The 72,089-nt window shown below is 37.6% G+C and overlaps 1 protein-coding gene across 1 annotated transcript; it reads left to right on the forward strand.

Moving 5' to 3' along the window:
* Positions 1-12,585: 12,585 nt before the first annotated feature.
* LOC143629336 (uncharacterized) lies at positions 12,586-15,417 on the forward strand. The gene is made up of 3 exons (XM_077098638.1): positions 12,586-12,788; positions 13,435-13,765; positions 15,284-15,417. Exons 1-3 carry the CDS (start codon positions 12,586-12,588, stop codon positions 15,383-15,385), a joined length of 636 nt encoding a protein of 211 aa, XP_076954753.1. The 3' UTR covers positions 15,386-15,417.
* Positions 15,418-72,089: the final 56,672 nt, after the last annotated feature.

The raw sequence follows: 72,089 nt of genomic DNA on the forward strand, positions 1-72,089 counted from the left end.
TAACAGAAAATTAATCCAACCTTGGAAAGTGATAGATATACTGATTCTGTGTGCTTAACTAGTGAAGTTATTAGGCCTAAAAGACTTTAGAACAGTCATTGTGTGTCATGGTAGCTTTTTATGGTGCGTAAAAGTAGAAGTGATACTAACTAAATCTACTCGATTTTACGTGGAAATTCCTTAAGAGTTGTGCATGTCTCCATATATATCTTTTCGAATGATAGGCAGAAAAGCGATTACCCAGTCATACACGAGCCCGTGAGTGTTCTGATTCCCGTGAAGATAGCGTGTCAAGAAACTGCAGTGATCCAGATTCAGGACTTGCAGTTGTTTACTACTCTGAAGTTGTAAAAATACTTAAAAAAAATGTGTGAGTTATTGAGACATTCTAGAGTTCATAAGTTAATACTTCTCAATCAAGATGTAAGAAAGAGAACAGGAAGAAGAGTCTGAAGATCGAAGAGTAATTACTATTTAATCAGACACTACGGGTCGAGGTCAACTCGGGGTGACTTGGGGAAGGCCAAATACGCTTTGAGAATAGATAGGAGGCATCATAATCTCTGAGTTGTTGCCCACTTAAGTTTTGAGCTTAATTGAACCTAACCCGTATCACAGAAACGATGAAAACCATTTTAAGTTAATTACCTGCTTACAACCTGTTTCTTTATGTCATAATACAGCTGAACACGGATCTGTGTGATAGTCACTTAATTAGTATGATTCCTGTTCGGATCTTTTCTAAAACATGGTAGTCCCTGTCGAGACTGAAATTTGATCCCGTGTACTTTATAGTTAAAATATTTTTCTACTTATGTAGTTGTTTGATTTTATACCTGGTTACTTGGTCTTGATCGTATCATTTAACTCTTTAAAGGATGTTTTAAAACTTAAATTGCAAATTGTTCAAATTATGGGGTTTGTTTTGTAAATTTTCATATCGGCGAAGTTATTCATAACTTCGCCTGCAATAGGCGAAGTTATCCATAACTTCGCCTGTATGACTTTGACCCTATATAAAGGAAATTAAAGGTCAGACTTATCATTATTTCAAAAACCAGCGAACTTATCTTTCTTTAAACCCGGCGAACTTATTATCGTAACCCTCAGCGAACTTATCCTTCGATTCTCATCTGTGTTATTATTTTCTCGATTACAATCCCGATTAAAGGTGTGTACGGTTGTAGTATCGTATTATCACTGTCATTGGCGTTATTCAACAGTCGATTCGACCCGTTTCATAACCTCCGTATTTCGAAACCTAACCACCCGATTTTCAAACCTTTTTCACGTGGTCATAATCATATTAATAGTCTAGATCATCTCTAAAACATGTGTTTAACAGTCCACGATCTTCAAAATTGACCAAATCAGTTCATTCGAAAACCTAAAACTTCGCTCATGGTAACAGGCGAACTTGTGATTTGCCTTGACATTTATCTAACTTAGCCTGTTTGTTGCAGAAATGGCTGCTGTAGCTGGAGCAGGCGGCGCAGGTGGTGATGATGGAGGAGACAACCAATGACAGTTTTTCCCGGGTCATAACATGTACATAACATTAGACCCGGATGCGAGCGGTGTTGATGATTTCCGCGAGATCATCACGTTCTTACTCCGCTAGCGTATATTCCACGCGATTACCACAACACTACCGATATCTTTGCCAAACATCGAAGATTTCTGGCAGACCGTGGAATATGACTGTCGTGTCGAGCCCCCGGTGATGCGAGCAACGGTCAACAATCAGATTGTTCAGTTCTCATCTGAACAGATCCGGGCGGCTTTGCGGTTTGGGATGAGACAAGAGACGATCCGACAGACTTTGTAGCTCCATTCCGAGATGGTGCGTTTCTGAGGATGGGATATTCTGGTCCCTTGGGGGATACTCAGAGACGCAATGGGTTCTTGCTTGACCAGTGGCGCTTTCTCATGCATGTGATGATTGTGTGCATGTCAGGGAGAAAGGATGGTACTGATGGGATGGGCGCGACCATGCAGTCGGCGATGACTGCTCTGACTTACAATAAGCGTTACAGCGTTAGTCAGATGGTCTTCTACGAGATAGATCGACAAAGAAGAGCGGTGGCACGTGAGAGATTTCTTATGTATCCAAGATTCATTCAGATGATCTTGAATCACGTTGCTCCAACGTTACCTCAGCGCCGCCCGATCAGATATGTAGAAAGTGTCAGCAAAAGAATCTTCGCCCAGTGCAGATCTTCCAGTGCGAGGAGTAAACCTGAGCTTCGTCCTCGACATACTTCATTATTCGGGTACTTGATCAACCCAGAGTATGTGCCAGCTCGTGGGGACGAGTTTCGGGACCCTCAACCACAACAGGCTGGAGCACCTCAAGCAATACCTGCTGCTCCTGTTGTGTCACCGGAGGAGAATGTAGACCTTGATGCTGCATTTGGTGGTCAAGGTTTCTTTGATATGGATCGTGTTGATCCTGAAGAAAATGTGCAAGTATCATTTGAAAAGGTTTCGAGTGTGAATGTGACTAGGGCAGCTACAACGGTGGCTGACTCTGATTCTGATGATGAAGTGGATGAAGCAAGACAAATTTTGGTAACTCAAGAACGAATTCATGGGAAAAGAAAGAGAACTGATGATGACAGCGAGTCAGATTATGAGGAAGAAGTACATCAGTTGGTTCGCAGATCAAGAAGGGAACGGACAGGTGCAGGTTCGGGAGCTGGTGAGAGCTCAAGGGTGGTACGTTTCACTCCACCCACACTGTCCGGTATGACAATGGTCCCTTCATCATTACAAGTTACAAGGCCAAGCGCCACGGATGTTCCCGTGGTGGCTACCTCATCTGCATTCGGCCTCCCACCCACTACATTCCAACTTTCGGCTCCTGAGATTGTATCGTTGCCGCCTCCAACTCTTACTCCAACGGAGGTCGTGGCAAGATTTATTGAGTCGACAGTTGTAGCTACTGCAGGGTTGTTAGTTACGATACCACCTGCGGTTACGTTTACGCCTACTTCTGAGGTCCCAGTTACATTGAAAATCCCTCCTCAGTACACTCAAGATATATCACATCTGAGGTTTGATTTCGATGCAACCTTATCAGACTCAGAACGAATAGCAGCGCTTGAGAGGGTCGTGGCAGAACAATCAAGGGTGAATCTTATCCAGACCCATGCTATTCAGCGCCTCGTTGCAGAGAGTCAGATACAATCGTCCCTGCTGATCGAACATGGCAAAATCATTGATGCTTTGAAGGAGTTCTTGGCATCTCAGGGGAGACGAGCTGTAAGAGCGATGAGCTGAGGACTAAGAAGCGAAATGATCGAGACGATGATCCCAATGCATCGAAAGGTGCAGGTGGAGAGTTGCCAAGAACTGAACAAGCTCTTGGGACTTCCACATCTCAGGGGGAGTCAACAAGTGCATCGGGCGGTACATGTGATGAGGTGGTGGTCGTGGATGTTGAGGAGATGGATGATGAGTTTATAGGTGATGATGATGTAATACCAGTTGAAGAGATAGAGAAGATTGGTGCAGAGATTGTTATTGATAATGATATTGAAGAGGGAGAGATAGTAGAGGAGAATATTGAGCATGAGATTCCAGATGTTGATAAGGCAGATATGAGTAAAGATATGGGAAATGATGAGACGGAATGGGAAGAGCAGCCAAGATGGAAAGAAGGCTTCGCTCAATGGTTTGTAAAAACGAAGAAACCGGCGGTCCCTACTATGTTTAAGAAGAGTTACAACATTAGAGGTTATGCTGAATCGAGAAAGGGGATTATATGCTGGATATATGATGAGTAGTTGAGGCTCTTTGTGATTAAAAGATATGATGGTGTTCAGTACTTCAAGAGGATGTTGAGATCGTTGAACACGTTGCCAGAATGTGAAGTGAAGGACTTAGCCAGATTGGGGTTGATAAACAGGAGTGATGATAACATGGCTAGAGTCATTGGAAAGATTGTTTGGAAGGAAAGTATAAAAGAGAAGAAGTTCGAGCTGTTGAAACCACAAAAGGAAAAACTTATTGAAGACAAAGATAGAGGATTGAGAGCAGATGGCAAGCCTTGGATGATTATGAAGTATAAGCCGATCCGGTGTTTGAAAGAAGTGCCGATGAAACAAATGCCTAAGGATGTGCTCAAAGATCTGAAGTGGTGGTATGTAGATTGTGAAACAGCTGAAGCAGTAATGGAGGACGAAGATGAACAATAGCTGCTGAGAGTATATGATCCGATGCATCTAGTGAACTTGTCTCAAGCTGATCTGCAGGTTATTAATGAGAAGAAGATATTTTATATTCCTGCTTGGAAAGACGAAGCGAAGAAATATCAAAGAATTGTATCAGTTTGTGTACGTGAAGGAGTTCATGCTTAAAGATGAAGATACAAGATTGTTGAAGATTACAAGACACGTGCTTGAAGATAAAGATATGAAGCTACTGCCAAGGGGGAGTCTGTTGGTACATGATGTCAGTAGTTCAGTATATAGTGTCTGTAATCGAGTTAGTTGGATTAGTATTTTGTAATAAGCGAAGTTAGCTCACAAGTTCGCTGATATAGGCGAACTTGTAGAGTAAGCGAAGTTAGTGACAACTTCGCCTAAACATGATAGGCGAACTTGTCGTCTTATATAATCAACTAGGTTACGGCTTGTTTAGAGTTGATCGATTGAGTTATTCATTGTATCAAGTTTACGAGTTCTGTAATCGGTGATTGATATCACGTGTTTTCGGTTGCAATACAACATGTCTTTGTTTATTGTAACGTGTGTTTAATCGTGTTAGCTCGTATCGTCTTCTACGCTTGTAACGTCTTACGTAGGGATTCCGCACCGACGTAGAACGTGATATTCCGTGTAGATCCGGCTGGGAACCTACAGATATTATAAGAGAATATGATAGAGGGTTGAAATACGAAGCATAGGAAAAAACGGGGAAGAAAACGGAGCTAAAACGAAGATTCTATGAGCGAAATAAAGAAAATTATAAAATAATGTATCAGATTTATCCTCCGCGCGGCGCGAAGGATGGAGCTTCATGCTACGCGCGGCTCGAGGCGCGTAGAAAGGAAAATCGACTATTTTGTCATTTTGTGACCCCTCGAAGAACAAAGATTGATGCTACGCGCGGCTCAGAGGACCATATGTCAGCAAAAAGTGTTATAAACAATTATTATCAACCCTAATCGAAGAATTCAGTCTTTAGCCGTCCCCCAGGGACCCTTTGGGCGATTTTGGAGCATGAGAGTGTTTGGGATCAAGATATTAAAGGCCGATGCATGAGATTGATCATTAAGCGAGTCTTGGTTCGTTTATTCTGTTTTTCTTATGTTTTCTTTTATTTTCAGAACATGTATGTGCTTAATTATTATATGTTGCTGCTGTTCTTGATGATTATCGGCTAGATTTGTGACAATCGTCAATTTCAGGTTAACCCCGTTAACTCAACTCCGTCAATTCAAACTTTAAGATCGTTGAATCTATAACGCACACTTCATTACATTTAAACTAGGGTTTAAATGACGCTTAACACTTACTACATGTGTAGTCTTTCGGGATTTGCACCGAAACGCAAACGAGTTGACGCGAACGATTGATAAATAAACGACAAACGTCAAAACACTAATTATGTGATAATTATGTGTTAGATATATGTGTGTTACTTGATTGTTATGTGGAATGTTAAACAAGAAACAAGAACCAACTAGTTTAGGCTAGAGATGTAACACTTGAAAGATTAGGGACTAGAGTGTAACTTGTATTATTATAAATATAACCTTAACACTAAACCCTAACTTATTATTATTAACCTACAAGACCGATCGGCCTCCCTCCTTGCTCCCTCACGGCTGCCGTCCACAAGAACACACACATACACACATCAAATCAAGTGATTAATCCAAGAACTAGGTGCTAGGAAGGTATACTTGATCATCCCTTACCTCCTTGTTGTTTAATTTTGATGTTTAATGGGTTAAGTATAAACCCTAGGCAGCCGATTGTGTCCATGTATATGGCTAATATGATTGTTGTTATTTGGATAATGAATTGATAACTAGATTGATGTTGTTGCATGATTCATTGTTGTCTTTGATTTGAGTTAAAACACAAACCCTAATCTTGTATGTATGGTGTAATTGAGTTGCATGGATAGTAGTATTAGTGTCTAGCATGTTATATGATTTATTTGTGATCCATGGCTAGTGAAATTGTTAAGTTTTGATGTGAACAGAATCTGGACAGAATGTATGTACGATGTTCAAGTGACTGTAACGAAGTGTAAACGTGAAAATTGGTTGAGATTGTGGGTACTGCAGTAAACTAGGTTGAGTCTAGTTTTCATGAAGTATAAGTTTGTAATTTTTGGACAAGTATAAGTGTGCTTTTATGATTTTACAAAAACGTGGTGCAAAGCTGAGCTGTTAGACCTGCTGTAGGTTATGTTGTAAATGTTATATCTCATGAACTACGAGACCAACTGGGTTGGTTCCACTTCTGGAAGTTGACTCATTGAGTTAGGAACCAAACCCAAGTGGTCTTGCATTTATTGGATTTTTCGTTTAACGGGAATTGCAAATAACATTCTGTTGCGCATGAATCTGACTGATATGAGTTTGCTGTAATGTTTTGGTCATTATAAGAAAAATATGTGGAATAAAAATAAGATAAAATATGTTCTAGAAACCTAAGATATATATGCTTCTGTGGTGATTTTTGGTGAATTAATTGAGACGTTATGATCGGTGAAATAGTACAATCTTTCAAGTAGAAATTCTGTCATAATGAAACTAACTGCTGAGTTGTGTAAAAATGCATGAAATATGATAGTTTTTATATATTAGTTATGTTTTGACCAAAATACCCTTGCGGGGAATAGTTGCTAATTGATTGCCATGAATTGACCAAATTGCCCTTATGGGGAATAATGGTTAGTTAATTTTGTTTGTTGACCAAAATGCCCTTACGGGGATAATTGCTAGTAAAGTATGTTATTAGTACGTGACACGAAAGTAATTGCTCACTCATGTATCGTATCACAATTGTACTTGTTTAAGTCACACACGATTCACAAACGAAACACGAAATCTGTTACGTGCATAGGTATTATGTGCCGAGTCTAGAGACTCGTTAAACGTACCGATACTTAGAAAATCTCTTTGTTATTTAGAACGCTAGAGAGTTTCTACGACGCGCATCACTTGGTGATCTATATCGGGATATTCTTCGCAAACAGTGAGTTTCACTTACCCCGCTCTTTGAACTGTTTTCAAACGTTTTTCACTTGGGGGAGATAACATACTCCGATAAACGTATTTTCTGAGATAAACGCATATTTAAGATTTTGTTATAAATTATATATCACTTGTAAAGGCTAAGCGGCAAACGTAACATTTGAAGTCCCACACATCGGACCGGTTAATATTTGGAATAGCGAGTCACTGTTGAGTAGTACTACTGGGTTTGACAAACCCCACCCGACGCTAAGCTCAACTGGAGGTTGAGTGGGTGTAATTTTGGCTAACACTTACCATGGTCTGGATTGACCTGGTGACGGGCACTTGATAAACAGTCAGCTTCGGTCGCGAACCACTTAGCGATACTTGTTGTATAGATTAGCTACCTATCGATATATAATTTGACATAACACTATCTGGTAATGCAACACTGAAACGCCGTAACGTGGTTACGCAACACTGAAACGCCGTAACGTGGTTACGCAACACTTAAACGCCGTAACGTGGTTACGCAACACTGAAACGCCGTAACGAGGTTACGCAAAACGCTAAACGATTTATCTTATATAACTTGTGAACTCACCAACCTTGTGTTGACACTTTTAGTATGTTATTCTCAGGTAGCCGAGGCGGGCGCGCGGTTTAGGAGCATGCATTAAATGAAAACACATTTATTCTGCAAACTTATTTTTAACAGTTATCTTTGGTTTTAAGTCGTCCTGCGTGACGCAGCTTTTGAATTAAGGTTTTTACGCTTCCGCACTTATTTGCATTTAAACGTTTTTATGGTTTGATTATAACTGATGATTCCGATCCTGCCAGTTCACACCCTCTGACGGTAAAACTCCGTTAGTGGATTTTGAGGGTGTGACAAGATTCCCGTTCTACCTAGGTTTTTGATGATTACTTTGTGATTTATGGATTTTTATCGGTTTTTTGGATCTTATTGTTGGTTTAATGCTAAAGTAAAGAACTTGGTTACAATTGTTATGATGTGTATGCGTATTTAGGTCTGATTTATTATCTTTCTTTGTTCCACATGTGTCTTGTTGAATGTATTTCGGTTATAGATGCATGTTTAGGTCGCTTACTGTGTGTTCGTGATTATTTTATGGTTTTGCTAGACGTAGTAATCCATAGGAACATTGATTGGTGATTGGTTAGAGCTTCATATTCTACCTATCTAGATAGCTGATAGGTGATAGATAGTCGGGTTATTTTTGGGGTTAGGAGTTTAGGTTTAAATGCTCTGACAGGAGGTTTCCCTAGATTGCCCTAGTTTCATTGTAATTCTATGTCTTATTGATTGTTCTTAGGTTACCCCTTGCACTTTAGGGTGTATTGAGATAGTGAGACCGACGGGTTATCTGTCTTTTAGGGTACTTTAGTGTTATTGGAGAGACTGACAGGTAATCCGACCAACCGGTAAGTTTACACGCCCCTTAGAGTTTCCCTATAGATCACACCCAGAGAATGATCAGGGATCCACTAGGTTGCTTAAGGGTGTCGTATTATAAGATCCCGTTTCCATCATAGTTTCCATAACCGAGAGAGATCCAAGAGTTACAAGTAAGAATATAAACCTAGGTAGTGTTTCTCCTATCTTTGAGTTCGTCTAGGTTATAGTGTTGAAGTTTGTTAGTCTCAATGTCAGTTTTAGTTTAATTAGTCACTTTTGTAATCGGTAAAATTATTAAGTTCTTAGTCAGAGTCTAGTCTAGGTGTCGCTAGTGTCCTTTGGGTTCGATATCCGGACTTCATTAGGCTTTACTACAGTTGATAGGTACACTTGCCTGTCTAGTGGTCTAGCAATAGGATAGTCTAGGTTTATAAATTTAAAACTCGAGTGTCTAGGTTAGGTTAGTTTTTATAGACCGCTTTTAGCACATCAGGATACATATCAAAATGGAACAGGATTTCCCAATGCCGACGCCAGACCGTAATTGGGAAAGAAATGCGGAACCAGCAACGCTCGAATGGAAAACATGGTACCAACAGCGTTTGAACGAGTACAGCCAGCTACGCCAAGCTTGGTTCAAGACAGGCCCTACGATACCTCTAGATTCCTCGTCATAGAATTTTGTATCAAGGTATATGTATAGACACACATACACATACATACACACACATTTATACAAGACAATGTATCAATGTATATATATATATATATAGATACACACATATACATTGAAATTTGACAATCATAAATAATACAAATAATAAATAATAATAACGCTTTTCTCCTCAATAATAATAATAAATAATAATAATATAAATAATAAATAATAATAATTAGTAAATAAATAATAATAATAATAATAATAATAATAGGCATAATATGCCACGTATAGCTCTATACACGACGTATTAAGTCTCTTTTAACATCACGTCTGCTCAGATGCCCCATTATTTTCAAATTTCAAACACCCACTTCCGAGCATCCGAGCATCTAAACACGAGCCTCTATTGGACCGACACCGACACCACACGACACAAGCCTAGGAGATTTGACCCGACATCGACACGACATGGAGGTAATTTTTAATATTATGTTGATGATGATGATTATGTTAAGATGATGATGATGATGTTGGGTTGATGTTGTGTTGTTGGGATGATCATGTTAAAACCGTCGGCCGGTGTCCGGCCGTACTATGGCCAGATTCGGGCCGTCGGTTTTACAAGGAAGGTCAGAGGTAGCGTATAGCCCTATACGCCGTCTCTGTATATATTTATTTTTTAATTAATTTATTATTATTATTGCTATTATTTATTATTATTATTATTATTATTATTATTATTATTATTATTGTTGTTGTTTTTATTATTATTGTTGTTTTTGTTGTTATTATTACCGTTTTTATTATTATAATTATTTATTATTTATTATTATTACTACTATTGTTGTTGTTATTTATTATTATTATTATTATTATTATTACTGTTTTTAATATTATTATTGTTATTATTTATTATTATTATTATTATTATTATTTATTATTATTATTATTATTATTACTGTTATTGTTATTATTTATTATTACTATTATAGTCTGTGGATGATGAGATTGAGTTGGAGCTCGAGCAGAAGCAGGAGATGGAGCTGGGGCAAGGGCCCCTAGTGGGTGACGATGTATTCGTCACCTACCTACGTTTACATTTCTTTGAGGGTAGCGACCACGACATACAATACAGGCACCTATGACAGATGACCCGGTTTAACAACACGGTCATCTGTTGGTCGTTTTTGGAGTCCTGTGACGCTCACTGGCAGGCGGCTGAGTACGTCAGAGAGGGTACGCCCTGGAGTCGGTGCTTCAGTATGCCTCTATCACCGCACCGGGAGCTGACACTGAAGGTTTACTCCATGATACACGTTAGGTATGTTTATTATATTATATTATATTATATTATATTATATTATATTATATTATATTATATTATATTATATTATATTATATTATATTATAGCTGCGTGCGTCGGGTACGCCAGAGTACCCGATGAAGGAGCCAGGCGTCAACATAGAGCGTTCCAGGCAGGATGTCCAACTCTCCATGGAGGAGTTCGCGGTGGCTCTGGGCTTATACACATCGCAGAAGGTACGCCTCCCGATATACACGGAGAGCATCCAACATATGCAGGACGACGACCTGCGGGTATGGTGGAAGGCCATCATGGATCATCTGCTCGGGGTAATATATCTGCAATCTGCTATTAGGGACCCGCTACACAGGTACGTTCTTAAATTGTATAATATAATATAATATAATATAATATAATATAATATAATATAATATAATATAATATAATATAATATAATATAATATAATATATATTATATTATATTATATTATATTATATTATATTATATTATATTATTTTATATTATATTGTTGTTATTAAATTATATTATATTATATTACACAGGTACCTACACAGGCTGATTGCGACGTCCATCGCGGGTCGCAATCAGGGCGCGGAGCACTGTAGCCTGCGCGACCTGTTTTTTTTGGTGTCTGCTGACTGGCACGCACTGCAACCTTGCTAGGGGTTTTTAGACTATTTTGCTACCTACTTCCATAGGCAGGCACGAGGGTCTTGACTGGTGACAGGTACGTCACCCAGCTTGCGATCTCTCTGCGCCATGGAACCCTGATGGACGGCTTGGTTATCACCTTGACCCCTCCGAGCCTTCTGGACCGCGGCTGTTGCGGCAGCATGCACATTGTGCGTACGTTCCACAGCCGCGACGGCCAGTACGACCGATTGGTGCCCGTGCCGGGGCACGTGCCCTTACGTCCTGATGCCTTTAGTCTAGCCTCCCCTGCTCGCGGCACCGGAGCTGCATATCGTCGATTATCGACGCGGGGGAGGGGCCAGCGGGGATTCAGACGACGGTAGTGACAGACATGAGGATCCGGGCGCACGTCATGTACGTTTTATTATATTATCGTTTTACTGTTTCTTTTAATTCGTCTGCTTATTAAACATATTTTTATTGTTTTGTTGTTAGGTGCCACCGCAGCACGTTCCACGCATATATTGCGCGATGTGTCTGGATCCCGCCACCGACGCCAGATTGCGGGCCCTTAAGTGGGGGATGAGGCAGATGTCGAGCCAGATCAGCTAGCTTGTTAGTTGTCAGGCATCGCAGCTGTCTAGACAGCACTACCCCGTGCCCCCGCCACCCCTCCCAGTTTTGACCACGAGGCGAGCACGCTTGGCGTGAGACGCAGATGGGGTGACGACGTGGATTCCGCTGGTGAGGGTTCGGGGGCTAGGCGTAGGGCAGAGGACGACGCCGACGTTGGCGACGCGGGTTCAGGGCCCCCGACGACGCCTTCGACTACGACTTTAAGTAGATTTTTATGTTTTATTTCTTGAATTTACTTTTATTTGTATACCTTATCTATATAACACTATTTTAGTGTATATATGTGTTAATTGTTTTGACCGAACTTTTACCAAACGATTAAAAACATAAAAAAACAAAATGACACACAACTTAACATACAATTTCGTTAAACTGTTGTGTTACTTTAACTAATTCAAAATGTCAATTTTACCAAATAAGAGCTGCAACCGAACACGCTTTACCTAATTTCGAATAATAATAAATAATAATAATAATAATAATAATAATAATAACAAAATAAAAGAAAATAAAGAAAAAAAACATAATATATGTTTTTAGAAACACCTGACGATACGCTGCATATACGTATTGGTCTGGTTTTTCTAGCAATCAGAGGTGGCTGTAGAAAACTTCATAATCAAGAGAAGGTGGCGAGTCAGCATCTGAGTTAACTCGTGGTCCTTATCTCGAGAATAGAATCCAACTCATCTCTCTCCAGGAAGCCCATTTATGGCGACCCGAATCCATAAAGGGATCGCGATCTCAATCACATCCTTGTCCAGGGTCCGATGGGCTTCCTCTTCGTCGGAATTTGGTGAGCCGGCCGCTCGGAAACCTAAGAACAAGGCATCCGATCGTCTCTCCGGCGTTATCGACGCCGTCAACGACCGCAAACTCCCCCCTCAACTCCGCGGCCAGCGTAGCAACATCAGGTATTCCGATTGTTAGGTTTTTTCTTACCAGTTTAGTAATATTGTCTTATTTAGGGGATGAGCAGAGCAAATGGTACCATTTGTATATTACTTTTTGTTATTGTTATAGGTTTATAGCATTATTCACCCCAAATTTAGGCATAAATAACCTCTGGCTTTGTTTTACTGTTTTATGTTTAATTGGTTAAAGTTAAATGAATGACGTATTCTTGTTCGTGTTCGTTCTTTAATAGTATAAATGAACACAGATTAACGAATATCACTGAGCAGAAACCAATTAAAAGTAAAGGTATTATCAATTTGTTGAGCCTAAAAGATTAACAAACCTAGACCTAAATTGTAACGGGCCTGACAATTTAATTTAAATGAATACATAAACAAACAAACAAACTTAAATAACGTAAACCAACAAACAGAAATGAGCAACTGAGGCATGTGTTCATGATGATAAAATGTTCCATTCTTGTTTGTTACATTATAAATAATCAAAACAAAAACAAACTTCCCATCAAACGGTTCACAAACGATTTACTGAACGTTTGGTTCATTTACAGCCTTACTGGCCTAGGTTGAACATATAAATAGTCTATATGTTCAAATAGCCTGATGTACAATTTCAAATAATATTCCATTCCTATTTGAGCAGGTCAGAAACCGATATAATAAATGTTGTTGAGCGAAGAATTTGGCATTCAATGGAAGAGGGCCATTTTGAAAACTTACCTGGAAAGGGAAAACCCTTAAATTTGAACACGAATCCTCATGCGGATCCAGCAGAGGACACATTGTATCGGATACTTTCAAGGAACAAATGCGCACCCGAATGGGTTGAACTTAATAAAGGAATCAGAGATGATGTTGCTGAATGGCGGTTAAGATTAAAGAAAGCATGGGCTCACAAAGAGGGTGGAGATATGAGTAAATGGGATGAATATTCAGATTCTTTGAAAGTTCAGATTCGTAGTATTAATAATAAGGTATGTGATGTGTAGATATTATGCTGTTATTAGTTGTTAGTTAGTTATCAAGTAGTTCCATAAGTGTAAATCATAGTCCTAACAACTGTATTTTTCGTAGCTAACTTTTGCATTTATTAAGGTTAAGAAACTAACTTCAAACACTGGCTTGGCGGGCTCAAGAGTTCATTCTGTCGGGCCAAATGCTTTTTCAACCAATCACAACCTTCCACTCACATTTTATTTATTAAAAAAGATTAACACATAAATGTTTTTATAGTTAGACAATTCGTGTTTTTAAGAGAAAAGTTAGAGAGAGCCTCTATGCATACGTGGCAGTGACGTAGCGAGATGATATTCACTTTTTAGTTAAACTACTATACTCAGTCTAGGGGCAATGATTTCTCCTCTAATATATAATCTATTTTTTTGGGAGGTTTAGTGAAAATCCCCAAAATGTCCTAGCTAGAAGGACATTTTGGGGATTTTCCCTTCTATGAATTAAAAGTACATTTTGGTCAACTTTCAGTCTACCTATGGCATTTGGACAGGCATATCCGTTAGTCAAAAATTACCTGGTGTGGATCCCTAAGTACATTTGCTACTATTTTATTTTTATATAAGGAAAGTTAAAATATAAAACTAACGGTAGAGTGGAAAAAATGTTTACGGGTATAGTTTGGTTAAATGGGTAATTAGGTTTCCATAGTCATGATAAGTATCACTTAATAACATCCCGTCCCATTTATGTGAAAAGTTTTAAAACTAATCTGGTATCCGAAAAAAAAACTGAAATCGAAAAAAAACTGAAACCCAAATAAACTGATCCGAATTCTTATTTGGATGTTCGGATCCGATTAATCCGAATATCCAGATAATTAATTCGGATTCGGATATCGAATTTGAAAAAATTCAGATTGTTCGGATTATTCGCACATCCGTTTAATCTGAATAAACTACATGCTTTTAGTGGTATTTTCCAGTTTTATATGTTTATTTATACTATTGTTTGAAGTTTGAAGTTTGAATTATTTTCAAAACTAATTTCTATTTTCCGGTTTTGCATGTTTATTGTGGTTATAAACGTGTAAAGAAAATTTAGAGACCAAAAACTAGAAAAATTTTGTTATTATTAGGTTATTTTTGGATTATTTGATAATTTCGGATTATTCCGATTTTATCCGATTCCGATCCGAATTGAATTATGATAGATTTGGATCGGATAGGAATATCCCTAATTCGGATTCGATCGGGTCCTATAATTTTCAAATCTGAAAAATCCGAACCGAATAAACAGAATAGTCCGTTACCCGATCCGATGAACACCCCTAATCTAAACGCCTGTTCCGAATGTTTTGGTTTTGGGCTCGGGTTCGTTTGCCATATCTATACCCGTTTGATCACTAAAATTAAAACATAATTTTAAAATCCAATAGGCCAGAGTTGCCATATACTCTGCCCCTATAATCCTATGTATATATATTCAATCTGAAAGTGCCACTTTTAACAGTTAGTGAAACTAAATGATCAATGTGGCAGGTTTTCAGGTATAATCTTATTGTACCATTTGGACGACAGATGTTTGGTTTAAAATGGGAGAAAGAACTCGCTCGCTTCGATGATGATGATGGTGATTCATAAAGAACAAGAATATTTTTTATATTCAGCATTTATATACACCTTCAGCCTTTTAATAACAACCTTGTTAAAGGTTTGACATGTGAGGAGCCATAGTTTTAGTTGAGATGAATGTAGAAGTTTATGAGCGTGGTCTTATAGAATAAATTGTAGCCCTTTTTAAGGTGGATAGGGACATTAGTCTGTATCTTGGTTATAAGTATAGTTATGGTACTCTTGAGGGTAGTCTATTATGGTTAACATAAAAAAAACAATTTAAGTTCTTATTTTTCACCATATTAGTCTCAAAACTTGTAAATGTACATAGACAAAACTTATTAAGTACTTAAACATGTATAAACTGCATTTTTTTTTAAAATAATGCCTATTTTTACTTTCCAGTTCGTCCAAACAAGAGTTAGAAACGTTGTAGTATGTCAATATTACTTCATTAAATTTTGATCAATTTAAAATACAACCAAATGTCACAATTTGAAGAAGAAAATTTAAACAAAGTTTGAAGACATGAATATATAAATATATTAAAGATTAGTTTGAAGGAATTTTTCAAAAGTTAAAGAAAGTTTTAGGTTTTAGTTATCTTCATGGATAAACTGCCTTCATGGATAAAGGGAACAATTGTCTGCATCTCAGTCATCCTAAATCTTGTTAATAGCTTTTGTTATTTGTGAGATTTACTAGATACGGTTGTTGTTATAGGTGACAAAACAAGCATGTGTGTTTAGTGCTGGTTTGGTTGAGATAACTGGAGCTTTAGGTAGTTGTATTTCCTTGTTAGTGTTTACTAATCATTCAACAAAGATTAGGATAACTAAGATGCTGCTTGCTTTTTAAGAGGTAATATATCTGCAGTCTGCGAATCACATTTGTAAACCTTTATAGAAGAAAAGGTGGACCAAATTTCTGCAGTAAATACTAAAAAGAGTATTTGTTTTTTAACATCTGCCCATTGCTAAAAAACCATATCAATCTAGCATTATCAAAACCAAGGAACAACACAATCAATCGACCTTTAACAAAACCAAACAACATAAACCAAAAAAAACCCAGATCAATCTATCATTAACAAAACCAAGCATATAGCACAAAAGTACAAAGGTAATCAATCGGAAACATGCTTGGTGGTGGAGGGTTGCGGAGGGCTGACGGGGTGGCGGAGGAAGGGGTGATGTGGATGGAGGGGTCGGCGGGGTGGAGAGGGCTGGAGGGCCGACGCGGTGGCGAGGGGCTTAGGGCCGATGGGGTGGAGGGTCGCCGGTGATGGAGAGGGGTGGAGGGTCGCCAGCGGTGGAGAGGTGTGAGAGAGATCGATGGGGTGGAGAGGTGTGAAAGAGATGATAATACAGTGGTTAGGGTACAGAAGATGCGTGCAGTTGTGAAAAGTGGTTTGATGCGTGCCCATTTACCACGCTTACAATTTGCATGCACTTTAGAATTATTTAAATTAATGCATGTTTACATGTTCTATGCAGTATTAACGTTTACATCTCCACGTTTGCATTAATCCATGGCTAGTTAACTGTTTTTATTTTGCATTGTGTATTTAAACCTTTTGAAGTTTAATGAGAAAAAGAGAAGAAGAAAATTGATAAACAATGTCTCATTCTCTTAATTATTTTTTTAATTATTTTTTTGGAGTCTAACCCGCTCAAAGGGTCACTATTTTGAGAGATTAGCCATCTCGAATCGGCTTTACTATTAGTGGTGCTTTCATCGGCTTACTCACCTTCCACTATGGACTCACACACCATGTCAATGATTGACAACATGTGGAGTCTTATCGAGAAAAACCAACAGCAGCTGTTGCTTTTTTGCGTTCGACTTGGCCTAGACCCTCCACCTCTACTACCCACTCGCCCACCCACCGCTACGCCATGAACCGCCGCTGGCACTTCCTACGGCGCCATCAAAACCATTTGCTCCAAAAGCCTTTCTACACCGAATTCACCCATCAAAAACCACAAAAAGGTCTCATAGGCACCACAAATCAAACCCCAAACCGAGACCAAAACAACCTTTTCCACCACTACCAACGCTAAATCGAAACCAGCGGCTAACCCTAAACCCGCAACCACACCAACCACCCACTCATACAAACACACAGATTGGGTCTTGCCATTGAGCAACGAAGAACCGAATACCACCGGAAGACATGCATGGCGACCACCATGGCGTGATATTGAGACCGCCACCGAATTCCGTTGGGAGAGTCGAATGGCGCCACCATGGTACAAGCATGTCGATACCGTACTTGAGGACAAGGACGCTTTTAGGGCGAGAGTATACCAAAACAACCCTCTTCCACCACTACCAACGCTAAATTGAAACCGGCAGCTAACCCTAAACCCGCAACCACACCAACCACCCACTCATACAAACACACAGATTGGGTCTTGCCATTGAGCAACGAAGAACCGAATACCATCGGAAGACATGCATCGCGACCACCATGGCGTGATATAGAGACCGCACCTAATTCCGTTGGGAGAGTCGAATGGCGGCCACCATGGTACAAGCATATCGATACCGTCCTTGAGGACAAGGACGTTTTAAGAGCAGGAGTATTGATGCGTTTACCACGCTTACAATTTGCATGCACTTTAGGATTATTTAAATTAATGCACGTTTACATGTTCTATGCAGTATTCACGTTTACATCTCCACGATTGTATTATTCCATCACTAGTTAACTGTTTTCAGTTTGCATTGTGTATTTAAACCTTTTGAAGTTTAACGAGAAAAAGAGAAGAAGAAAATTGATAAACAATGTCTCGTTCTCTCAATTATTTATTTGGAGTCTAATCCGCTCAAAGGGTCACTATCTTGGGAGATTAGCCATCTCGAATCAGCTTATTATCAATTAGTCCATGTCTTCTCCAAGAAGAGGACGGGTAGACATTTTTTTAATGAAATGCCTTAAAAAATAAATAAAAACAAACAAACGCTCTGCAGACTTAAACATCTACCCGTGGTCTTCTTGTCGTAGACAACAGTGGTCAAGAAGACATTTTCTCAAAAAATAAACACCACCTAACTACATGAACACTGGAATCTTGAGCTTGAATGACCCGCTACATTTAATCGATAACTGAAGTGATTCACCGGTACGTACATCATACCTTTCATTTGTAGTTTGCAAATCACAAAAGATTGTTTGCATACCTTAAAAATTGAATTAATTTTTGTAGCAATGTCAATTGCATCCATTTTGTTCACTTGAGATGAAATTTCAAAGGACGATATTTCTACTACTCAAACAAAGCAACGTATAAATAGTGAAAATAGCCTAAAGCATAATTGTAAAGAGTGTTGTTAATATTACAACTTATTTATTTCAAATGCAGAACCGGTTAGCATGTTATGTTAGCTTTTTGTCAACGAGCTTGTGGCGGAGTGACAAGAAAGAGACTTGGTGTTCCATATGACCGGGTTTGAATCCTGCTACCATCATTTAGTTTCGGCGGCACTAGGTGATGATGGAAGAATAGGCGATTAGGTGCCGCTTACTAGTTGGATCATTGAACTGAACGGATTTTATTACACCGCACTGTCGTGCCTTCGGGAAAGTGTTCACGGGTGTTGGCTTTAGATGAGGATTTGTAACATTTGTTAAATTTCGGATTCTAAAACTCGACCCGTTTAAAATTTATTTTCGTTCTATTTTATTAAATCAAATTAATAAATTTATTGATCATTTAGTTTATTTCTCGACACTAACTTAGTTTCAGTTATTATTTTTTTATATAAAATATTCTAAGTATCAAAGATATACAAATCAACCCCTAAACTAACTTTTGATCACTCTTACACCAACCTCAAAAGATGAGGGACCAAACTGCAAATAATATTCAAAAAGTTTCCTTCTCCTTCTTCCCTCTCTCCCATTCCCGCCGACACCTCTCTCTCGACCATGGCAACTCGCGTTTTTCGGCAAAAATCATGGAATTGATTATACAAAAATGATTCTCCATTAATATACGATCCCACTGACTCCTTAAACTTGGAAAACGCTTAACGAATGACATCCATTACGACCTAAAATAATCCACGGATTTCACCGACCCTAAAACGCTATATAAACACAATCATTAGGCAATTAAATGACACCACACAATCCCTACAACATCACAAATCTAAACCCTAATCTAATTACATTAACGAAGCCGTCCAGACACTAAACAAATTAAAGTTGAGCCGTGAAGCTTGTTTCATCATTCATAGCCAAATTGTTGTTGATATAGGTAATTGATTTATGCATTCAGTTCGTATTTCAGCAATTCACCAAACCCCCATATCAATTTGAACGAACATCGATCCATTTAACTGATTTAAGATCTAGGGTATTTGGGGATGAACATACTTTGTATTTTTAATTAACTGGTTCCATGTTTTTAACAAACAAACAGAATGGCCTGGTGGTCTGTGTTCTTGTGTAGATACCAGAACCGGCCTGGGGCGCGGGTTCGAGCCTCCCCAGTCTCGGTTTTTAAGTATACTAGGTTATTGACCCGTGTATGACACGGATGGAAATATAGAAGTTGACAAGTACACACATATAATTTCAAACGACAAGATATTTTTTAATATGTTTTTTGAGACGTCAATATGATATATAACTGCAATTGATATTCATACAGTAAGAAAGTACTGCAAAACATGAGCTCACAAAAAATGAAGTTACATAGTAGAATGTTTAGAAATTACCAAACCAAATAGAGAAGCACATAGGTGTTTCATCAACGTTAACTACATTGCGAATAGTCAAGTCCCCGTGGTGTTGTAATCTCTATTTTGTAAAAAAAGAAAAATTAGACCACTACACAAGATACACGACCAAGTTGCCTTATTTATGCGTATCGAAGTGGTGAAATGGTTAGCTGTTTCAGCCAATTCCCTAATCATACAACCAACTACAGATGAAGAAATTCAGTATAATGAACTAAAATTAAAACCATAGAATGAGAGAACGCACCTCACAAACATGAAATTAAAACTTAAACCATATAATGAATTAAAACAATGTCCACTTATAGTTTGATAAATTGATTGGTTCCTTAAACTCACAACTTTAATTATATAATTTTCATCAGTCCCCAAATAAACATACATTATTGTTAAGACCATGCTAAAATCTAATAAACGCAAACACTCAAAAATAGAATAAAAAATTATTACTTATTTGATCGATAATAGGTTAATATGAAATGTGTTGGATATGGCATAATGTTATCCATTTTGATTTCGATACCTTTCATTGTTTGATAATACCTGGATTTGCAAAATTGGCCAGAATATGAATTTTGAAAGTGAATCAAATTGACCCGTGGCCGTCACGGGTGGAAATATAGAAATCATCCAATAAACATATAAAATTTAAAACAACAAAGGTACATGACCATCTCTTGAAAATAATTAGGGTTACACAACATATTTCAATGTATTCAATTTAGGTGTAGAAACATGTAATTAAAACATTACTAAAAATGCATTAAATTTAATGGTAAATAGTTATTTTATTATTGAATTATTTTATTGATAAGAAAATTCTATAATAGCTTGTTATTTATAGAAAATAAAAATGAACCAATAGGAAGATGCTAGAATGTATTTTTTTTAAATAATATATGTTGATTAGAAAAATTGGTTTCCAAAGACAGCTTCCTAAAAATTAAATTAGCACATTCTCTTAAGTATGCATCAAGCCTTGCAATACATTGCTTGATGACATTGTCTTGGATCTGGTTCTCTGTGTTACACAATGAAAATATAAAAAGTGTATGAGCATGAGTATAAAACACTTATAAATTGGATTGTTTGTATAAAAATAAAGAAACCATATACAAAATTAAAAAAAGGTTATGGCTGGGCTAGTATTAAATTACCATCTCATCAATTAGAATCATTTCAATGGACCAGTCCTCATTGGGTTTGTTTTCTTTTAAAAGCCATAACTTCAAAACACGAACCTTTCAACACATAGTCATTTCTAAGAACATCAAGCTCATTCGACACGGTTATCTTTTGTAAATCCATTTTCTTGTAAGTGATGAGTATAACAGTCTTTAAATCAATAATGAAAATGATGATAATGAAAGTAAGTAATTACATGCATGTAAAACTGATACAGGAGCGATTACTTACAATAACACACAACGGTAGCTTCACAAATAGATCAAAGAAAACTGGTTGTTGTGAAAAATCTGTTGTGTTAATTATTGGATTGCTATATAGGCTCTGGCGCGTGTTATATTTTTGTTAATTTGCTTAATTATAAATTAAGGATTTATATAGCCATAATAGTACATTTGAGTAATGCATAAAATCAGCCTGACGCTATACTAATGTCAGAGTGTATATGCTTTATAGTCAAAATATTCTAATTAAGGCATATATATGTAGCTTATATTGACCAAGATTTTAATAATTTGTTGTTTAAAAGAAGATTCAAATCATTTTACAACTAATGGTTAATTGTTTTCAAAATTATAAATATGGTTGAGTGATTTAAAATTTTTGAAATAATAGAAAGTTAATTGAAATCATTTTATTAACTTTAGATTAACTGTTTCCAAAATTATTGGTTATTGTTTATTAAGTTTTATAGTTTGGTCACTGTCGAAGCACGAAATGGAATCTGACCTGACCCATGACGGAGCTTCCACGGATTTCGAGATGAATGAACCGCATCCTGGTCTGCTGATCCTCTCCTCCGGCTGCTCGCGATCTGCAGTGGCGTTTTGGGGGTGTGGAGGTGACCGCTAAGATGATCTTGAAGATCTCTTGTTCACAGACACAAAAACTGGTGGTGGCACCTACTGAGCATGACCCCCTGATAAGGAGGTGAAGACCTCCTTATATAGAGTCTCATGGCCACCATCATGATACCCTAACGGGCCTAGCCCAATTAGGGCTACCTCCACAAACCTCCTCAGCCCAATAACAAATGTATTAGCCCATATAATAAAACAAACCAAATATAATAAATTTAGGATTGTAAACCGGGTTTAATACCATACCCCTACAAGCCCCCCCAAGTCCAGCGTTGCTCCTGGGCGCGCAAGCGCTTAGGTGGAGCGTTGGACTTTATAAGGTGTTAGGGCGGTGGCCTTATCTTTATTGTCTTGAGTCTGGGAGATTTTCTCCATGATGGTGACGCGTTGTGATCCTTAAGATAATGGTGGTGTCGAGTTATAAGGATAATAAAGCTTGCGCGCGAGAGGCGTCTTACGAGCTGAGCAATAAAGCCTGCGCGCGAGAGGCGTCTTACAAGCTGGGTAATAAAGCATGCGCGCGAGAGGCGTCTTATAAGCTGAGCAACGAAGCCTGCGCGCGAGTGGCGTCTTACGAGATGAGAATAATAAAGCCTGCGCGCGAGAGGCGTCTTACGAGCTAAAAATAATAAAGCCTGCGCGCGAGAGGCGTCTTACGAGCTGAAAATAATAAAGCCTGCGCGCGAGAGGCGTCTTACGAGCTGAAAATAATAAAGCCTGCGCGCGAGAGGCGTCTTACGAGCTGAAAATAATAAAGCCTGCGCGCGAGAGGCGTCTTACGAGCTGAAAATAATAAAGCCTGCGCGCGATAGGCGTCTTACGAGCTGAAAATAATAAAGCCTGCGCGCGAGAGGCGTCTTACGAGCTAAGAGTAATAACTGAGCTGGCGCGTGAGGCGACTTACGAGCTGTAATAATAACTGAGCTGGCGCGTGAGGCGACTTACAAGCTGTAATAATAACAGTAGCCTGCGCGCGAAGCGTCTTACGGCTGTAATAATAATGTAAACCTGGGCGCGGGGCGTCTTACGGGCTGTAATAATAATGGAAACCTGCGCGCGGGGCGTCTTACGGGCTGTTAATAATAATAGTAGCCTGCGCGCGAAGCGTCTTACGGGCTGTAATAATAATGTAAACCTGCGCGCGGGGCGTCTTACGGGCTGTAATAATAATGGAAACCAAAGCGCGGGGCGTCTTACGGGCAATGAAAGTAATGATAATAAAAGCTGGCGCGTGGCCGACGGGTTTATGAGGATTCCCAACCTTCAAGTATGGCGGGGAGCCGTATGGGAAATTGAGGATTCCCAACCTTTAAGTATGGCGCGGAGCCGTATGGGAAATTGTGAGGATTCCCAGCCTATGGCGCGGAGCCGTATGGGAAATTGTGAGGATTCCCAGCCTATGGCGCGGAGCCTTATGGGATATTATGAGGGTCCCCAACCCTTAAGTTTGGCGCGTAGCCATACGGGATATTATGAGGATTCCCAACCTTTAAGTTTGAGCTAAAGCTCATATTTTTGGGCTAAGGCCCTGACGTTTTAGAGTTAAGACTCGTCAACGCGTTTGAGCTTGGAGCTCACGCATGTATGTTTTACTTCGCTTTCTTTTTAATTTGATGTCAATATAATGTTGTCATATTGCTCAAATTAGTAAAAGGAAGTGCGAAACATGTATGCGAAAACTTGTATGCGGTGGCGCGAATGCAAAACTGCTGTGGCGAAGTGATCGCCGGGAGCGCGCATGCGGAACCCGAAGTTGATACGCGGTGGGACGCGTAATCTAAAGATTTTGAATGCGTGAGCATCTGTGATGTGTGAGCATGCGTTACGCGTGAGCATGTGATATGCGTGAGCGTACTTGATGCTTGAGCATGCTTGATGCTTGAGCATGCTTGCTGCTTGAGCATGCTTATTGCTTGAGCATGCTTGATGCTTGAGCATGCTTGCTGCTTGAGCATGCTTGATGCTTGGGCATGCTTATTGCTTGAGCATGCTTGATGCTTGAGCATGCTTGCTGCTTGAGCATGCTTATTGCTTGGGCATGTTTATTGCTTGAGCATGCTTGATGCTTGAGCATGCTTGCTGCTTGAGCATGCTTATTGCTTGAGCATGCTTGATGCTTGAGCATGCTTATTGCTTGGGCATGCTTATTGCTTGAGCATGCTTGCTGCTTGAGCATGCTAATTGCTTGAGCATGCTTGATGCTTGAGCATGCTTGCTGCTGGAGCATGCTTCTTGCTTGAGCATGCTTGATGCTTGAGCATGCTTGCTGCTTGAGCATGCTTATTGCTTGAGCATGCTTGATGCTTGAGCATGCTTATTGCTTGGGCATGCTTATTGCTTGAGCATGCTTGCTGCTTGAGCATGCTTATTGCTTGAGCATGCTTGATGCTTGAGCATGCTTGCTGCTTGAGCATGCTTATTGCTTGAGCATGCTTGATGCTTGAGCATGCTTGCTGCTTGAGCATGCTTGATGCTTGAGCATGCTTGCTGCTTGGGCATGCTTATTGCTTGAGCATGCTCTGCCTTCATGTCTGGGCGCGCGCGCGCGACCCGCTGAGGCGCAGAGTAATTGCCTGCGCGCGCGCGACCCGCTGAGGCGCAGAGTAATTGCCTGCGCGCGCGCGACCCGCTGAGGCGCAGAGTAATTGCCTGGGCGCGCGCGAGACCCGCTGAGGCGCAGAGTAATTGCCTGGGCGCTGCGCGCGACCCAAATGTTTTGAATATCCACATCAGGTAGGTTTTATGTAAAACCAACAGATCTGATAGGGTTTATAAACCTATGAATATGAGGTGTGGCTGCTGCTCGGACGAACCCAGATCTGAAAACCCAGATCTGAGGGTTTTCCCCAAAAGCTCGTTGTTTTCTTCCTGTTTCTTCCAGATCTGGAAGTATTTTCCAGATCTGAAAACACAGATCTAAGGATTTCCCCCAAAAGCTTGGTGGTTTCCTCCTGCATCTTCCAGATCTGGAAGTATTTTCCAGATCTGAAAACATAGATCTAAGGGTTTCCCCCAAAAGCTTGGTGGTTCTTCCTGAGATTTTGATGAACGGATCGGAGGGCCGAGAAGAGAGGCCAGTGTGGTTCATTGCCGTCCAACGGATGGCGCCAATGTCGAAGCACGAAATGGAATCTGACCTGACCCATGACGGAGCTTCCACGGATTTCGAGATGAATGAACCGCATCCTGGTCTGCTGATCCTCTCCTCCGGCTGCTCGCGATCTGCAGTGGCGTTTTGGGGGTGTGGAGGTGACCGCTAAGATGATCTTGAAGATCTCTTGTTCACAGACACAAAAACTGGTGGTGGCACCTACTGAGCATGACCCCCTGATAAGGAGGTGAAGACCTCCTTATATAGAGTCTCATGGCCACCATCATGATACCCTAACGGGCCTAGCCCAATTAGGGCTACCTCCACAAACCTCCTCAGCCCAATAACAAATGTATTAGCCCATATAATAAAACAAACCAAATATAATAAATTTAGGATTGTAAACCGGGTTTAATACCATACCCCTACAAGCCCCCCCAAGTCCAGCGTTGCTCCTGGGCGCGCAAGCGCTTAGGTGGAGCGTTGTTGTAGGGGTATGGTATTAAACCCGGTTTACAATCCTAAATTTATTATATTTGGTTTGTTTTATTATATGGGCTAATACATTTGTTATTGGGCTGAGGAGGTTTGTGGAGGTAGCCCTAATTGGGCTAGGCCCGTTAGGGTATCATGATGGTGGCCATGAGACTCTATATAAGGAGGTCTTCACCTCCTTATCAGGGGGTCATGCTCAGTAGGTGCCACCACCAGTTTTTGTGTCTGTGAACAAGAGATCTTCAAGATCATCTTAGCGGTCACCTCCACACCCCCAAAACGCCACTGCAGATCGCGAGCAGCCGGAGGAGAGGATCAGCAGACCAGGATGCGGTTCATTCATCTCGAAATCCGTGGAAGCTCCGTCATGGGTCAGGTCAGATTCCATTTCGTGCTTCGACAGTCACCATAAAAAATAAACTGATTCTTGGTTAACACCAAAAAGCATGTATATTTTAAATGACCACTGTCAAAATAATATCAGTTTATATAATATAAAGTTAGAGGTGGGTGCCAATCACCTTTTAATTACCCAGCATAGTGTAACTTTTATACGAAAGGTTAGATTTAAAAAAACAATGACAGAGATTAACGAAGTATAAATAAGAGTTTAGGGAATAAGTAAGAAAATAATAAGTTTATCATAAGTGAAATCAATTAATAACGGTTTTTTAAAACATGTAATTATCACTAACATTTAATAACAATAATTATATTTAGGGGCTGTTTGGGATTCCTTATTTTTATCTCCTTATAACTTATAACTTATGATAAGTTAAAAAAAGTGTTTGGGTTTCCTTATTATGTGAGAGGAAATATTGATAAGTTACACTTTTGTAACTTATGACTTCTCCTTATAAGTTATAAGGAGGTGAAAATAAGGAATCCCAAACAGCCCCTTAATTGGATTTTCAAAACATATGGGCCGGTAAACTATTTAAATTGTCATTTAATAACGGATTAAAACACAAGTAAAAAACAGATTCTTATTAAATGGTAATTATAATATTATTTTGAATTATTTTATTATGAGGAAATTATAAGATGGTTTGGTATTTATAGAAATAATGGGAATGGACCAATAGTAAAGAGCCAAATGTTCAAAATACAGCTTGCTTTAATATAATAAGTAGATATTTTTAAAATACATTTGAAATATTTTCTATTATTATTATTATTATTAATATATATATATATATAAAGGATAAAATACAATAATCTTTTATTGTACATTATGTATGTGACACTTCAAACCGTTGATTTTCAAAAACCCAAAATCATAATTTCACTCATCTGTCCGTCCCTCTCCTTCAATCCGTTTCCACCACCCCTCACAGACATCAGCACACCTCCTTCACCTCTACTCGCCGGCGCCATCAACACTCTTCATCACCATCATCGCCGTTGACAACGAACTCTTCAGAAAAACGCAAAACTTGTCACAGGTTTGTTTAGTTGATTGAAATTGAAATTGAAATTGAAGCCAATTGATCGGTTAATCTTTGAAATCGATTCAGTTAATCATCAATTTTGAGTTCTAGATGATGGGTTTTTGACATTGAACGTTTAAGATTTGAACGTATTAGCTGAACGTTTAAGATTTTGCTTGAAATTTTAAAGGTTTGAATGTATTAGCTGAACGTATTAGCTGAACATATTAGTTGAACGTATTAGCTGAACGTTTAAGTTTTTTCCTGAAATTTTAAAGGTTTTGAATGTTTTAGCTGAACGTATGTCGTGTACATAATGTACGTTAAATGATTATTTTACGTTAAACTTCCCCTATATATATATATATATATATATATATATATATATATATATATATAACGTTAGTTAAATGCTATTCTAATAAACCGAACCATGTTTTGTCTTTTGTCTTGGACTTTTATTCCTCTATTATATATATATATATATATATATTAATATAATAAACATATTAAGGGACTAATTTTTTTAACACTCGCTTAAGAAATCAAAATCTTTGACGAACCTCTCGTTTAACTTTTTTATTAATACACACACTCACCTATATATTTACACACACAATATTACGATATCTATTATTATTATTATTATATAAAAACGTAACGTAAATAATAATAATAATAACAAATATGGTATTAATAGTATTAAACAATAAATAACAAATTTATTAATGAATTTAAAACCCGAAAAAACTACAAATTATTTAAAGCGATTAATAACCTTAACAATTGAACTAGTAATTCGTTAATCTCAATTTTGCTTAAAATTCCATCAAACCTTAACTACGTTATAAGTCTTGTTAATATTTCGTTTATATAATATTTAACAACTAGGCATCTTTGTCAGCAAATCTCAAGGAGCTCGACCATTTTCACTTTAATTGATTTTCATTTCATCTTCATTAATCTACTTGCTAAAGGTAAATAATTCACATCCCTCTTTTTACCGTTTTATATTTTGGGGGCGTTATGCGTTCATAATTCAAACACTTTGTTGGGATTTATATTCTAGACCGACGCATAGAATTATTATTGTGGGTGAAAAATATAATAATATTTTTGGTCTCAACGAAGGGTGGATGGCTTGAAGACCAAGACATGCTAGACCAGTATAAATAGATGTATTTGTTAATTTGTCTAGCATGAGTGTATTGTGTATTTTCTGAGATCTAGTGTTTTATCCCTAGGAGAGAGCCGCCGCCTCCGGGATGAGCTCTCCCGGAGGTGGCTGATCTTTGCTTTATGTATGTGTGTATGTATGAGTGCTCTTGTATGACAATCTTTTGATTAATGAAATCATACCGCCACATCTTCTTTATGTTTGTGTTTCGATTACATATATGTGTTCATCCAGTTTGTTGTTTATTGTAATCGATTCAGGCTCTCTCCCAATATTACTCATCCATCCAAACACCTTTCAAGAGTGAATACGATTCGATCCCTGCTCAGATCCGAGCTCCTCCGTTAATACCGACTATTCACGCTTCCGCACCGGGGTTCGGTTCTCACACACTTTATTTCACACTACAATTCCATTATTTGCGTTATATGATATTGCTTAATTAGTTATACGTGCAAATGTGACTCTGTGTTATTTTATGTTTTGGTGGTTGGTATCTCATCCTCATCCTCATCCTCATTAGTATGATCGTATGTCGTCAGAGTAGCTCGTTATCTATGTGATTCGAGTGAAAAGACAATTTTTATATTTATTGTTATGCTAGTTGTAGTAGTTCATATTTATCGAAAGGAATTGTCATTTTCAATATTATATGTATTCAAAAACCGTGATTACTTGCTCAACTTTATGTTGACAAACTATATATTTTCACGCATGATGCAGGTAGCTATATTGAATGAAGAAACAAGCTAAAGAATAGTTGGACCTTAGGTTGCATGATGAATAAAGACTTATTTATTGAATTTTATTTTAAATTATTTAAGATGTAATGTTTATTCCTTTTGAGACAATGTTGTGCTTTACGTACTTGATATATGAAATAAATAATTAGATATTGACACGTGTATTTTACTTTAGTGTATTTGAGCTATGATACAATTATGTCACGCCCCGGCATATTCCACCTTAGGTTGGGGAGTGACAAGTTTTCCCCGAATAAAAAGGTGAGTGCATCCTGATGTGATGAATTTAACAAGTAGCATATTTGAATGATTCGTTGGCCGTTCAAAAAAAAAATTAAAAAATAAAAATACCATACACATTCCTCTCATATATGACCTAATTTTTATTATTTAATTATATATGTGGTGAGCTAAGGAAAAAAAACTGAATATGCGCATATAGTCTAATCTACCCTCTCTATTAAAGGAATCCACAATTGGATGGCTGCCATCTTCTCAATAACCCATAATTTTTTTTCCCGCCCATACCTTATTTGGGTTTTATTTTCCATATGTATATTTTCTACAGGTGATTAATAATACCAAAATCGTATTATCCAGCGGACCCTTTTCACAATTAGGGTTACCTTTGCTCAGATTCATATAATTCATTTCTGATTTCTAATAGTCGCCCCCTGATTATTGATTAGCCGGTTTCTTTTGATGTTGAGGAATTAGCAGTTCATATATAACGAATTGAAAATCTTGCTACCATGCTTAATCCATGGAGTGGAGAATGGAGTCCAGATGAGAGGACGAGAAGGACAGATTCAATTCGACGATTAACGAATCAGGAAGGTATGCTATTTTATATTCTTATATTCATATTATTCATCCCTAATTCCTTAAGTTGGCCTTTGATTGTTAATTACAATGACTCTATTTGGATTTCATTTTCTATATATCCCTATGTATTTTAGAGATTAATCTTCTTGAGTTGGATCTCATGCGTTTTTAATGGAATTGATATAATTAGCTTGGAACATTTTTACATTAAAGTTTGAGGCTCACCAAGTGTTCGATAAAATGCCACAATGAGATTTAAATGGAAAATGTGACATTAAAGATATATATGTATCAATGCATGGTAAAAATAATGCGGTTTCATGTGAGGATTGAATTTAATGGTCTTACATAACGCATTGTAATGTGGTGTGTGACTTGCAAATTAGTTACTCGACATGAAGCTTATGAAAAATTTGTTAAATTTTGGAATTATTTTCATTAAATGTATTATTGTTGTCCATGGTGCACAGTTACGGGCCAGGTTTTGTTACGGGACATTTTTAGCTTGGAACATTTTTACATTAATTTTTGAGGCTCACTAAGTGTTCGATAAAATGCCACAATGAGATTTAAATGGAAAATGCGACATTAAAGATATTTATGTATCAATGCATGGTAAAAATAATGCGGTTTCATGTGAGGATTGAATTTAATGGTCTTACATAACACATTGTAATGCGGTGTGTGACTTGCAAATTAGTTACTCAACATGAAGCTTATGAAAAAATTGTTAAAGTTTGGAATTATTTTCATTAAATTATATTGTTGTTGTCCATGGTGCACAGTTACGGGCCAGGTTTTGTTACGGGACATTTTTAGCTTGGAACATTTTTACATTAAAGTTTGAGGCTCACCAAGTGTTAGATAAAATGCCACAATGACATTTAAATGGAAAATGTGACATTAAAGATATTTATGTATCAATGCATGGTAAAAATAATGCGGTTTCATGTGAGGATTGAATTTAATGGTCTTACATAACGCATTGTAATGTGGTGTGTGACTTGCAAGTTAGTTACTCGACATGAAGCTTATGAAAAATTTGTTAAAGTTTGGAATTATTTTCATTAAATGTATTGTTGTTGTCCATGGTGCACAGTTACGGGCCAGGTTTTGTTACGGGTGTTAAATAGTATTCGTTTTATACAACTGATCATGAAAACTGAACCCGATAGACAGATTGTTAATTCTATACTTTTTGTATTACTACTGTTCACATTGATTTCGATTTGCTGTGTGTATCAGCCCGTGTTGAAGGTATATGGTTGCATCATTCTTTTATTATATTTGAATCACTAAATTGTCATAACTGACTTGCTTATCTATAACTAAACTTAGTGTTGTCTAACAAAATTTAGATAAAATATCACATTAAACTTTAATGTAAAAAACTATGTTGTTATTAAATATCCATGATTAAGTATTTTTTTTAGTAACTAGCAGAAGCTATGGCTGCATTATTTTTATCTATCCCGTTTGAACTCTTTAGGCGATCTGCACAGATTACTTGGCCAAAATAGTGATATGGCAAATGATTTGCTATTATCAACCACTGGTGGCAATAATGGAGAACCCAAATAGGTGCGATTCGTTTATAGTTTAACCTGCAACTCAACATGCATAATGCAAGTTAACTTAATCTTAAGCAACAACAGTCAATTCAAATTCAATAATGATAACAGCAACGCAAATTGATCATAAACACCTTATGTTTATTAATCTATCATAAAACTCAATCTACATATCACTTTATTTTTTTAAATTTTAAGAATGCATAACCTAAGTCAACTTAATCATTGAAAAGACCTAGAATCTTGATGTAGATTGCAATTAGGATCTCTAGATGTTACAACTTGTACCTCAAAGTGTGGAATCCAATGAGATTGAATACATCCAAGTAAACATTAAGCTCATTTTCATATATATCAATAAACAATACAAGATATGACACTTTGCACACGTTCTCTTTCTACCCTCTCTATCTGACAATCACCTAAAGTCTAAGTAGAAACACATAAGTCTCATATTTATAGGAAACATGAACAAGCTCATCAAGTCCGTATATGATATACAGCGTATATCATATACGCCGCATATGATATGCGTTGACTTGAAGACTTATTGAAAGAACCTATACGGATCTAGATCTTGATAATAACGATACACATGTTGATTCTAATACGATTAGGCTTGCACACGTTATATGTGTGTAGTGTGTATGTTGAGTGAACAATTCGGCAGAGTAACGAGAGAGAAATTGTAAATATCTGAACTGTTGTCAATAGAATAGATTACAGGGGTATATATAGGGAGATAACCTCATTCGTTAAGATAAACTTAACGAATGAGTCATTCGTTACACTTACTTAACGAATAAACAACCTTATTCGTTATTACATTAAAATAGCGAATGGCCAACATTCGTTATGTTCCATTCGTTAATCTGGGTTAACGAATGGGACGTACATTAGACGAATGTGACACATTCGTTACAGGGTAACGAATGTGCCTTACATTTAGGCATATTTACATTATAACCCCTATACATTTACTATTACATTAATAACCCTGATAAAGAAACATGTATCAACAAACTCCCCCTCGTCTCGAGCTCTTTTTCTCTTAGTTCTAGAATAACTTCATCTTCCAGTCAACATAACCGTGAATCTTGTATGTGTAACAGACTCTAACCACCTTCTGAAACTGCATAGCAAGCTCATAGTCTCTTACGTTAGCAAATCTGATCTGACTAGTAAATAGCGCATTGTTGTCAGACTTAGATAAGTTAACCAACCACATTGGATCAATCACACGTATTGTCTTCGTGTTAGAACCGTGACCATATACAATAACCGCTTCACCTGTATGATTGTCGTAGTACCAATAATTAAATGAGGTGAACAGACTCTGAGGAAATATCTTCATAGGAACCCTCTTCATAGTCTTTGGCAGTTTTACCTGTAAAATTAATTTTCTCCAGCCTGTGTGAGTATCAATCTCATCGATGTACTTATGAGTAGGCACTTGAGGCTTGAAGAACTTGAAACCAAAACGGGTTTCATGCAATAACTGTTTATAAAACCAACTAGCCCACTTATCGTCCCCACGATTCACAAACGGTCGATTGGCTAGGGTTCTCACATCCCATCTGGGCATAGATAAGATATCGTGTGGGCGTTTGAATAATAAATACCATGCTCCCACTTCACGATATATACCTTAAGATCTGAATCATACAGCCATGCCACCAAGTCTCCTTTCACGTCTTTCGCAGGCTTGTACTTTTTAATTTGGTATGCCGATGCTATAGCCTTCTCAACTTTAACTTCTTCACGATCATGATATCGGAAAATCTCGATCATCTTGTTCATCTTTGCAACATTGTGTTCAAACATACCATCTAAAGCACGTTTACACTTTTTACCAGTAGCAGATACATGACTTGATTCAGCAGCTTTAAGTTTATCTTTTTCTTCTTGTAAACGACGTTCTGCTGCATTAATGTGTTCAGTCGTGAAAAATGGAATACCCGAGTCATTGTCATTGTCTGTGTAGAACTCAGGATATTCTTTAGCAGTAACGTCCTCAACTTCTACCTCTTCAAAGTCAGGCACATTCCCGTGAGGAATGCCTGTATTATCACTCTCTTCCATTTCCACATCCATACTTTTATCCAACATATCTACCTTTTCCTCATTTAGATCCAGAAGCAAGGCAATTTGTTCTTTTGTTAATGAGTGATCAACAAATTCACCTTCTTCGATCTCATCTGCATTCACCATACCGTACACAACTCCATCCATTCATACAAACAAAAGCATGTTAGCCGAAATAACATCTATTAGCTTGGCTCTCGTGTAATCTTTATATGGAACAATCAGTAGATTACTAGCTTCAGACCCACCACCAACACTCGCATCAGTCTTATTACCCGCCGACGGTGTGGAACTTCCACCCGATAGCTGATCTACCCCACCCCCTGCATCATCTTGATCATCTTCATTAATTTTTAATTTCTTTAATTCATCTTCTTTACAAGTCAACTGAAGAATGATCTCATCCTGCTTATCTAATCTCTCCCCCTGAGCAGCAATCAGGGCTCGAAGTTCCCTATTATCACGTTGGGCCGATAGAAGATGCCTCAGCAAATTCTGTTGCGCTAGCTCATTTGCAGCTCTGTCTGCTTGCATTTGATTTTGCTGTAAATGCAACAAATTCATCATGTGAAACCATTGAGCTTGAGGAGCCATGTGATAGAAATTAGGATGAACTGGTTGCATTGAACCCTTAGGACGATTGAATGACATAAAAGAATGCTCAGGCCTCGGCAACGGTGTTGGAGTAACAGGTGTAGTTGGCTGTGGTATAGGCAAACGAGCCAAGACAGTTTGCAGAACATCTCCAAAAAAAAAGATCCGACCTTACAGTTGTAGCCAAAGTTAAAGTCGGAGGCATCGGAGAAGTAGGCATTAACACAGGTGTTGGAGAACGAGAAAAATTTGACATTGTGATAGGAGTAGGAGATCGAGGAATACTCTGTGGAACTGGAGAAGCAGTAGAAGGAATAACCGGAGTAAAAACAGCAGTAGAAGACACAAATGGTTGACTCGGTATCTCAGTACCCGAACCACGTCGAACACGTTGCTTCTTTGGTTTCTCACCCTTATCAACCATCGGTTCTTTACCCTTACGTTTACGCTGTTGCTCATAAGTTAATTCGGCTTGCGGTCCTTGACCACCATTACCACCATCATCTCCATCATCACCACCATCACCACCATCACCACCTCACGTCGAACACGTTGCTTCTTTGGTTTCTCACCCTTATCAACCATCGGTTCTTTACCCTTACGTTTACGCTGTTGCTCATAAGTTATTCGGCTTGCGGTCCTGGACCACCATTACCACCATCATCTCCATCATCACCACCATCACCACCTTCGCGTTCTGAATCTGAATCGTCATGAGCCCAACGATCATTAGGTGGCGCGACATAATCAATATTCGCTAGATGACCAATCAAACGTTTAAACTTTGGTCGATCTGCCAAGCTTTGACCTCTATACGATCTTAAACATCGCATTGTCTCTTCATTCATATGATCAAGCTTCATCACATCTGCTTGATCTTTCTCCAAATCAGGCAACAGATCATTAATCATCATTTGCAAAAATCTGGGATACATTAAGAACTTATGTCTGCTGGTGATGTTTTCTTTCAAATGATAATAAACCAATTCTGAGAAATTGAATGGTTTATTAAGAACAAGGGCAACAAACGCAGATTGAAGCATCACTCGGCACTCGTCAAATCCACCCTTACGTCCACCGAGACAATGAATCAATACGTGAAGCAGATACTTGTATTGTTCACACAAGTTCGCTTTGTTGTACATAGATCTGCCCAAATCACCATTTACTTTACACGGCCAAATAACCCTCTGATCAATGCTCTATCGAACTCACATCTGTCATCAATTGTGTCATTAACTCCCAATGAGTCTCTGATCACGCCAATATCGATCACCACCTGTTTTTCTTGAATAACCGCTTCTATCTGATTACCTTCTTCATTGAACTTAGTAGTATTCCAGAACTCTTGTATTATCTTCTGATAAACAACTGTACGGGTAGAAATGGCCTTGTAGATTCTCGAGCGAATCAGAAAACTAATCATTCCCCCGAATATTGGAGAATCTTCAAAGTTCGGCTCAAGATAGGCACAAATATTATGGCTCTTGTTCCATGACAGCATGATGGCAGCTTGAACATGTTCAGCTTGAATTTCAGGCTGTGGCTCAGGATTATCTACTGGTTGTTGCTCGGGAACAGGGTTTTGAATATTCTCGTCAGCCATATCTGTTAAATACGAGCAAAAATTAGTAAAATATTCAAAAATAATAATCTGAGTAACGAATGTCAATCTCATTCGTTAAAAGGTTTAAACGAATGAGACATTCGTACATTAGATGGTTCATTCGTTACAAGTAATGAATTACCCTTAATCGTTAACTTATTCGTTACAATTAACAAATCAAGTGCAACATTCAAACGAATCAACTCAGATTCGTTACACTCCATTCGTTATCAATTCCTTTAACGAATCAATTCTAATTCGTTATAAAGATTAACCATCTATTCGTTACCTTAACGAATCAAATAGTTATTCGTTAACTAATCAACAAATCAGACTATCATTCGTCATACTGATAACGAATCATTTTTCATTCGTTATTATTATAACGAATCTGATTCATATAATCACTTTGACTAAACTAGAGTCAATTTACTTTTAATTTTGACTAATCAACGTCAAACACGATGAAGATTATATGACGAAATCATCGATTACTCACATATTTCACAATCAATCGTAACCAGTACAATCGATAATCAATTTAATGCACCATTCATCAATCATTATTCGAAAATTGATTTGATTATGAGGTTTAATTGAAGTTTAACTGAGCGATTAGCATGCACAAAACAATTCAAACTGTTAATCCCTAGTTATCCGATGAAATCACATGTTTAATATATCCTTGAAATCTCCTTTACCTGTAGAATAAGAAGATATCAGTCAATCTATCTGAAAAGCAGGTATAAGATTCTAAAAAAATTTGACAGAGTTTCGTTTATGGAATCGATGAAATAGTGAGAAGGCGAATGAAGAGTCATTCGTCTGTATTGGGATTATAAACTCCAATAATTTCACAACGCCCGAGGTCATTCGTTCAAATTTTGAACTAACGAATGACCTCATTCGTTAAATTATAATACTGATTCGTTAAACCTTTCAACAAATAAGATTCTCATTCGTTAAAATTTTAACGAATCTTATATTACCTTCTCTTATTCGTTAACATTTTAACGAATAAAGAAGTTATTCGTTAATCTTTAACGAATGATACATTATACATTCTATTCGTTAAATGTTTAAACGAATATCCTCCATTTGTTATGCATAACGGAAGCGAATGTCTTTATAACGAATGAGAAATTCATTTGTTATGTTTAAATAACGAATGGCTTTACATTCGTTAAACATTTTAATGAATCACCCTGTTTTCCTTAGCGAATGAGATACAAATATCTTTTAATGAATTAAATAATATTAAAACCAATTAGGGTTTTAACAATGAATTAAATAATCAATTAAATCCAATTTTAGGGTTAATCGCATACATTAAAATACTCGATCAACCAAGGATCGGTAATACTTAACTTAAAACAGATTTTTACGTTAAATACATCAATTGATACCAATTGATAATACGTTAAAACATACAACTGATACCAGTTGTAGATTACATTAAACACGATTAACTTAAAACTTTTTGGGGAACAATCTTTCTCTTTTTCTTTTGAACTTATTCACTAGCTTGGTAAATCGAAACTAAACTCGAAAAATAATAAACGACTAAACTATTAAAGCAATACAAATATTTGTGAGTTGAGCAGGGAATCATATTGACAAAAATATCACTAAGTAACACTTCAATTTCGATGATTATTATACGCGTAACCCTACGATGACTGCAGATATAATTTTCCTCTTAAACCTTTCACAGACTTGTCGGAAACTTTATGATATGCTTTAATTTGGTTCAATTAGGCACGAAACCATATGTGGACCCCATCAATCAGATATAACATTTCTATCTCTAATACAGTGAATATCACATGTACGTTTTTCTTTTGATTTTCCAAAATTTGATTAACGGTGACTCATGCAAAAATAATAAAAGGAAAATAAAGCAGAAGGTTAAAATTTTCCCTTAAGGTCGGTATGACTACACGCAAATAAGGTTCCATTTTAATAAAATAAAAAGATAAAAATAAGCTGAAATTGCAAAAAATCTTAACTCTCAATTTGGATAATACCATATTATCGCGCGGAAAAAGTCCAAGATTTTATACAAAACACCAAGAAAATAAAGAAGAATTCCCGAATATTAACCCTAAGGTCGGATAAATTTATTGCACAGGAGAGGATCCAATATTTGAAATAAAAATAAAGAAAAAATAAATTTGAATTTCTTTGCAAAATAAAATAAAAACAAAGCAGAATTTTCTTCAAAAATGAAAATATGCACATACAGTAATCATTTTGACTTTTGACTTTTCTTTAAATCAGATATAATCAATCTTTCAAGATGTAATTCCACTAGGTTCGGCATTCATTATCTTTATATCTTATCAGTTCCTATATAGTCTGTCAAGCCTATCTTTGCATATCATATTGCTGGCCTTACGGTAATTTTTAATCTAGTTTATCCATGTACTAGATCAATCCCGTCAATGTACTATCATTTTTCATTTTTGCTTCAAAACTCATTTTGAGGAGCATCTTTCACTGTTTTTGTGTTTTTTCAATATTTGAATGTTTTTGGAGTTTTTAATTTTCTCTGTACAAACAGAAACTACAATATTTTTGGATTTTATATTCCCCCCCCCCTAAAAACAACAAAAATCGAAACAAAACATAAAATAAAATGATTTAACCAAGCTTTTGAATTTCTTTTAAAGTTTTTAAACCATTTATACCTAGCAGATATTGAAAACGTGTTTTGTCAAATGCCTTAGTATAAAGGTCAGCCTTTTGAAAATCCGTATGAATTTTATCAATTGATATTAATTTCTTTTCAAAACAATCACGTATAAAGTGATAATGGATTTCAATATGTTTGGTTTTTCGAATGGTGAACCGGATTTTTGGTGATTGAAATTGCAGCAGAATTATCAATATAAATGGGAGTAGTAAGGAACTTCAAACTGTAATCCCGCAAGTGTTGCTGGATCCAGAGAACCTGTGATCAGCAACTCGAGGACGCCACATACTCCGCTTCAGCTGTTGAATTTGAGACCGTTGTCTGCTTCTTACACTGCCAGGAAACAAGCCGGTTTCCTAAAAATTGACATCCCGCTGATGTAGACTTGAAGTTGATTTTGCATTCTCCATAGTCCGAATCAGTAAAAGCGGTGAGATCGAACTTATCGTCTTTGGGGTACCATAACCCGATGTCTGGATTTCCCTTTTAGATAATGTAAGATGCGCTTTACTGCTGCCAGGTGAGTCACTCGAGGACTCGATTGGTACCTAGCACACAAACAAATAGCAAACATATTATCAGGTCGCGATGCAGTCAAATACATGAGAGAACTAATCATAGCACGATATAGGGTTGGATCAGCGATATCCTCCAATTCATCCGGTGATAAATTGTGACCCACAGGAAGAGGTGTCGAAGGAGTTTTGCCGTCGGATATCTTGAATTGGCTTAAGACATCATTCACATATTTTGTTTGATGGATAAAAATCCCGGAATCAGACTGGTGAACTTGCAATCCTAAGAAAAAGTTCATCTCTCCCATCGAGCTCATCTCGAATTTGGTTTGCATCATCTTTTCAAAATCTTTACACAAGCTATCGTTTGTTGAACCGAAAATAATATCGTCCACGTAGATTTGGACGAGGAGCAAATCATCACCCACGTTCTTATAAAATAACGTACAATCCACAGTCCCTCTCGTGAATCCACTCTCTAGGAGATGGTCAGCCAACGTGCTATACCAGGCTCTCGGGGCCTGATGTAAACCATAAAGAGCCTTGTTTAATCGATAAACACGCTCGGGAAAGTCTGGATCCTCGAAACCGGGAGGCTGTTTCATGTATACTTCTTCATGAATAGCTCCATTTAAGAATGCCGATTTCACATCCATTTGATAAACCTTAAAATTCTTGTAGGCTGTATAGGCAAGAAAGATACGTATAGCCTCCAGTCGTGCCACCGGAGCGTATACTTCAGTGTAATCTATATGCCTTCTTGTTGATTGTATCCGAGTACGACCAATCGTGCTTTGTTTCTCACGATTACCCCGCAGTCGTCCTTTTTGCACTTAAAGACCCATTTAGTTGGAATCGCCTTTTTTAGGCGATCGGGTTTATCTATTAAGTCCCATACACCCAGTCTTATAAACTGTTGCAGCTCCTCCTGCATAGCTTCAACCTAAGATGGTTCCTTGAGTGCTATTGCAATACTAGTCGGTTCTATCTGTGATAGGAAGCAGGTGTATTGTGCGATACTAAGGATACCTGAAGAGTGCAAATCCGCATAAGCACAAACTATCGAATCCTCAATAGGAGATACATTACAATCAACCTGATCATCACATACATTAGCTAATTGGTGTCTTGTGCGAACCCCATCATTCACATCGCCAATTATCTGTTCCTGCGGATGACTCGAATGAATCCTTAATGAAGGATTGGTAGGGACAGATACATTATCACCCAAATTGGTAATATTTTCCGCCGCTGAATCGAAAGAGACAGATGGTGAATCATCACTAAGTAGAATTGGCTCAGTTGTCTCTGGAACTTCATCTAACATAATAGACGATGAATCCACAAACTCAGCATCATCGGAAGAATCAGAAACTTCGTTCGACGTTTCTGATACATTAGAAGAGTCATTTACATTAACTGAAGAACACATTGGATTCGGAAGACAAGAAGATCTAATTATATCTTTAGGGACTTCTTCGACATTTAATGTAAACGAATTAAATAAACCATCGTAATCAAACATCCAATCGGGACCAGTACCGGTTGGCAGAGTAGAATAACTTTGGCAATCAACGTGATACCATTTTTCCATACTACCTGAAGAAATATTGAATATTCACTTCTTAGGAGAGTTGTATCCCAAGAAATAACCCTCAAAAGCTTTCTTATCGAATTTTCCAGCAACTTTCTTCAAAATAAATCTAAATGACGGCTGCATAATTCTTTTTCTCATGGGCTTTCCATTCGTTGAGCTGGGCTCCTAACATAAGCTTTAAATAATGTGATCCAATGAAATAAATCATCTCTTGTCTATATTTATTTGCTGTTACGTCCACTACAAAATAGACTTTCAATGCAAATCATATAATTCTTGTTTTCAATAATCATGAGAATTAAATACTATTCTCAAATTATGTGCTTTTAGTTTTTTTTATTTTAAATTATGTAATTAAATAAAAATAATAATACTAATAGCATCGTTAATGACAATAAATATTCACTCGTCAATTTCAAGTTTAGTAAAAATATTTTATTTTAGCTTGTTGTCTCTCGAAACCTTAAAAATCTAAGTATGAACTACTTGAGTAATATTCAATATAAACCTGGCTAAAAAGTAATCAACTGTTATAAATATTTATATAATAATATGTATATTTTAGACCATGTCAATGGGATAACCTCAAGAAGATAATCCTAGACAAGTTCTGCCCGAAATATGAACTCCGGAAGTTAGAAGACGAGTTCTGGAATTTGAAGCAAGAGGGAGGTGATAATGCCACTTACAACGATCGGTTTCACGAATTGAGCCTCCTCAGCCAGCATATGGTCACTCCTTTGGAGTGTGCCACTGATAAGTACATCACGGGTTTGCCGATGCAAACCCAAGATTCCGTCCTAAGTCTTGACCCGAAGGAACTTCATGATGCCATTACCCTAGCTGGTACCCTCACTGAAAACCACGTTAAGACCGGAACCTTGACGTGGAAAAGTTCCAAAAAACCCAATGATAAGCCCACATCCGAGCCCGCTAAAGAATCCATGCCTGAACCCTCAAAGCCCGAATCCTCATAGCACAACCACAACCATAACTCATCTCATTACCGCAATAACAAATGAAATCCCAATTCACAAAACTATGTCATAGCCCAATCACAAGCCCAACAGGCCACTCCAACCAAGAAGCCATACATTGGCCCACACCCACACTGCAACACTTGCCAACGTCACCATCCGGTCCAATCCATTTGCCGAGTTTGCACCAATTGCCACAGATTCGGCCACCTCACCCAGTATTGCCGAGAGCCTAAGAAAACACAACTCAACTCCCCCATTCCCCAACCCGTTATTCAACCATATCGCCAATCATATGTCCAACCGTATGCACCCACTATACGAGCCTGCTATCATTGCGGTAGCCTAAACCATCTTCGCAACACATGCCCAAAACTCGTTTATCAAATTCAAACCTACCCAAGCCCAACAAACTCCAAATATATCAAGCCCAAACTTTCCAACCCAAGCCGATTAAGCCGACCAACCTCAACTTATGCAAGCCCAACCCATCCAAGCTATTCAACCTCAACCAAACCAAGCCGAGCAAACCCAAATGAATCAAGCCAATCAGGGCACGCAAGGATGTGTGTCTACACCAACGCCAATTAATTGCAACTTAGGAATCATGGCACCACTTCACACTAGTACTTATGCCCAAAGACCTACCTACCTCGAGAAGATGCACGCTGAAAGCAATATATATATTTTTTGCATTTATTATTTTTGTTTTTGTTCTTCTCTTTTAAATAATGTCTCCTTGTACTCAAATTTTCAATATTATTAATGAATTGGTGTTTACATTTGATATATCAATCTTCACTTACTCTCCTCACAAAGCACGACACGCATTGCTTATATTTTTCTTTAGAATTATAATTGTTTTCTCATGATCAACTCAATTTAACGGCCTATGACTGGCGACCTCAAACGTAATCGTTAGTGGAAATCGGGACTATGTACATGGCTATGTACCTGGTTATTTAATAGGAACCGTAATCTAGGCTGCCTATGATCGGTCACTCTTGAACCGGGGTTGTGTACTTGGTTAAGGTATAGCTATCTAGTAGGAGCCCTATACATGCATTTTATTTTATTGATTTTATATTCTCATTTATGATTTATCATTATCTCAATATGAGCGCCAAAAGCTTATACCCTCCCCGTAATGGCTAAACTTCCTCGGGAATATCACAACTAATAACTTTGCGTCATTATTTCTCTAATTTTGTTAGTTTCTTATGTTATCATATATTTTAACACAATTTTTAGCCTCTCATGACCCCCAATGTTTTGTGTATTCCATTTAACTATTGTGATGATTATTTTCGTTTACTATAAAAAGAATTTGTATTTTTTTGGTTTTAATACCTGACAACATGTTATGTCTTTCAAACGTTCTACAGTAACTCTAAAATTTTTGATATTTAAGCTTGTTCAGTCATTTTGGTATTGCACTAGTTATCTTGACTTCAAGGGTTTTCTTTATTTTTCAATGGTCGTTAAATTTTGTTTCGCCTTTATTCCAAATTTTATCTTGATTTTCAAAAAGATTTTTCTTAAATGTGTATGTATGATTTTAACTCACCCAATGGAACGAACCTTTGGACCTTGCGATGAAATAAGTAATTATGAGTGCATGCTTAATTACCGAAACCCTCGCATGGAAGTCATGGTGGGTATGTTGGTGTGCGAACAACTTAGAACCAAGGGACTATAGGTAAATACGCGTTTATTCGCTTAATCGGAAAATACGTACTGAGGTGTACTTGGTTTTGTCTCAAATGTTACATTCTCCCCCCGATAAGAAATTTCGTCACCGAAATTCAATATGCCAGTTAAAAGCTTCTTAGGAACTCACAAGAATATTTTATTTCGTTTTCGAATGTATATAATTCCCCATTATGGGGCATTTTACCGAACTTTGACCATTGAAATTATGTTGAGTCGTAACTGTTTGACTTTCCCGCCTGATATTTATACGGGCTCTTTACAAAGTTTAGTTACGTATGAGTTTCCAAGCGGTACTATCGCCGCCTTGTCAATAAGGCACTTGTTTGTTTCGGTATATCGAAAATTACTAGTAAGACTAAAACTCGACACTAAATATGGTTTTAGTCAATTTGCTATGAGATTAAATTTCAGGATAACTTCGTATGGTTCCGTATATGTTAATGTCAACTTATCAGTTTCTCAACTCGAATAACACTAAAGGTCAAAAATTCATTATGTACATCGATATAGTTTTATCTGTGGTTTCCGGAATCAAATTGGGTTTCGCATTTTGATCGTTGTCAACTTTCACTCTAATAAAGTATCAATTCATGCTCTTGTTTGTATTGTACCGGTTACCGTGCCGCTTGTATAATATTATGATAACTATTAGTATTCGAGGATTAGATCAGTGGAAATGTTGGTCCTAAATTTCTCTAAGGTTTGGTAATTCTTTCAGTGTTTGTATAGTTTGTCTAAATCGTTCGTTTGTTTGGGAATAACAGGTCGTGGTTAAACTGATTCTTTTTCTTAAGTTTGTTAGAACATAAGAGACGAAATGACTATCTCAGTCCGAAGTAATAGAATTAGACATCCCCTGTCGAGGTATGATTTTGTTGACATAATTGTAGGCGTGCCTTTCAATCGTGTATTTGTTATGGATCGGGAGAAAGTATGCAAATTAAGTTAGTGGGTTAACTAGTACCCGGACTATACTGCATTCTAGGGATGATTTATGAAAGGGTGTTACGAGGCTCATAGTAATCTGTTCCCACTTCCACTGGGTGTTTCTGGTTGTAACATTACCGAAGGCTTCTGACATTTTCCCTTAATTCCAGCACGAGTCAGACAATCGAACCATCAATAATATTCCTTTAAATCTTTGTACGTCTTGTCGACACCTGGATGAATAGAATCTTTGGACTTATGTGCTTCGTCCATGATCAGGTCACATAGTTAAACAAATGTTGGAATCTAGACTCGGTTTGTTGGAGGTATAGAATTTTATCTGTTTTCGTTTCAAAGTGCTGCTCGTCCCTGTGCAAGATTTTTTTTATAAAGGTTATGTTCACAAGGTTTTCGTTTGGGCGATATGAATTTGCCTGATAAGGTTTGTCTAAACAATCGTTTCAAATGTTCGTACTTTCCAGTGTTTAACTTTATCCCTTCATCTTGAGGCATAGGCTTTTACAATTACAATTATTCCACAACTCTACTCGTTTTCCTTGTTCTATATTTAGTTTTGTCAGATCAATTACTGTGACATTTGAGCCAAAACAAGTTACACCTCAGTACGTATTTATCGATTAAGCAAATAAACGCTTTTTACGTAACGAGCGAACGATTAACCGAACGGGTCGGGTTATGACCCAGATATCCGTGGGGGGGCCATATATAAGTGATATATGTTTAATATAAGCTAATATACTAGTATTATGGCTTTAGTTCGATAGCAAACAAGTTAAATGAAAACATGCTTGTTTAACTACCCGCTATAGATTTAAACGCGAAAGATAGTTACAAACCAAGCATTGTATCATCTGTTAAGCCGAAGAACCAAAACTTACTTGAAATGTTTTAAACGATCCGTGAAAATATTTTCGATTTTTACAAACGTATAGTATGTTTTTATAAATTTACACCAAACTAGCCGAAAAATACTCGTTTTCGCACTGTTTGACGCACCCGATATGTTTTTCACGTCAAAAACCGAACCCGAAGTAAATTTGGAACTGTGCTTTCGAGTTTGGGCCTTTAGATTTAGATAATTTGGCCAATATAGGCCGAAAATGGGCCCATATAACCTTCCGGTCACAACCATTCCCCACCCCCCATATTTTTTTATATAACTTACAAGTTAAGCTTGTTTATACATCAAATTTAACAATAACTTCAAGTCCAAGTAGCTGCAAACTCTTTTTCCAGAATTCCTCCCAAACCCTAAGGTAGATGACTTAAATAATCAACTTTTACACTTGTTTAACCGTGATTAATACCATATAAACATAGTTTGATTGCCAAAAATCATTCCTAGCCATGTAAAACTTCTAAAAATGGTCCATAAACATGTTTTGATCATACACATGGTAAGGAACCTGGTTTGATAGTTTTTTTTTTGCCATAAACACGGATTAGAGGGTTGAAACGGCATTTTTACGGTTCAAAAGTTCGTTTTTACACCCTAGCTGAAACCCTAAGTTAAAGGGCTTTTATGTTGATGAAACTTGCTTGGTTTGTGATATAGGAGTTGTATCTAGCCTGTATAGAAGCACAAGAGCTTGAAACCCTTGATTAGAAAGGTGAAAACGAGCCAAACCCACTAAGGTAATACCGAAACACTCGTTTACGAGCTGTTAGGTTAAGGTTGTGATGTGCTTATTGTTAGGTTTTGACACTTTTCAGGCACATCAGGGACCATATCATTGAGTCCCTTTTCAAATTGGTAATTTTTCGACCATCCGAGAATATTTGGCGAATTTATTACTGAATTGGGACGTTTATTTGGGAAAAAATGGTTAAAATGCTTGAAAAATTAATGAAATATGGTGGGGAACTCAGATTTGTTATATTTTGATCACAAATAAAATTTGGGACCATTTGGAAAAGTCTAAGGGTGTTTTGTGTATATGCGTTCGTATGAATTTTTATAGCCGAATTTGGGCCGAAAAGAATATTGAACAAGCTTGTTACATTCTGGAATTGACACAGATGGTTTTGGTATATAATTTGAGCATCCAGGAATTTTTGTGGAAATTTTGGAAATCGTTTGGGATAAACGGACGATTTTCAAGCTAAATATAGCTGATAAAATGAATTTTTATAAATTAATAAATCAGTAATTTATTCCAGAAATATTTTTATTAGAATCTACATATTTTATTTGATAAGTGACTACATCTTCATAATTTTATGATTAAAGGTTAATTATGCTAATTGAAAGATTAAACAAATTCAATTCTGATAAAAACCGACAAGTTCGTGATTAACGAACCTTTTTATAAGAAATCTGGACAATCTGGATAGATTGTGCGCGTTTCTCCTTAAATCAAACTGAATAAACGAAAACGGGCCCCGTAGTGAATCCGGAGCCCTAATGTGTGATCTTTCTTTATAACTTAATCATTTTATTGACCAACACATTTACCCAAGCTTACTTCCCCATAACTGTTTTCTAAACGCATAAACGAATAACTTGGCCCAGCTGGGAAAATGGGGAAACTAAGCCAAGTTCGGTTTTAAGTATTAGACATTGAACAACATCACAACCTAAGCCTATTGACACTTTCTAGGCGTTCCAGCTATACCCAGATTAGACATACAGCCCAGTTTAGTATTGAGATTATAATAATATTAAAATATTAATACTATTATAATATTGATTATAGGAACTAGTTATAGCGAATCGAACAAACCGCGAGCTGACACAGTGCTGATTATATACTAAACAGTGAGTTTCATGACCCCACATTCTGAACTCTTTTACGAACTTCTGGGGTGAAAAGCATGTTTTCTTATATCTATATACTTATCTGAAACGTATGATGATGTGAATTATCTACGTGCTAACACATGAAAGTCCCCACTAACACAGTGATTAACTTCGAGCCATTGGCTTGTGAATAGTACTATTGGTTTGACAAACCCAGGCGGGGCCAGCACGGTTTGCTGAGACATTATCCCGTTTGCACTTGTCCAAAATTATACATACCAGCTATGTAGTGTTAGACATAGCTACTTGGGGCATAATGTTGGCGGAAAGGGAGCCACAGTGGTTGATTGAGCGTGGGAAATGGAGGCACGCAGCACGAACAGTCCAGGCTTCACTGTAGCTTAGCATAATTACATCACATATATAAATACATACACATATACTTACATGCGTGCATACAAATTATGACTTGTGATTACGCATACCTTTTTCTTGAAACTCGTGAAACTCACCAACTCGTGTAGTTGACCCATTTTAAATGTGCTTTTTGGTGTGATACCGAAGTTGGAAAATCCATGATTTTGTGCTATCTATTACTAAACGTGATCGATACAGTGTGAATAGACGCAAGGTTACTAGTACGAGTAGAATAACTTACGAGCATATTTTGTTGTAACACCTAGTTTGCAATCAAAGATAGATCAATGTAATATAATGTAAATTAGTTGTAATGCTTCTTTATAAACAATGTTATTGATACCACAGGTGTTTGTTACATTCCCGTTTTACGTTTTCGCATGTTGCTAGTCGGGCACATACATGCTTATCTGAAACAAGGTGCACGAATACGTGTACGTACGATGCTACCGATAACGGTAAATCTTATTATGAATATTATATTCATTTATATTCAATATTAATTCTATTATAATTAAAATTAAAATTTTAATAAAACTAATAATATAATTAATAATAAATTTGGTTTAATTAATTAACTTTCCTTACAATAGTTAACCCTAGCAATAAATATTATTCTTATAATTAACCATTGTGCAGAGGTATGGCAAGGAATAACGACTACGTACCGGAAGAAGAACCGGTAATATCTGTTGAGGAGGAGGATCCAGAGGAGGACCCAGAAGAGGATCCGGAGGAGGATGAGGAAGAGATTGAAGATGAAGTGATCTGTAGAGAGCTACCCAGAAACGTGCCTGACTTGTCCGGCTATAGATGCGATAGTTATCTACCCATGTCACCATACAGAAGCCAGAAGGAGGTTACTAGTTAGTATCGTTCTCCTGCTAGAGTAACCAGATCATCCACTCCACCTATCCACCTATCCCCGACGACTTCAGCTACTGCGCGAGTCCGACAGACTGCTCGTATTAGGGTAACCCCGATTGACCCTACCTCAATTCCATTTAGATCTACCCATTATCTGGGAGAGCCTTCACGTCCTAGAGCAGACACTTCATCTTCCTGTTCGTTGAGTATACCTACCTCTAACCCCGGCCTTCCAAACATAGAAAACAACTCTTGGATGGCTGTCTTGACAGACCGTGTGATAGACCACTCGATAGCCATAGCTAACATTAACCAGGGGAGGAGAGACGTGACCCAGTGCTTATTGACATTGCAGCAGATAGTACTGAACTTGCAGCAGTCAGATGCTTACCACCACTGGTGCTTGGATAGGGTGGCAGTCCGACTGTGGAGCTGTTACTGGGTGATCATGGTGGTGTTGTTTTTATATTTATGGTTAGTCCATCGTTTGTATGGATTGATGTAGGATGTTACGGATCAGTATATGTAATTTTTTGACACTCCATGTATGTATATAATAGTATGCTATGCTGACATGGAGTATGATTTTGTGTATTATTACAAGCACTGACCCTTACAGGGTTAAGTCTAACAATCACTTAGTGACAGATTTTGATATATACATGCAAAAACTGACCTTTATCAGGCTAAGTCTATGTACCTCTTGTTATCAATATACAGAGCAGTTTGTGAAATACCAGTGTGTTATTTGATTTACTATGCAACCTTTATTGTGATTATTGCTACAATGTATTGTATGCTGGATTTAGCATTAATTGGCTTATATTTGATTATCATTATAGAATGGCCCCAAAGAAAGCAACCCCTATAACTGAAGTAGAAATAGCCGAGATGATTGCTCGGCAAATGCAGACAGCAATCCCACTAACTGTGACACAAGTAATTGCCGATGTAAATGCCAATATGCAAACAAACCAACAACCAATCAATAATGCTCCCCCAAACAACACTGAAACTGTCACAAATAACATTCCCCCACCTAATACAAACGCCCTCCCAATGCAAATAATCCCCCACCTGATACAAATAATGCCAACAACAATAATCCTCCACCGAATCAAAACAATAACAACTCTAATCCCAGTCGGAGAGAATATTCAATTAAGAACTTCATGGCCTGTAAACTGATTGACTTCAAAGGTACCCAAGGGCCAAACGGGTTGATCAAATGGATCGAGAAGACTGAATCTGTTCTCAATATTAGCAATTGTCCACCCGAAAGCATTGTCAAGTATGTCGCCTCAACGTTTACGGATCACGCATTGATGTGGTGGAACACTACGGTGCAAATAAAAGGTCAAGATACAGTTAATCGCATGACATGGGCTGAACTTAAAACATTGATGCTAGAACACTTTTGCCCAAAGAATGAAATACAGAGGTTAGAACATGAAGTCTGGAGTCTAGAGATGAAAGGGACGGAAAATCTGGGGTATACGAACCGCTTCAATGAACTGGCTCGCTTAGTACCATGGTTAGTAACTCCTGAAGACAAACGAATTGAAAGTTATATTTGGGGTTTAGACCCAGAAGTGAGGAGTTTGGTGAATTCTATGGGTCACACGTCGTTTGAGAATGCCGCGACTCAGGCCGGCATTGTAACTTTTGACTTGGTGAGGAGTGAAGTATTGAGAATGGCCGGGGAATCATCGGGTATGAAGCGAACCAATTGTGGAACAGGACCACAAGGAATACAAGCAAATAAACATGCACGCCTGACAATACAAAATTACGTCATGAGTAGTTCTGAGGTGAAACGAGATAGGTACAAGGGGCCCTAGCCGAAGTGTGATAAATGTAGTTTTTATCATCAATATGCCAAAGGTGTGGAAGGACTGGACACAATGGGGGTCCCAATTGCCGAATCTGTATGGAGATTTTTAATCGACCAGCCCAGACGACCCAACCCCGCCGTCCCCAATTACCGAGACCGCAACCAATTCGTCAACAACCCGCTCAACAAAACCCAACCGTAGTGAATCGCCGTGCTTGTTTTGAATGTGGGAGCACGGAGCACTTTAGAAGGGACTGCCCCAATCTGAATCGAGTAGCAGTCAATGGTCGAAACCAAGCATCGACGTCTGGTGCGCCTAGAGGACGCGCATTCGTTATTGGGTTAGGTGAAGCACGACAAGACCCGAACGTTGTAACAGGTACATTCATAGTTTCTGATCAATATACTTCTGTATTATTTGACACGGGTGCCGATAGAAGTTTCGTTTCCACTAGTTTTGTATCCCTGGGGAATATGCCAGTTAGTGAACTAACAAATCCCTATACTATAGAACTCGCTAACGGTAACTCTATAACTGTCAACCAAATAGTCCAAAACTGTTCCATTATTCTAAATGACCACCCATTCCTTATTGACCTACTCCCAATAGAGTTAGGAAGTTTCGATGTTATTGTCGACATGGACTTGTTAACCAAGTATAAGGCAGAGATTGTGTGTAACGACAAGACAGTTAAAAATCTCCTTTCGAATGGTGAGATGATTATGGTACAGGGAGAGAAGTCCGGTTTAATATTACCTCTTGTGTCTCATCTCAAAGTGTTGAAATGTTTACGCCAAGGGTGTATGGCATTTTTTGCAAACGTGACCATAAAGAACCCTGAAGAGAAACACATGGAAGATATCCCCGTTGTACGTGAATACCCCGATGTCTTTCCCAACGATTTACCTGGATTACCACCGAAGTAACAGGTTGAATTTCGTATTGACCTAATCCCAGGATCAGCCCCTATTGCTAAGGCACCTTATCCATTGGCACCCTCTGAAATGCAAGAATTATCCAACCAATTACAAGAGTAGTTAGATAAGGGTTTCATACGTCCTAGCTATTCTCCTTGGGGAGCACCGGTACTGTTCGTGAAGAAGAAAGATGGAAGTTTTAGAATGTGCATCGATTACCGGGTATTAAACAAAGTTACCATCAAAAACCGATACCATCTTCCATGAATAGATGACTTGTTCGACCAACTGCAAGGTGTAAATTATTTTTCAAAAATCGACCTCCGATCTGGTTACCATCAAGTCAAAATCCAAGAGGAAGATGTGTCTAAAACGGCATTTCAAACTCATTATGGTCACTATGAATTCTTAGTTATGCCTTTTGGGCTGACTAACGCCCCCTGCAGTTTTCATGGACCTCATGAACCGAGTATGTAAACCGTACCACGACAAATTCGGTATCGTATTTAGATGACATTCTAATATATTCGAAAACCAAAGAGGAAAACGAGCAGCATTTACGAACCATCTTGGAGTTGTTGAGACAGGAGAAACTATATGCCAAGTTATCAAAATGTGAATTTTGGCTACAAGAAGTACAATTTTTAGGGCACGTTGTTAATCGGCATGGAATCCATGTAGACTCGAGCAAAATTGAAGCCATTAAAAATTGGCAAGCCCTGAAGTCACCGAAAGAGATCCGCAAATTTTTGGGATTAGCTGGGTATTACCGGCGCTTTATTGCTAACTTTTCCAGCATAGCCCAACCTTTAACCCTTTTAACTCAAAAAGATCGTGCTTATGATTGGGGAGAAGATCAAGAAGCGGCTTTTCAATTATTGAAGTAGATACTAAGTCTTCCAGGGGGACTGATGATATGGTAGTTTATTGTGACGCATCCTAGAAAGGTTTAGGATGCGTACTAATGCGAGGAAACAAATTCATAGCATACGCTTCTCAACAGTTAAAGGTACACGAGAAGAATTACACCACCCATGACTTGGAACTGGGCGCAGTTATCTTTGCACTTAAGATCTAAGGGCACTACTTCTATGGCACCAAATGTACAGTATACACCGACCACAAGAGCCTACAGCATATTTTCGACCAGAAAGAACTAAACATGAGGCAGAGGAGATGGGTAGAACTGCTGAACGATTATGACTGTGAGATCCGATACCATCCGGGCAAGGCTAATATAGTAGCAGATGCCTTAAGTAGAAAAGACAAAATCAAACCACTGAGGGTCCGAGCACTTGGAATGATTGTCCAAACTAGCCTTACTGAACAAATCCGCATTGCCCAAAACGAAGCTTAAAAGAAGATCACTTGGAAAACGAAGACTTACACGGGACCTTAATAATTTTGAATAAAGAACCGACGAAACTTTATACTATAAAAGCCTAGTTTGGATTCCCACTATTAACAATCTGCAGGACTTGATCATGGACGAAGCCCATAAGTCCAAATACTCCGTTCACCCAGGAACAGATAAAATGTACAAAGACTTGAAGGAGTATTACTGGTGGCCCGGTATGAAGAAGGATATAGCCACGTATGTCGGTAAATGTTTAACTTGTGCGAGGGTTAAGGCCGAATATCAGAAACCTTCGGGAATGTTGCACCAACCAGAAATACCGCAATGGAAATGGGAACAAATTGCCATGGATTTTGTAACACACCTCCCTAAAACTTCCCAAGGAAATGATGCAATATGAGTAATAGTTGATCGACTAACCAAATCCGCATACTTCCTTCCAATCTGTACCACTTGTACAACGGAAAGACTTGCTCACATTTACATAAATGAAATCGTATCCCGACATGGCGTACCCGTTTCAATCATCTCTGATCGTGATAGCCATTTCACCTCTCGTTTCTGGCAAGCCGTACAAGAAGCCTTGGGAACCCGAATTAACCTAAGCACCACCTACCATCCCCAAACCGACGGTCAATCCGAGCGAACCATTCAAACCTTAGAAGGTTTGCTTCGCGCTTGTGTACTAGACTTTGGTGGGAACTGGGATCAACATCTTCCACTGTTTGAATTTTCATACAATAATAGCTATCACGGTAGCATTCAAGTGGCACCATACGAAGTGTTGTACGGTCGGAAATGTAGATCACGCCTGTGCTGGACTGAAGTCAGAGATACTCAAATTACTCGATCTGACTTGATTCAAGAAACCACCGACAAAATCCGTAAAATTACTAATAAATTGAAAATCTCCAGAGACCGACAGAAAAGCTACGCTGACGTTCGTAGAAAACCGTTATCCTTTGAAATAGGCGATAACGTATTTCTCAAAGTATCCCCGTGGAAAGGCGTTATTCGGTTCGGCAAAACCGGTAAACTAGCTCCGTGATACATTGGGCCACATGAAGTAATTTCTAAGATCGGTCCTGTAGCTTACCGACTGAAACTTCCTTTGTAGTTGAGTTCTATTCACAATGTCTTTCACGTTTCGAACCTTAAAAAGTGTCTTACCGACGAAACCGAAATCGTGCCATTAAAAGATTTGGACATAAACGAAAAACTAAAATTTGTAGAGGAACCGGTGGAAATATTGGAGGGGAAAATAAAACAATTAAGTCACAACAAAATTTCTCTAGTAAAAGTTCGGTGGAATTCAGGTGGGAGCGGAAGTCCGATTTTAAACAGAAATACCCGCACCTGTTTCCAAATAAGGACAAAGTTGAATAATCAAATTTCGGGGACGAAATTTTCTAACGGGGGGAGAATGTGACATTTGAGCCAAAAAAAGGTACACCTCAGTACGTATTTATCGATTAAGCAAATAAAAGCTTTTTACGTAACGAATGAACGATTAACCGAACGGGCCGGGTTATGACCTAGATACCCGGGGGGCATCTATAAGTGATATACGTTTAATATAAGCTAATAAACTAATATTATGGCCTTAGTTCGATAGCAAACAAGTTAAACGAAAACATGCTCGTTTAACTACCCGCTATAGATTTAAATGCCTTGATTAGAAAGGCGAAAACGAGCCAAACCTGCTAAGGTAATACCGAAACACTCGTTTAAGGGCTGTTAGGTTAAGGTTGTGATGTGCATATTGTTAGGTCTTGAAATTTTTCAGGGACATCATGGACCATATCATTGAGTCCCTGTTCAAATTTGGTAATTTTCGACCATCCGAGATTATTTGGCGAATTTATTACCAAATTGGGATGTTTATTTGGGAAAAAATAGTTAAATTGCTTGGAAAATTATGAAATTTGGTGGGAAACTCAGATTTGGTATATTTTGATTACATACGAAATTTGGGATCATTTGGAAAAGTCTATGAGTGTTTTGTGCATATGCGTTCGTATGAATTTTTATAGCCGAATTTGGCCAAGAAGAATATTGAAAAAGCTTGTTACATTCTGGAATTGACACAGATGGTTTTTGGATATAATTTGAGCATCTAGGAGTTTTGTGGAATTTTGGAAATCGTTTGGGATAAACGGACGATTTTAAGGCTAAATTTAGCCGATAAAATGAATTTTTATAAATTAATAAATCAGTAATTAATTCCAGAAATATTTTTATAAGAATTCAAATATTTTTATTTGATAAGTGACTAAATTTTCATAATTTAATGATTAACGGTTAATTAATTATGCTAATTGGAAAATTAAACAAATTCAATTATGATAAAAACCGGCAAGTTCGTAATTAACGAATCTGCGGCAATATCAGAACACCAAAAGTGATCAAAAATCATATTTTTGGATTTATTAAGTAAAAACGAACCTTTTTATAAGAATTCTAGACTATCTGGATAGATTGTGAGCGTTTATCCGTAAATCAAACTGAATAAACGGAAACGGGCCCCGTAGCGTATCCAGAGCCCCAATGTGTGATCTATCTTTAAAACATAATCATTTTATTGACCAACACATTTACCCACGCTTACTTCCCCATAACTGTTTTCTAAATACATAAACGAACAACTTGACCCAGCTGGGAAAACGGGGAAACTAAGCCAAGTTCGATTTTAGTATTAGACAATGAACAACATCACAACCTAAGCCTATTGACACTTTCTGAGCGTTCCAGCGATACCCAGATTAGACATACCGCGAAACCTAAGCCTATTGAGATTATAATAATATTAAAATATTAATATTATTATAATATTGATTATAGGAACTAGTGGTAGCGAATCGAACAAACCGCGAGCTGACATTCATGACCCCACTTTCTGAACTATTTTACAAACTTTTGGGGTGAAAAACATGGTTGCTTATATCTATATATTTATCTGAAACGTATGATGATGTGAATTATCTATAAGTGCTAACACATGAAAGTCCCCACTAACATAGTGATTAACTTTGAGCCGGTGGGTTGTGAATAGTACTATTGGTCTGACAATCCCAGGTGGGGCCAGCACGGTTTGCTGAGACATTCTCCCGTTTGCACATGTCCATAACTATACAATCCAGCTATGTAGTGTTAGACATAGCTACTTGGGGCATAATGTGGGCGGAAGGGGAGCCATAGTGGTTGATTGAGCATGGAAAATGGAGGCACGCAGCACAAACAGTCTAGGCTTCACTGTAGCTTAGCATAATTACATCACATATATAAATACATACACATATACTTACATGCGTATATACAAATTATGACTTGTGATTACGCATACCTTTTTCTTGAAACTCGTGAAACTCACCAACTCGTGTAGTTGACCCATTTTAAATGTGCTTTTTGGTGTGATACCAAAGTTGGAAAATCCATGATTTTGTGCTATCTGTTACTAAACGTGATCGATGCGGTGTAAATAGATGCATTAGTATGCATCCTAAATCTTTTCAGGATGTATCACAATAGATTACAAGATCATCTGTCCCTTCTTGGAGACTTAGCATCGGGTTTGGTCGTAGTTTTCGTTTCATTGATTGAAACGAAAACTAGGTGTAGTTGACCCATTTTAAATGTGCTTTTTGGTGTGATACCAAAGTTGGAAAATCCGTGATTTTGTGCTATCTGTTACTAAACGTGATCGATGCGGTGTGAATAGACGCAAGGTTACTAGTACGAGTAGAATAGCTTACAAGCATATTTTGTTGTATCACCTAGTTTGTAATCAAAGATAGATCAATGTAATATAATGTAAATTAGTTGTAATGCTTCTTTATAAACATTGTTATTGATACCAAAGTAGTCTGTTACATTCCCTTTTTACGCTTTCGCATGTTGCTAGTCGGGGTGTGACAATTACAGGCCATAGGCTTTTGTGATTCATGTAATTTATGCATTTTATGGCTTATAAGTAGTATTCCCATGTCTTAGGTGCAAAAGCAACCGTCCCACACTCCGGGCCAAGGACAGTATAATAATTTTTTTTGTGCACTTTTGATTGTCGGGAAGCGTATGTTATAACCTTGTACCTCTGCATTAGTATGCATCCTAAATCTTTTCAGGATGTATCGCAATAGATTACAAGATCATCTGTCCCTTCTAGGAGACTTAGCATCGGGTTTGGTCTTAGTTTTCGTTTCATTGATTGAAAAGCCTTTCTTGTTTTTCTTCCCAATCATAAATTTGGTCTTTTTGGATTGAAAGGGTTCAAGGTGGGGCTATACGGGAAAGCTTACAATGAAACACCGATAATACTCATCTAGTCCCAAAAAATTTCGAATTTCTCTTGGTGGATTTGGTGTTTACTCGCTTTGCTCGGGTATACGTGAATTCCGTGTCAACTAACAACATGTCCTAAGAATCGTACTCCTTGTAGCCAAAAGTTCGCACTTAGAAAACTTGGTATACAATTTATCCTGCCACAACAACTCCAAGATGGTTCGTAAATGCTGCTCGTGATCCTCCTTGGTTTTTGAATATATCAGAATGTCATCAGTAAACACGATAACGAATTTTTTGAGGTACGGTTTACAAACTTAGTTCATGAGGTCCATGAAAACTACGATGCATTAGTCAGCCCAAAAGGCATAACTAAGAATTCATAGTGACCATATCGAGTTCAAAACGTCGTTTTAGAAGCATTTCCTCTTTGATTTTAACTTGAAGATAGTCGGATCGGAGGTCGATTTTAGAGAAGTAATTCGCTCCTTGGAGTTGATTGAAAAAATCGCCAAATTATGGGAGGGGATATTGGTTTTTGGTGACAATTTGTGTAGTTTACAGTAATCAACGCACATTCTAAGTTTTCATCCTTCTTCTTTACCAACAACACCAATGCTCCCCAATGATGATAGCTAGGACGTATGAAACCTTTATCTACTAATTCTTGTACCTGGTTAATTAATTCTTACATTTCGAAGAGTGCTAGACGATAAAGTGCTCTGGGTAATAGGAGTTGCTCCCGAGATTAGGTCCATATGGAATTCCATGTGTTTGGGTCGGTGGTAATCCAGGTGGTTCATCCGGAAGGACATATAAGTATTTAAGTCTTACAGGGATATTTCCTATATATTTTTCGTCGGGGTTCTTACGGTTACGCTTTCCAGAAATGCTATACATTCTTGGCGTAAGCATTTTAACATCTCGAGTTAGGACATGAGGAATAATATAGTGCCAGATTTTTCTCTTTGTACAGTAATCACTTCATTTTCTGATAAGGGAATCTTAACTATATATATTTTTTTTCTTACAAACGATATGTGCTTTATACTCAAATAACTCTCCCATACTGGCATTTAAATTGAAACTTTCTAACTTTACTGGGAGTATATCAATAAGAATCGGTTGGTCGTTTAAGATAATAGTACAGTTTTGGAATATTTGGTTAACGGTTAGAGGTTTATCGTTAGTGAAGTCTATAGCTTTGGGATCTATTAGTTCACCAACCGGAATATTTCCCATGGCTAAGAAGTTAATGGGAATAAGTCTTCTGTCGGTATCTATATTAGACGAAAATGGAGCATATTAGTCAGAGTTTATGAATGTATTCGTTCAACACGATTAAGTCTTGTCATGTTTTATCTGCTCCAATCACTAAACGCGGCCTCCGGCCGAGTTAGACGTAATGCTTGTTCTTGGTTTTACCAGGGACAGTTCTTTTTGGAGTGTTCATACTTCCACACTCATAGCATGCATGAGGGTTTTTCATAGGTTGTGCACGAATTGGTTGAGATTGTGGTAACTGGGAAGGGTGTGAAATTAGGACGGCCTGTTACAACGCTTATAATGGTTCCACAGCTACAGGTATAGTATCCAATCTTTCTGGGTTTTTTTTTCTCGACATTTTCGTATAATGATTACGTAACCAAACTTTGGCGAAAGTTCATTGTGTATTTTTCATTCAAACCCAATGTTGATTGCAGTTGACGGGTGGATTGTAGAGCCACCCTTAAATGTACTAATTCTAAGTAAAACACGAGCATTTATGTGTTAATTCAAGGTTTTAGTTTACTATCGTATATGGTGCGTGTTTGCAGGTACAGGTGCTAAAAATGGCGATACAAGTGAACTATGATGGAGAGGAGCAAAGGACTTGAGAGTTGGTGATAGCAGTCAACAAGTCAAAGAAGAACAAATGTTTTAGAGCTGAGGATACCGTAGCTTACGGTAGCCACCGTAACCAACGGTAGGGTTCCAACGTAGCAGCCTAGCTTAAACAGATGGAACCTAGCGTAGTGGTTTTCAAAGCCACCGTAAGCTTCGGTGGCCACCGTAGCTTACGGTGGGGCCTGCACGACTGTGGCGGTTACAACTCGTTTTTTATGTTATAATTGGCTTTTGAGCTCCATTCTTGATGATTCCGATCTATACATTGTTGTGGGGTGATTTTGGTGCTTGGGAACAACATTTTGGGTGTTTCTAATCAAGGATTAACATCAATATCTTGGATTGCTACGGATTAAACTTGGTATGATGATTTCAATTATGAGTGGCTAAAACTTTTACAATTTCTCTTGGCTGTAAGGTTATTTCAATACTCTTTTTGTTTATTGTTCTTGAATTTGGATTGGTTATCTAATTATTGATGTTAGTATAACTATGATGTTTGTTTGATTGTTTGTAATTTGTCCATATCGTGTTAAACCTAGTTTCGTTCTATACGTTCTTGGTGTCATTGACAATTGAGATTTAGTAGAAGGAATTAGGGTTAAGAACATATTGATTGATTGATAAGTAACAACCTCGCGTTCTACTAATCCGAGTACTTTGTTCTTGATTAATCACAAATAATCACATTTACACAAAATCAAGATATTATGATTTATCCATTGAACCTTAACAAGAGTGTTGCGTGATAACCCGAATTCCAAGAGAAATACTTGTTTGATCAATTGGTTACAATCTTCGTTAGTTTATTCAATTTATAAAATATAATCAAAAACCAACTTGAAAATTAATTTATGTCATTTACATTTATATTAGGTTAATTTTTAAACTACTTCTTAACACATATTCCACAATTCCCTGTGTTCGATACCCGTTTGCCACTATCTAGTTAGTTGTAATTGGTTTATTTTTGCGCGAGTCTTCTACCTCATGTCAGCAGTATCATTATGAGTTCTAGGACGCACACGTTTAATTGGTTGTATCTCTTGTACCCCTGTTTCGTGATTGGTTCATTTTTGTACTAGTTGATTCACCGAGCATTCTCAATACACCACTTCTGATCAAATCAATAGCTACCACACTGGCTTGTTTCACGACTTCTCAAAAGTTAATTGGCTAATTGGATCAACTAAGGTCTCTACTTCCGGCCTACTAACCATAGTATTAGTCAAACCAGATCGTTAGAACAGTTTGTGCATTCAAGTTGACCCGCCCTTTCATTTTGGATTTTTCGGGTTTGTGTTCTAAGTTCTGAATTTCATTCGTCGGACAAAATATTTCAATATAATGGTTTTAAGTATTGCCCAGGTCATGCAGATAATCGCCTTTTGTTCCCGAAGTCGTACAATCGCTTTCTACCACACAAGGGCGTGGCTAAGTAGTGTAATAGTAACATAATTAACGATACAATTTGATGGGAGTTACTGGTACGAATAACAGACTTTATCGTCTCGATCCATTTTACTAATTCATTTGATTCTTTAGTACCACTAATGTTTACATGTTTGCACCACTTAAATCGTTTAAACAAGTATTCCCGTCGTGATGGATCATGGTTGTTACGACTAGTATTCATGTTCGGTAGAAGATTTTTGTTACCAATGGCATTTAGTGGGGGAGATTATTGTTATAGGCAGTATCACCAGTTTCTCGTGGGAGAATATTATTTGTGACAATGTTCGTATTTATCGAGAAAATAACGTTTGTAGGTGTATTAGTATTAGGCGAAATAATATTCGCGACCGTATTAGTTCTTGGCCTTTGATTTGTATTTATTATTGTATTAATGCTGGCAGCGAATCGCGCTGCGATTGTCAGAGTTACTATCTACAGTCGCCGAACAATCATTTCGGCCACAACTGCCTCAATTCACATGTTTGTTTTCTTCAGGGCCACTCTATAATGATAAACAACTAAACTTCACATAATAGTAATTTTTCCTATAACTCATTGCGTAGGGAATCACATTAGTTAATACTGAAGTATTTCAAATAGCTCATAGTATCACACACATCGAATCCTGTATCCATATACCAAGGATAGTACATAGATCTAGTCCAATAAGGCCATTGTTTGCATGCATATATCGAAAGTTATCACCCAGTGACAAGTAATTTTTAACCATGTAATGGTCAATGTTTGTAATAAAGGATCCAAATCGTCCTCCATATCAACATAGCACACTATCATATGCTTGCATGGAGTATCGAAACTATGCACAACATTATCATACTATCTATCCTTGTGTATTCGAGCACACATTATAATAATTACAAATAGTTCACAACTTGTACAACAATTATTTAAATGTAATCCCACCATTGGTTAACTATTTTATCCTGCCTCTCCCGTAAATAGACATTTGTTCGTTATAAGTCTAAACAGTATGTTGTAGTCGGGGGCATTTGTATACTTCCCTTGGCCTTTGGATGTTATTAAATATAACTACAGAATATTCTTTCATCAAGTTATTTAGTACCCGTAAGCATGCTGGGTCTACCAAAAGTGATGATTTATTAGTTGGGAGTAAGTATGTTCTCTATAAGCCAAGACACGTCATTGGTCTGTTGCGTGAGGTTTCCCTTCTATGATAAATCGATCGGAGTGGCAACAATATGGGAGTGGTTGGAGATACTCGTACACAGATGATTTGATAACTTTATTAGGTAAGGAGAGTTAATCAAGGTCGGTGGTACCGGTGAGGTATAAAGGAATTATTATTTTTATAGCTGGTGTATGATATATGTAGGTAGTGACGGTTTGTTATATTGTTGAGAATTCAATAGGATAGTTATTGTACTTATAATTTAATCAACCGCACTCTTTTCTAGGTATTTTCTTAGGAGTAGTGTTTATTTTTGAATAACGGAAGTGGAAAGATAACTAGAAAACAGTTCAGTGTACTGTTAGAAAAGTGGCATATGAGATGAAGATTAGACCCGAATTGCGAAGTATTATGTTCCCTTGAGATGAGCGTATGTAGATGACACCTTCCACGGTTCCTTTCTGCCCTGGAATATTAAGCTGAGTCTGTAGTTCTATCATACTATTAGGTTCAATTCAGTCTCGGTAGAACGTTCTCGTATTCTCGTTTACAGGCAACATCAGCTTCCATATCCGATGTAAGGCTACCAGATCTCAATATCTTCCGGTGCAACGGTTAAATAATAATAATAATAATAATAATAATATTTTTCGATAATATGAATCAGAGTAAGGAATATTATTAATTAGGTAGAAATAAATATTTTATTTGTTATGACCAGGTATAATATTAATTATGATAAAATATAATATTATTTTTAATAAAATATGACTTTAATTATAATAAGAATTAATATTGATTATAATCGAATATAATATTCGTTACATTAAGATTTAGTATTATCGACAGTACATTACGTACAAGTATTCGTACACCTTGTCCCAGATAAGCACGTATGCGTGCTATATATATATATATATACACACTCAACATTACCTTTTATACACATATATGTTGCCATTTTTACCTACCTGTATATTCTGCAATTTCTCCCCGAATTCCCTCGTACAAGCAAGTCTGTTATTATGTTCCGGACCACAATAACCCACTTGCCCTACAAGTTCATCCCGGCATCCATCAGTATATAATATTATATTAATATTTAATTATTTTCCCAGAGTTAATCGAGCATACGGTAAATTTTAGGTATCCTAAGGGAAAAGCTAATCCTTTATAACCAATGGCTCTGATACCAACTTCTGTCACACCCCGTTGAGCGATTTGCGGAAGCGTAAAAACGAAAATGTAACAGACACCTCTGGTATCAACCACATTTTTTATAAAGAACAATATAAACTAGTTTACAATATTTTACATCGATGTAACTTTGTTTACAACAAGGTGATACAAACTAAATCCAACGCGTTAAGCAACTTTACTTCTTACTAGCATACTTGCATCAATTCACCCAGCTTTGATCGCAAGTCAAACACATAGCACATTGACTTTCTAATCCCATCGAGTACCTGAAAAACATGTTAAAACAACTCAACTACAAATAGTTGGTGAGTTTTACGAGTTTCAAGAAATTTGTTGTGCGTACAACAATCACAATTTGTAAATACGCAAATATGTATTAAGGTACGTTCACAAGTGCGTTTGTTTATATGTTTATGATGTAATTATGCTAAACTACAGTGAAGCCTTGACTGTCTGTGCTGCGTGCATCCATTTCCCACGCCCAATCAACCACCGTGGCTCCCCTTCCGCCCACAACATGCCCCGGTAGCTATGTCTAACACTACATAGCCTGTTTGTATAAGTATTGGTTATGTGCAAACGGCGCTATGTGACACGACAACCAGGCCGATTCTGTTTGGGTTTGTCAAACCAATAGTACTATTCATAAGCCACCGGCTCAAAGTTAATCACTGTGTTCTTGGGGACTTTCGTGTGTTAGCACTTAGATAATTCCTATCATCAAACAATTCAGAGTATATAGATATGTATATGTAATCAAACATGCTTTTCACCCCAAAATTTCATAAAACTATTTAAAGAGAGGGGTTATGAAACTCACGGTTTTGTCAGTATACAGTAGTGCGTCAGCTCGTAGTTTACTTGACTTGCTATCACTAGTCCCTTTGCGGTTTTCGCCCGTTTTCGATCTCTTAATCCAATTTCCGGGTTCTCGTGCTTCTATATAAGCTAAGTACAGGTCCTTAGGTTGTAAGTTTGGATAACTGAAGATCAGGTTGGATTAGCTTCAAATATAGATATTTTGAGTTTAGGATGAGTCTTGATGGTTTAATAAACAAAAATTTAAAGGGTGGTTTGTTTCCAATATGACGGCCGCAAATTAGAATGTCCCCTTTGGGGCCTCTTTTGGCCATTCTAGCCTCGATTTGCATGCCATGCACGAAATCTCGTGCCAAATTTATTTCGGGCTCGGATTTTGGCGATAAAAAATTATCGGGTATGACAAATAGCGCGAAAACAAGTGTTTTCCTGCCAAATTTTTAAAAATTTAGAAAAAGATACTATTTGTTTGTAAAAATTGATAATATTTTCATAGATCGCTTAAAACATTCCCACTAAGTGTTTTGTAAATCTCTTTCGGCTTAACGGATGATACAATGCTTTTTTTGTAACTCTATTTCGCGTTTAAATCTATAGCGGGTAGTTAAATGAGCATGTTTTTGTTTAACTGGTTTTCTATCGAACTAAGGCCATAATATTAATATGTTGGCTTATATTAAACGTATATCACTTATAGATGCCCCCCGAGGTATCTGGGTCACAACCAGACCCGTTCGGTTAATCGTTCATTCATTACGTAATAAGCATTTATTCGCTTAATCGGTAAATACGTACTGAGGTGTACCTGGTTTTGTCTCAAATGTCACATAATGTGAGGTGTATAAGCGCATTCTGACTTAAAAACAAAATCGTTTAAACCTATAGCGATCAAATGCTTATTCATGATGAAATCGGGATGGAATGATTACCCGAATTTGGGGTTCTATTGGAATAATTATTGTGTTAGTTGTGAAATGTTCATGATTGTTATAGTGTGTACTCGGATAGACAATGATAGTATGGCACTGTTGCGTACAGCTTTCGATACTCCATGCAAGCATTTTGTAGGATGCTATGCTGATATGGAGGACGATTTAGATTTTCTATTATAGACACTAACCCTTACCGGGTTAAACTTACTTGTCACTTGGTGGCAACAGTTGATATATACATGCAAACAATGGCCTTTATTAGGCTCTATGTGTGTACTATTCTTAGCATATTGATACAGGAATAGATGTGTCTGATAGATATGTGTAATTTGAAATACCTGAGTATTAACTAATGTGATTCCCTTTGCGATGAGTTATATGGTGAATTACTATTATCAATACCATTGGCTGTCCACCAGATTGTATTACTGAATATGCTAATCATATGGTTGTGGACTACGTTTTAATATGGTGGAATACGATTGTGCAAACTTGGGTACAAGAGGCTATAAACCGTATGTCTTGGGTAGAACTTAAGAATCTTATGTTGAAACACTTTTATCCAAGAAATGAAATCCAGAATGTAGAACACTAACTTTGGAATTTAGAAATGAAAGGAACAGATTATTTGGGGTATACCCACCATTTTAACGAATTGGCCCGTCTAGTGCCATTATTAGTTACCCTAGAATCTAAACTGTAAGACCCCGAATCCCGGGAATCCTACAGTTGATCATAAAATCCTCAAAAATTTAAAACTAAACAAGTTCATCTTATTAAAATCAATTCAGAGTAATAAACAGTGGAATAGTAAATATCAAAATTCTCAAAAACAGGGAAGAGTGCCCAAAACCAAAATATAATGTTTAAAGTAATAAATGAAAGAAAACAATTTGCGTTATTAATCTCCGACTACATATGCCTTCAACCGACCGGGTAATCTCGAGCACGTCCAAGCGGTAGTTCCCTACTTCTCAACCTGAAAATCAATCTAACATACACACAAAGTAAGCTAGAGCTGGGTGATTTCAAGTTTTCATAAACAGTATTCATAATTTATTTCAATGATTATAGATCTAAAACAATAGGGGGAATAATAAGCAAATAAATAAATAAATATCACCAAATAGTACATTCATGGTCGAACACACGTACACGGGCCTCTCCACCACGAGTCAAAACTCAAGTAATATATTTAACCCGGACGCGGTAAGACATAAGCACGTGACACGAGCCTCTCCACCACGAGTCAAACCTGAGTAATATATTTGACTCTGTCACGGCTTACACATCCAAACACGTGATACGGGCCTTTCCACCACGAGTATAACCCGAGTAATATATTTGACCCGATCATGGTTTAACATACAACGGGCCTCTCCACCATGGGATTTTACAACCCGAGTAATATATTTGACCCGCCTTAATGATGATCACGCCACACGGGCCTCTCCACCACGAGATTTGAAAAACCGAGTAATATATTTGACTTGGCCGTAATCATCATGCACACACACATCAATGAGCCTACTCACATAATTCTTAGTCACAAGGAACTAAATAATATCAACAATCGTAGGCTATAAGGTAATATATAATAGTCAGTACAAAATATGAACTACAGTAAATGAGTCTACTCGTATTCAATTAACACCAGGCCAAATAGCATCCTCGAGTCTAGACCATAAACAATGTATATAACCTTAAGGAATTTATGACCAAAACGATTCTAAAATATCCTAAGGCATAGAATATAATCGACACCGGACTTCATAAATGCACAAATATTAACAAGACTATACAATGTCCTTCAAATTGTTTTAACGAGAAAAATCGGGTAAAATTTCTGTTGAGTGTGTATGCCAACCCAAAACGTAAAAAGAGTTAAAAAGGGCCATCATGAACTCACTTGGCACGAGGTACAAAATCAACAATGAGCTAGAGAATCCCTAAGTACTCCCACAAATTAGACGCCTGCCAGATTACAAACAATAGTTACTAACGGGCCGTACCGACTCGCTTATCATACGAGGCGTCCTAACGTGGTTTGATTGGCCTAAAGCCTTGGCCTTACCAAGTTCAATTAAAACAGCCCCCGGGGCCTTGTATTTACCAAAACCTCCCTTAGCTAATCTTGGTGACAAGAATTCCCAAATTACCCCCGGAAGTTGCTAGTTGAACGAATATGCGCGTTTATGAGTTGTTTATGCTCTTAACAACCAATTCAGCCCCGTGTGGACCAAATTTAATAAAATCACAGCCAACAAGTCAACACGACACTACACGAGTTGGATGGGTCGGTAACTTGCAAACACAACGCACCAACTATCAAATAAACGTGAATTCGCGTTGTACTGACCCGTTTGAGTAAACGACAACCAATTCAACCCCATTACTTACAAAAATCATTTTTCCACAGCCCGTATATCAAACTGATGTTACACAAACTGAATTGGTTGTTAATTCCTTCAACCCTCACGCTAAATGCAACAATTTAACAATCTAGACAACCAAACACTAGTTTTCAATCTATCACTAGTTGACCAATCAATCCAAACCATAGCTCACGATATTAAAGTATGTTACACTGGACATACCTAAGAAGATTATGGAGTAAGAACCTCAATCAAAACATCCCCGAAAGTGTTCAAAAGGACAGCCACCGGTTAAGCCTAAAACGAAAGTACAGATCAATAATATAGCATGCAGATTTTAGCATGCAAAGATGTATTTTATTACATAGGAAAACCATAGAAATAAATTATGAAATTTTTACCAGAGTTTAATAAATATCTTAGGCTTTTAAAAATAGTTTTTTTTTTATTTTTCCAATGCACACAAAAATCATAAAAATTCTTCCAACACAGAAAGATACGTGCAGCTATTTCAGTGCGTAGCAAAAGTGTTTTATTAGTTTAAAATTCATTACCAAACCAAATTAAGCGATTCCAATTGGGTTGTAATCCGAACTCAAAATGTAAACTTTCAGAAGTGAAATAAACCAATTTGTACATTTCAAAAAGGAGTTATGATGTCGGGAAGTCAGACCAGAATCCGTCACCCCGCATCAGCTTTGACACACAATCTTATAAAATCATAAAAACCATTCAAATCTCGTCCAAAAATTACATATTATACCTTTCTAGAAACTAGACTTAAGGTAGAACATCATTGAATCAAGAATCGATAAAAAAGAATAAATTTTCATCAAGGTAAAGACCGAACAATAAACAAGTATGAATCTGTCAGAAATGGTTATAATCAAAACTCAACCCTAACATGTTCAACTAAGGGTTTAATGGTAAAAAAGACTTGCCTGGACGTTAGACTAACCTTGAATTGGGATTCCGCACCTTAAACTTGGCTGGAAAAAAGAAAAATGGAGCTTGGGGAGCTGCTGGAAGTCACGATCAGCTGGAGAGAAAAGGGAGTTAGGGTTTTTTTGTTATGATATAATCCAAGTTACATTCTTGTAAGACCCCGAATCCCGGGAATCCTACAGTTGGTAATCACATCCATAATTTCACAAAAATTTAAAACCCAACAATTCTTTGTATTTAAAACCAGTTCGGAGTAAATAACAGCGGAAAAGTTTAAGTATTAAAAATCCCAAAACACGGGTACAGGTGTCCAAAATCAATTGTAAATAAAATATTCGGTTTATTTGAAATCCTTGACCAGAAATGCCTTCAACCTTTCGAGTAGCATCCAGCACGTCCAAGCGGTAGCATCCACTTCTTAACCTGAAAGTCAAACTAACATACACACAAAGTCAACTTAAGCTGTGTGAGTTCAAGTTTTCATAAACAATATTTTATACTTTATCTCAAAATAATAGTTCTAATAATAGAGAGGATAATAATAAAATAATTAATATAATTCACCAAATAATACATTCATCGTCAAACATACGTACACGGGCCTCTCCACCACGAGTCAAGACTCGAGTAATATATTTGACTCGGACGCGGTAAGACCTAAGCATGTGACACGAGCCTTTCCACCACGGGTCAAAGCCGAGTAATATATTTGACTAGGTCACAGTTTACACATCCAAGCACGTGATACGGGCCTTTCCATCATGGGTACAACCCGAGTAATATATTTGACCCGATCTCGGCTCACACATCCAAGCACGTGATACGGGCCTCTCCACCACGGGTACAACCCGAGTAATATATTTGACCCGATCTCGGCTCACACATCCAAGCACGTGATACGAGCCTCTCCACCACGGGTACATCCCGAGTAATATAATTGACCCGATCACGGCTTAACATTCAACATTCAACGGGCCTATTCACCACGGGATTTTAAAACCCGAGTAATATATTTGACCCGCCAGAATGATGATCACGCCACACGGGCCTCTCCACCACGGGATTTGAAACCCCGAGTAATATATTTGACCCGGACGTGATCACCATGCACACACACATCAATAAGCCTACTCACATCATTCTTAGTCACGAGGAACTAAATATCATCGCACAACCATAGGCTATGAGGTAACACATACTCATACATACATACCTCCATACATACATACATACATATATATATAAACATCCCAACGTGAACCAAATAAATAGGTCTACTCGTATTCAATTTCTACCAAATCTATTAACATCCTCGAGTCTAGACCATCAATAATGTATGTAACCTTAAAGGATACAAGACCATAAACAAGTCTAAAATATCCTAAAGCATGTAAAATAATTCAAATATAACTTTCAAAATGCACAATCACGAGTGAGACCATGTAATACCATTCAAATAGTTGTAACGGGTAAAATCGTATAAAATTGGATTTTGGTGTGTATGCTAGCCCAAAACGTAAAAAGAGTAAAAAGGGCATTATGAACTCACCTGAAATCGATCGAACACCTGCAACGAGCTAGGAAACCCGTAAGTGCACACTCACAAGTAAGGGCCTGTAAATAGTACACAACGCGTTATTAAACTAGACCGTAAGAACACTCTTGCCTAATGGGCCGTTCAAGCCCAACACTTTGGCCCAAGGCCCAACCCATACCCAATTACTTTACCTCAGCCCCAAAAACCTTTCAACTAACCAAATCCACCGGTTAAGCCTAAAACGAACTTATCGATTAATAACGAGTAAAACGTGTAGATTTTAGCATGCGAAGATGCATTTAATTACATAGGATAACCTTTGAAATAAATTATTAAATTTTTACCAGACTTTAATAAATGTCTTAGGTTTATAAAAATATTTTTATTATATTTTCCTATTGGACACAAAAATTGTAAAAGTTCCTCCAACACAGCAAGGTACGTGCAGCTATTTCAGTGCGCAACAAAATGGTTTTATTTTTATAAAATTCATTACCAAACCAAATTAAACGATTCCAATTGGGTTTGGTTTGTAACTCAAAATAATAACTTCCAGAAGTGAAACCAACCAATTTGGACCTGTCGAAAAAAGGTTATGATGTCAGGAAGACAGACCAGAATCCGTCATCCCGCATTATCTTTGACACTCGATTTTATAAATTCATAAAAACCATTCAAATCTCGTCCAAAAATTATGTATTATACCTTTTTGGAAGCTAGACTCAAAGTAGAACATCATGGAATCAAGAATTGATCAAAAACAATAAATTACCATCGCGTTACAGACCCTACAATAAACGTATACGAATCTGTCAGCAAACTGTTATCATCATAACTCAATCTTAACGACCAATTAGCGCGTTAATATGATCAATTATGGTGAAAAAGAGTTGTAGACACTTAATACCGACCTTGAATTAGACTCGGGAGGACTGGAACTTGGCTGGAGCTGCACGGAAAACGAGGTGGGGGCTGGAGAAGGGGGCGCCGATAGGACCTAAGAAGGGTGGGGGAAAAGCTAGGGTTTTTGTTATAATATATTTACACTTTAGTCACCCATCTTGTAAATTACGATATCTTGGATTAAACGTTAAATAAATAGGCTTACAAGAAAGACAAAGAGGTCCCCGAGGAAGGCCAGATCGAGTCTCAGTAAAAATACAAACTCTACAACACATAGATCCTTTTAACGAAAATTTGCGGGCGTTACAACTCTTGACCCTCAACTATGAAAGATGCAACAACTTGGAATGGAAATTAATAAATTTAGCTTACAGGAATGACGAGAAGGTCTCCAAGAAATGCCGGATAAATCCTGAGAATATACAAACTTTGTTAGGCATAACCCTTTTTACGAAAATTTACGGACGTTAGATAAACATATCGAACGCTACATTTGCGGTTTAAGCCCGTAAGTAAGGAGTCTGGTTATTCAGTTAGTCACTTAACTTTCGAAAATGCAGTGTCACAAGCCGACATTGTAGATTTTGACTTGGTTGGAAGTGGTTGGTTGAGAATGCCTGGGGAATCATCTAGTACAAAACGAACCGAGCATGGGGCAAGAGTACAAGGGGGACAACAAAATAAGCACGCGCGTCCCACAATAGAAGTTATACCATGACTATCCCTAATGTAAAACAAAATAAGTACAAAGGACCTTTGGCCAAAGTATGGGGAATGTGGTTATCATCATACAGCGGAATTTCGAACAAATGTATGTTATAGATGTGAGAAAGTTAGACACTATGCCCGTAACTGCAGAACAATTACAAACAACATAAACCGACCATCCCAACCTCAGCATTCAAAACTACCTCGACCTCAGCCAATACGACAACAACCAATCTAACAAAACCAAACCATCATAAACTGTTATGCTGTTATGAGTGTGGTAGTATGGAGCATATCAAGAAAGATTGCCCCAGTTTGGATCAATTTACAATAGGGAGACAAATGCAAGGACCAGCGTCAACATCAAAGGTTAAGATGTATGAAAAGGTTAAGATAGGAATTTGGTCCATTTGGGGCTGATTTGTTTGACAATTGGTTTTAAGATTTATTTCGCGCGTATTCGACTCGATTTGCATACCGACGGGTGAGTTGTGCATCATGGTTAGCCCCGACCATGATCGTAGGGTGGATTTGGTTAATTGAATGGTTTTAGGGGCTGAGGTAAAGGAAAAGAGTATGGGTTGGGCCTCGGGCCAAATTGTTGGGCTTGAATGGCCCGTTAGTCAAGTGTGTTCTTACAGTCTAGTTTAGTAACGTGTTGTGTACAATTTACAAGCCCTTACTTGTGAGTGTGCACTTAGAGATTTCCTAGCTCGTTGCTGGTGTTTGGTTGATTTCAGGTGAGTTCATGATGCCCTTTTTACTCTTTTAAGTTTTGGGCTAGCATGCACACCTAAGTGTTTTCTTACTTGATGAAATGTTTTAAACAATTTTATATAGGCTTGCTAGTATATGGTAGGCCTTCGGATGTTAAATATACACACACACACACACACATTATTATTTGGCCTATATTTGGCTATGTTGTAGTCGTTTCGACTACTGATGTTGTTTATGCCTACTTTGTGTTTGCATGCGTTGATGTTACGTGTTCGGGTTGTACGTTTGCTCGACCTGATGTTATACGTGGATGTTATATATATATATTGTTATATATATTAGGATGTACTTGAAAGGATGTTTATATATATATTTTGTATATGTATGTATCAGAATGTTTAGTCTTTGGTAATGATGACTTAATGGATGCACCCTTTTTATTTTTAAACTTTTGGTATGACTATCATAATTGTTATTACTGATATTATTTACTTAAAACTAGAACTCACTCAGCTCAAGCTGACTTTGTGTGCATGTTAGTGTGAGTTTCAGGTTAGGAAGAGGATGCCTTATCGCTTGGACGTGCACGAAGCTACCTGGACGGTGAAGGGCATACGTGGATGGAAGAATGTATTTTGAACAATTTTATTTTATATAGTTTCATGAATTATATTTAAAATTTGGTTTTGGGCAAAATTCCCGGGTTTTAGGGAACTTACTTTACTATTTATGTTTCTGCTGAATTTACACTCTGAGATGTTTGTTTAACGGAAGAAACCGTTTTCAAGTCTAATTATTTTAATATGTATTTTGTATGAATACCAACTGTGGGG

The sequence above is a fragment of the Bidens hawaiensis genome, unplaced genomic scaffold (assembly GCF_021521415.1).
Source record: "Bidens hawaiensis isolate Kalapana, Puna unplaced genomic scaffold, B.hawaiensis_p1.1 tig00005189_1, whole genome shotgun sequence".
NCBI classification, from domain to species: Eukaryota; Viridiplantae; Streptophyta; class Magnoliopsida; order Asterales; family Asteraceae; genus Bidens; species Bidens hawaiensis.

Bases quoted from the DNA above. Each gene is read 5' to 3' on its own strand.
- LOC143629336 (XM_077098638.1), top strand. From the start codon at position 12,586: ATGGCGACCCGAATCCATAAAGGGATCGCGATCTCAATCACATCCTTG. The intron at 12,789-13,434 runs GTATTCCGATTG...CTATTTGAGCAG, and splicing joins GGCCAGCGTAGCAACATCAG to GTCAGAAACCGATATAATAA. The intron at 13,766-15,283 runs GTATGTGATGTG...TCAATGTGGCAG, and splicing joins TTCGTAGTATTAATAATAAG to GTTTTCAGGTATAATCTTAT.